Consider the following 72,089-nt stretch of genomic DNA (forward strand, 5'->3'; position numbering starts at 1 on the left):
TGTAATTGGACTATGTTGAATCCTTACTCTCCCTCAGGTATGAGTAAGCATGTGTGTGCATGCGTGTCTAAAACATTTTCCACCTTGAAAACGGAAATTAAATAATTATTTCATACAGACAGTGAATAGTCTTGTTGATTACAAGATAAAATAATACTTCTGGACAAGAGTAATCTTAATTGTATTTTAGTCATCTCCTATACAGCCAAACTGAAAATAACATTGTGGCTGTGCACCATTGTGATGGACTGTCTAAAACTGTAAGTCGCTCTGGATAAGAGCGTCTGCTAAATGACTAAAATGTAAAAAATGTAAATTGACACAACCTCATTCAGAGACATGATAAATTCTTTGCATTCATGACTGGCCTGAGATGTTTCACCAAATAAATGTAACATTGTTCAAAAGCACAGACACTTTCAGAATGTAACTCTACAGCTGATGAACCTTTGCAGCACATAGCACTTTAGTTTCTATCCTCAGGCAGAATTTCAGCTCATTGATCTGTGTGTCGTTTCGGGGTGGGGTGGTGGGGGGTCACCTTTTCTGATGCAGGCAGACATCCTGTGCTATAGTATAGTAAACCTCAGACAGGTACCATGTGAGCTGTGTCTTAAAGGTCAGTGTTCTTGTGAAAAGATAGAAATATCACATATTTACAGTCAATGAAGAAAAGGGAGTGAGAGAGAGTGCAAGGGGTAACCGTTAAAATCATACAAAGGACTGGTTAATTTTAGATTTGTGAAATATTCAGGTTTATTATAACAAACATAAATTGGATCTGGATTATTTTGCAAATGTTTTTACAAATTATGTGTGTGTAGGGATTCGTTAGACACAAAGGGGCAAAGAGAGAAGTGTGTATAATAATAATAATAAAAATAATAATAATAATAATAATACTTTGGTGGTTGCTTATATTTGTCCTGTTTCACACGTACAAGTGTGTGTTATATGCATGTGTGAAATGGAAATGTGTTTTTTGCATATCCCAACTCTCCCTGAGACACATTCGGAGAGTGGGATCACGGCTAGGGTTAGCCATTATCAACAGCGACCCTGGAGCAATTTGGGTTAAGTGTCTTGCTCAAGGGCACATCGACAGCTTTTTCAACTTGTCGGCTCGGGATTCAAACTAGCAACCTTTCAGTTTTGTATTTATTATGGACCCCATTAGCTGCTGCCAAGGCAGCAGCTACTCTTCCTGGGGTCCAGCAAAATTTAAGGCAGTTATCCAATTTTAAACATTACAATACATTCACAGATTTCACAACACGCTGTGTGCCCTCAGGCCCCTACTCCACCACTACCACATATCTACAATACGAAATCCATGTGTACGTGTGTGTATAGTGCGTATGTTATTATGTGTGTGTGTGCATGTGTCATGCCTATGTTTGTGTTGCTTCACAGTCCCCGCTGTTCCATAAGATGTATTTTTATCTGTTTTTTAAATCTAATTTTACGGTTTGCATCAGTTAACTGATGTGGAATAGAGTTCCATGTAGTCATGGCTCTATGTAGTACTGTGCACCTCCCATAGTCTGTTCTTGACTTGGGGACTGTGAAGAGACCTCTTGTGGGATGTCTTGTGGGGTATGCATGGGTGTCCGAGCTGTGCGCCAGTAGTTCAAACAGACAGCTCGGTGCATTCAACATGTCAATACCTCTCATTAATACAAGTAGTGATGAAATCAATCTCTCCTCCTCTTCGAGCCAGGAGAGATTGACATGCATATTATTGTTAGCTCTCTGTGTACATCCAAGGGCCAGCCGTGCTGCCCTGTTCTGAGCCAATTGCAATTTTCCTAAGTCCCTTTTTGTGGCACCTGACCACACAACTGAACAGTAGTCCAGGTGCGACAAAACTAGGGCCTGTAGGACCTGCCTTGTTGATAGTGCTGTTAAGAAGGTAGAGCAGTGCTTTATTATGGACAGACTTCTCCCCATCTTAGCTACTGTTGTATCAATATGTTTTGACCATGACAGTTTACAATCCAGGGTTACTCCAAGCAGTTTAGTCAACTCAACTTGCTAAATTTCCACATTATTTATTACAGGATTTAGTTGAGGTTTAGGGTTTAGTGAATGATTTGTCCCAAATACAATGCTTTTAGTTGTAGAAATATTTAGGGCTAACTTATTCCTTGCCACCCACTCTGAAACTAACTGCCGCTCTTTGTTAAGTGTTGCAGTCATTTCAGTCGCTGTAGTAGCTGACGTGTATAGTGTTGAGTCATCCACATACATAGACACACTGGCATTACTCAAAGCCAGTGGCATGTCGTTAGTAAATATTGAAAAATATAAGGAGCCTAGACAGCTGCTCTGGGGAATTCATGATTCTACCTGGATTATGTTGGAGAGGCTTCCATTAAAGAACACCCTATGTGTTCTGTTAGACAGGTAACTCTTTATCCACAATATAGCAGGGGGTGTAAATCCATAACACATACGTTTGTCCAGCAGCAGACTATGATCGATAATGTCAAAAGCCGTACTGAAGTCTACCAAAACAGCCCCCACAATCTTTTTATCATCAATTTCTCTCAGCCAATCATCAGTCATTTGTGTAAGTGCTGTGCTTGTTGAATGTCCTTCCCTATAAGCGTGCTGAAAGTCTGTTGTCAATTTGTTTACTGCAAAATAGCATTGTATCTGGTCAAACACCATTTTTTCCAAAAGTTTACTAAGGGTTAGTAACAGGCTGATTGGTCGGCTATTTGAGCCAGTAAAGGGGGCTTTACTATTCTTAGGTAGCGGAATGACTTTTGCTTCCCTCCAGGCCTGGGGGCACACACTTTCTAGTAGGCTTAAATTGAAAATATGGCAAATATAGGTGGCAATATCGTCCGCTATTACACTCAGTAATTTTCCATCCAAGTTGTCAGACCCCAGTGGCTTGTCATTGTTGAGAGACAAAAAAATGTTCACCTCTTCGACACTCACTTTACGGAATTCAAAATTACAATGCTTGTCTTTCATAATTTAGTCAGATACAGTGGCTTGCAAAAGTATTCACCCCCCCCCTTGGCATTTTTCCTATTTTGTTGCCTTACAACATGGAATTAAAATTGATTTTGGGGGGGTTTGTATCATTTGATTTACACAATATGCCTACCACTTTGAAGATGCAAAATATTTTTGTGTGTGAAACAAACAAGAAATAAGACCAAAAAAAATGAACTTGAGTGTGCATAACTATTCATCCCCCCAAAGTCAATACTTTGTAGAGCCACCTTTTGCAGCAATTACAGCTGCAAGTCTCTTGGGGTATGTCTCTATAAGCTTGGCACATCTAGCCACTGGGATTTTTGCCCATTCTTCAAGGCAAAACTGCTCCAGCTCCTTCAAGTTGGATGGGTTCCGCTGGTGTACAGCAATCTTTAAGTCATACCACAGATTCTCAATTGGATTGAGGTCTGGGCTTTGACTAGGCCATTCCGAGACATTTCAATGTTTCCCCTTAAACCACTCGAGTGTTGCTTTAGCAGTATGTCATGCTGGAAGGTGAACCTCCATCCCAGTATCAAATCTCTGGAAGACTGAAACAGGTTTCCCTCAAGAATTTCCCTGTATTTAGCGCCATCCATCATTTTCAATTCTGACCAGTTTCCCAGTCCCTGCCGGTGCAAAACATCCCCACAGCATGATGCTGCCACCACCATGCTTCACTGGGAAACTGTGGGGAGGGTGTTCTCGGGGTGATGATAGGTGTTGGGTTTGCACCAGACATAGCGTTTTCCTTGATAGCCAAAAAGCTCAATTTTAGTCTCATCTGACCAGAGTACCTTCTTCCATATGTTTGGGGAGTCTCTCACATGGCTTTTGGCGAACACGAAAGGTGTTTGCTTATTTTTTTCTTTAAGCAATGGCTTTTTTATGGCCACTCTTCTGTAAAGCCCAGCTCTGTGGAGTATACAGCTTAAAGTGGTCCTATGGACAGATACTCCAATCTCCGCTGTGGCGCTTTGCAGCTCCTTCAGGGTTATCTTTGGTCTCTTTGTTGCCTCTCTGATTAATACCCTCCTTGCCTGGTCCGTGGGTTTTGGTGGGCGGCCCTCTCTTGTCAGGTTTGTTGTGGTGCCATATTCTTTCCATTTTTAAATAATGGATTTAATGGAGCTCCGTGGGATGTTCAAAGTTTTTGATATTATTTTATAACCCAACCCTGATCTGTACTTCTCCACAACTTTGTCCCTGACCTGTTTGGAGAGCTCCATGGTCTTCATGGTGCCGCTTGCTTGGTGGTGCACCTTGCTTAGTGGTGTTGCAGACTCTGGGGCCTTTCAGAACAGGTGTATATATACTGAGATCATGTGACACTTAGATTGCACACAGGTGGACTTTATTTAACTAATTATGTGACTTCTGAAGGTAAATGGTTGCACCAGATCTTATTTAGGGGCTTCATAGCAAAGGGGGTGAATACATATGCACACACCACTTTTCCGTTATTTATTTTGTATACTTTTTGAAACAAGTTATTTTTTTCATTTCAATTCACCAATTTGGACTATTTTGTGTATGTCCATTACATGAAATCCAAATAAAAATCCATTTAAATTACAGGTTGTAATGCAACAAAATAGGAAAAACACCAAGGGGGATGAATACTTTTGCAAGGCACTGTATACTTGGATATGTAGTGTCAGCAATTGTTGCTGGCATGTCATGCCTAAGTTTGCTAAAGTAGTTGGCAATATCATTTACATTTACATTTACACAATATCAGTCGGTTTTGTGATGAATGAGCCATCTGATTCAATGAAAGATGGAGCTGAGTTTGCTTTTTTCCCCAAAATTTGATTTAAGGTGCTCCAAAGCTTTTTACTATCATTCTTTATGTCATTTATCTTTGTTTCATAGTGTAGTTTTTTCTTATTTTTCTTCAGTTTAGTCACATGATTTCTCAATTTGCAATACGTTTGCCAATCGGTTGTGCAGCCAGACTTATTTGCCATTCCTTTTGCCACATCCCCCTCAACCATAAAATGTTTCAATTCCTCATCAATCCACAGTTACTGGCCCAATGATCTAACCACTATGCCTGTGTGTTTGGGGGTGTATATGCTCAAGTATACATGTTTGATCTATTTAAAATGTCAATATAACTAATTTACTTATATGCAGATATGCAGAAGCTGGTTCTCTTTTGCCTAAGTTCATTTCCCACATGCTCTTCCTAAAGATATAAATATCAATGTTAATTCAAAACCAAAAAAAAGTATGATTTAAAATGTAATATTTTTATCAAGTCACTGCATGAGTCCATGCTAAAATGTCAAACTGCAAAATGGTAAATCTAATTACAGTCTCTGAAATGTCTAATTAAATGTCTGCAGCCAGTTGGAAAGCTAAATGAAGGGGAGGTGAGAGGAGGATAATGTCATATTAATATGCTGAAATACCATCACTAATAACATGAGATGATAGTATGACATTACAGCAGCTGAGGCTTCTTTGGGGGGGAAATACAGGCATGCACACAGAGACTAGCCCCCACCCAACCCCCCACTCCACTCCACCACCACCACTACCCTGGCCGGCTTGTGTATCTATGAAACACACTTGTGTGTCCAGTCCACTCCACACACCTGCCATGCGGTTCACCAGGTCAGCCCCCTCAGTGTCCTGGATACTGCTACTCTTGTTTTTCTTTGTCCTTTGAAGATGAAAGGGGCGCTGGTGTAATTTGATGCACCCCACTCTCAGGAATCGGAAGTATTTTTTGTGTGAAATGTATTCATTTTGGAACAGTAGGCTACAACACCTATAAAAGATAGACCTATATCTTCCTATGTATCGATATTAGATTCATAGGGGGCAATGCCTTTGAGGGGAGATCATTTAGATCATGTTCCAAAGCTGATTATGAGAACATTTGGGGACATTGGAGTTTGGACCAGGGCTCACTATACTATTTTCTATCTCCCAATACTGCAGAGCAGCTTTAGACACTAAAATAATCATAAAATAAAAATAGATGCAATTATCAGAGGGGAAGATGTGGTTCAGTTACCATGGGTTACATGGCTTTGTCAGGAACTATACAGAAGACAGATGCATCATACAATTATAGTGAAGTGACTTGGCAAGAACATAATCAGTTCTACATATTTTTCTAATTTTATTAATTCACAAATGGTTGAGTATATTTAATATTTTGTCATTCAAATGTTCTCTGTAAAGTGTTTTGAGACATTGTGAAATACACTTTAAATAAAATGTGACTTTACTTTACTTTAGTAAGAGGTAAAAAGGTGGCAAAGAGATTGCAAGATTTCTACAGCTATTTTCACATAACATAATAATGTCAAGTTATGGTTCCATTATTATATATCTGATTAAACATTTCAACTTATACCAAAATCATTGCCTTTTCATTAATAATTATTTTACCAACATTGCTGATAAATAGATTACTCCCATGTTGTTTGAGAGCTACTTGACTACAGAAATACTACCACCATTCTCATTGAATTAAAGCAAGTATTTTGGCATGAATATAAAAAGCATTCACAAACAAAATGTAATGGATATCCTCTCATTATACAATACACAACATTGTTTATTCGTTCAATTGTGTCCCATTAATTTGAAATGTGTGTAGTGGCAAGACTAAAACTAGGCTATAATTTCTTTGTGATATCCTTCATTAATCAAGACATGCCTATTTAAAAGAATCACTGCATAAATGTATTGATCACGATCAGTGAGATAATAAAGCAATTATAACATTACGCACGGCCTTCCGCACGGCATAAAATAAGTGAATGATCTTACAATAAAATATAATTATTTAAATAAATAAACAAATCAAGAAAGCAATACTTAAATGAATCATAACCTACAATTAATTGAGCAAGATTCTAATCGTGGATTTGACCAGGGATTGAGTCGCATTCCATGGCTCCGGCTGAAGTAAATGGCGTTATGGTATCCAGTGAAATTTCCCCGTCACACTGGAATTGGACGATAGCTGGCAGCAACGTGTTCTTGTCATTGCGAGATGCGTTTGAGATAAGAGAAACTTTGTCGGACAGTGGGGTTGTGTCCTCTCCCACGTTTGGTATTGCGTGAGGATGCTGTGTAGCCATCAAGACTTGTGCGTCTTTTTGGAGCGTTGTGTCGTGGTGATAGGACACCAATTCATTGCTGAAATTAACAGCCTCCACTGTATTGCTTGAGCAAATTTTATTGCAGCCTAGAATAGTTGTAAAGGCTTTTCTGAAATCCGCGTTAAATGCGTAAATGACAGGGTTTAACGAAGAGTTGGCCCAACCAAACCAAACGAAAATGGTAAACGTGGTGTCGCTTACGCACGGAGGGTCACAGAAAGGTACCATGCAGTTTAGGACAAAGAAAGGCAGCCAGCAAAACACAAAAACTCCCATGATAATGGAGAGGGTCTTTAGCACTTTTGTTTCCTTTTTAAAAGCAGTTTTTAATGCGTTTTCGTGCGCGCAAACGTTTGGGTGTTGGTTATTTTGCGCTTGTTCTGCGGCTCTCTCCAAGGAGGATATCCTCCGTATCTGCGTTTGCGCAATACGGTAAATCCTCGTGTAAGTGGCAACCATGATAACCACTGGGATATAGAAACTGATCAGTGATGAGGAAATAGCATAGGTCTTGTTCAAGTTTGCTATGCAGTTCTCAGAGTGGTTGCTAAAGTTTCCCTCTGACGTCTCCTCCTCGGCCATGTGCCAGTTCAGTTGGACAGGTATGAAGGAGATGAGAATTGACAGCGTCCACGCAACTCCAATCATGATAAATGCAACTCTGTGGGTCATTTTCCGTTCATATCGAAAAGGACTAGCTATAGCCCAGTATCTGTCCACGCTTATGATACACAGATTAAGAATAGATGCCGTCGAGCACATTATGTCAAAAGCTATCCAGATGCCACAAAATCCACCAAACAGCCAGGTGCCAGTCACCTCAGAAATAGCCTCCCATGGCATCACGAGGACGGCAACGAAGAGGTCAGACACCGCCAGAGAAATCACGAAAAAGTTGGTTACCTTGGACCGGAGGTGCCTGAACTTAACGACGGCGGCGCACACGAGCATGTTCCCCAGCAGTGTCGACACAATGAGGAGAAACAAAATGCATCCAATTAGCGCGCGCACGCCATTCCCGCCGGTCTCCTTGTCTGTGCCGTCCGATTCCGAACGAACTTGCGTTTCATTTCCAGTATAGTTTTCCATTTGCACTTTTCTGTCTTTGGGTAAAAACGCTTCGATTTCACATTGAACCACGTATTTGTTCACTGTCTTTATTTTCATGTAGCGGACAGCTTCCAACCCCCTATCAATTCAACTGGACTAAAGGAGGCTACAGAAAACGGTCCAAAACTATCCGATGCTTCCCTCTCTCCTGATAGGCTATGACTCATAGCAGGTGAGACAATGGAAAAGTCTAAATGGGATCCTTGGAACGTCACCCCATTGACGTCACCCCATTGAAGTTGAAATGTAAAACGGTAACGGTTAGGGTTGGGTAAGGGTTAGGTTTTAGGGTATGGACGTCCCATGGATACCGAATAGCACTAACCGTGAGACAATATTAGCACCAGTGGTCAGCTCATCCAGTAAATTGAAAGAGTAGCGGTGGAAAGATCTCCTTTATATTAAAAGCATTGCAGGAATCTATCATCCTATTTGAAGGTCCGAGAAGAAATTGCCTTTTTATAAAAATGTCATGCAATTCTACATAATTTTACATATTAGCAGAATATTTTTTAATACCACACTAATTACCGAAATTACAGGCTAAGAATGGACAGAGAGATAGGCCAATGTGTTCATCTTATCATATTTCTCCAATGCCAAATCAGTGTGTCTTGTTTACTTTCAAAAGTTAGGCCTACCTTTTCACCCCAGACAGAGTAGGCCTACCGATGCAGAAAATATATAAGCTTTACCTGCTGGCTAATCTTCTTCTGTGGCTTAGCCCAATGAGAGAAGGTCACACGTTTCCCTAAAAGCTGTCTGGGTTTAAACATCTTCTATTGTACACAAAGTGAATAGCTTAATCAATTGATAGTGACAGAATTAGATGACTTCCCAAGCAAAGTCATTTTCTTTGTCTCCTCGGTTATAGAAGGTTGTAGCTCAGCCTCTGAATGTCAAAGAAACAAAACAATGATATCCCCATATGAATCAGAGTCACATCTTTCCCAGGTATTTTACAGCTTGTTTCTAGCGTCACGGACAAAAGTGCTGTTATAGATCACTTTCTATAATCAGATCTGTTTTATTTTTTTCAAAATCTGAAGCTAACAAGGGGTAGGCCTGTGCTTTTTGCCATTTTCTTTAATAAAAGATAGGCCTATGCATACCCCCTCAATTCGAGTCTTTGTTATAAATAAATAAAACAGCCCTTCACTGACATGGAGGTAGACTATTTAAAGAGTGCATTGTGGGTGGAGAAATTGACTGACAAATCTGTGGATATAGCAGCCTGTAGCCTAAAATCGTCTGTCAAACAGGTATATCTCTTATTTCATAGCCCTTTCCTGCAGTCCATGACCAAAAGCACCCTCTTTGGCCTCATGGTTGGAATGTTATAAATATTTTTCATAATAACTCCAAACTGGTAACACTTGTAATGCAGCAAGTCTCATGTTCAAAACCCTTTATAGTGCATTCATTTAGTTTGAATACATCTTTCACCACACAACCATTGATCCAAAAATATAATTTTACGGAGAAATAGCATGAGAACATTGACTTAATCACCAATACACAACACAATGATATCTTCTCAATTTAGTTATTTTAATAACCAGTTAATCCAAAAAATGCAAGGTACATGTTTCAAAATGTCCCTTTTGAATGTAATATGTTACAGTACAATACACTGTTTGTGGAAGAGGTACACTCATGGTGTGATGAGTGATTTGAAGGAGTCAGGCGCAGGAGAGTAAATCACAGAATACAGAGTTTATTCCGGAATACAAAGTTACGCAGGATAGAGTCAAACAGTCCAGTGCGCAAAACAGGCGCACTGGAACAAAACAGGCACACAGGGAAAATATACCCCGGCAATACATAATACACGGAGCTCAACCGAGCTACTCTCTCCTCACATTAAACAATCACCCACAAGGACAAGGGGGCAGAGGGAACACGTATACACGTACTAATGAGGAGATATGAACCAGGTGTGTGTAATAGACAAGACAAAACATATGGAATGATGAGATGTGATGCAGCAGTGGTTAGAAGGCCAGTGACAACGAACACCTAAGCCTGCCCGAACAAGGAGAGGAGGCAGCTTCGGAGGAAGTCGTGACAGTACCCCCGCCCTCTTGACGTGCAGCTCCAGCAGCGCGCCGACACCGGCCTCTGGGACGGCCAGGAGGATGCGGAGCAGGGTGAGCCGGATGGCGACGGTGGAAATCCCGCAACAGGGAGGGATCGAGGATATCCCTCACCGGGACCCAGCACCGTTCCTCCGGACTGTACCCCTCCCACTCCACGAGGTACTGAAGGCCTCCCACCCGACACCTCGAATCCAGGATGGAACGGACGGAGTATGCCGGGGCCCCCTCGATGTCCAGAGGAGGCGGAGGGACCTCCCGCACCTCAGACTCCTGGAGTGGACCAGCCACCACCGGCCTGAGGAGAGACACATGAAACGAGGGGTTAATACGATAATCATGGGGAAGTAATAACCTATAAGTAACCTCATTGATCCTCGTCAGGACTTTAAACGGCCCCACAAACCGCGGGCTCAGCTTCCGGCAGGGCAGGCGGAGGGGCAGATTCCGGGTTGAGAGCCAGACCCGATCACCCGGTACGAAGACCGGGGCCTCACTGCGGTGGCGGTCAGCGTTGGCCTTCTGACGACGCATGGCGCGTTGGAGGTGGACGTGAGCAGCGTTCCCACGTCTCCTCCGCATGCCGAAACCAGTCATCCACCGCAGGAGCCTCGGTCTGGCTCTGGTGCCACGGTGCCAGAACTGGTTGGTAACCTAAAACACATTGGAATGGTGTTAGGTTAGTGGAGGAGTAACAGTTCTGGGCATATTCGGCCCATGGCAAGAACACCGACCACTCCCCCGGCCAGTGCTGGCAATAGGACCGCAGGAACCTACCCACATCCTGATTTACCCGTTCCACCTGCCCATTAGACTCAGGGTGGACCGAGACTCACAGACGTTCCATGAACGTTCCATGAACGCCTTCCAGACCTTGGATGTGAACTGGGGACCCCGGTCAGACACTATGTCCTCTGGTACCCCATAGTGCCGGAAGACATGTGTAAACAGGGCCTCCGCAGTCTGCAGGGCCGTGGGGAGACCGGGCAGAGGAAGGAGGCGGCAGGCCTTGGAAAAGCGGTCCACAATGACCAGGATGGTGGTGTTACCTTGAGAGAGGGGAAGATCAGTCAGGAAATCAATACTTAGGTGAGACCATGGCCGTTGTGGAACTGGTAAAGGCTGTAACTTGGGGGTGTTATCTCTGGGCCTCTCCTCTGTGTCGTACAGCCGTGACAGTGCATCTGCCTTCACGTTCTTCGTACCCATGATGTATGATAGAGTGAAATCAAACCGGGTGAAGAATAGGGCCCACCTGGCTTGGCGAGGGTTCAGCCTCCTCGCTGCGCGGATGTACTCCAGGTTACGGTGGTCCGTCCAGACGAGGAAAGAGCCGGGCAAAGTGGAGGGACGTATAAACTCCTGGCGCAGGGACTCGGTGACGTATGTCTCCATAGCCTCCATTTCAGCCTGTGACAGGGGATAAACATGACACCTGGGAGGCACAGCGTCTACCCGGAGGTTTATCACACAATCCCCCGCCCGATGAGGTGGTAACTTGGTCGCCTGCGTTTTGGGAAACGCGTGCGCCAAATCAAGGTATTCGGGGGGAATGCGCACGGTGGAGGTACTGTCTGGACTTTCCACCGTGGTTGCACCAACGGAAACACCGAGACGCCTACCCTGACACTCTCGCGACCACCCCGTGAGAACCCTCTGCGGCCATGAGAAGGTGGGGTTGTGGAGCGCTAACCAAGGAATACCTAATACAACAGGGAAAGCAGGAGACACAATAATGAAAAAAGTGACTTGCTCCCGATGAGTCTCGTGGGTAACCATAGTGACTGGTGCTGTAACTTCCCTAACAAACCCGGACCCTAATGGTCGACTGTCAAGTGCTCTGATGGGGAGGGGAATGGATAGGGGAACCAATGAAATGCCTAGACTGTGTGAGAATGACCTGTCCATAAAGTTCCCAGCTGCGCCTGAATCGACTAGCGACTTACACTGGGGAACTACAATGTGATCAGGAAAGTGGATGTGTAGGGTACAGTCCGCAGCAGAGGGCTCTGAACGAGTGTGGGTGTTCGATACCTGGGGTGACGCGAGAGTGCCCTGCCAGCCGCCTCCAGACATCCTCTGGCCGCCAGCAGGTTGTCCAAGCGGATGGCCATGTCCACCAGTTGAGTGAAGGACAACATGGTGTCCCGGCAGGCTAGCTCCCTTCAGACGTCCTCCCGCAGATGGCACCGGAAGTGGTCGATGAGGGCCCGCTCGTTCCACCCGGACCCAGCTGCTAGAGTCCGGAACTCCAGGGCGAAGTCCTGCGCCGTCCTCGTCCCCTGCCTCAGGTGGACCAACTGCTCGCCCGCCTCTCGACCCTCAGGCGGATAATCGAAGACAGCCCGAAAGAAGAGAGCGAACTCCCTGTAGTTGTCCAACGCGGCTCCTCCTTCATTCCAGACTGCGTTGGCCCACTCCAGGGCTTTCCCCGAGAGGCAGGAGACGAGGGCGGACACCTTCTCCCGCTCCGATGGGGCCGGGCTGATGCTGGAATAATAGAGCTCCAGTTAGAGGAGGAATCCCTGGCAGAGAGCAGCTGTCCCGTCGAAATCCCTTGGTCGGGATATATGGATCCCTCTGGGTGCCGGGGTGTGGGTGGCTGGATCCGGTCGCCAAGCTGGTCTCGACAGATCGGGTCCTCTCCTTTCCAGGCGTTGGACGACCTGGAGAACCCGATCCATCGCTTCTCCCAAGCTGGCTAGCATCGTCGAATGCTCCTGGACCCGTCCCACGACTCCAGGCATGCACTCCTCTCCCGCTGACTCCATAATTGGTGAGTGATTCTGTGATGGGTGATTTGAAGGAGTCAGGCGCAGGTGGGTAAATCACAGAATGCAGAGTTTATTCCGGAATACAAAGTTACGCAGGATAGCGTCAAACAGTCCAGTGCGCAAAACAGGCACACTGGAACAAAACAGGCACACGGGGAAAATACAAAATACACGGAGCTACACTCTCCTCACACTAAGCAATCACCCACAAGGACAAGGGAACACTTATATACATACTAATGAGGGGATATGAACCAGGTGTGTGTAATAGACAAGACAAAACAAATGTAATGATGAGATGTGATGCGGCAGTGGTTAGAAGGCTGGTGACGACGAACGCCGAAGCCTGCCCGAACAAGGAGAGGAGGTAGCTTCGGAGGAAGTCGTGACACATGGGGATGGCAAACATACGTCTTCCACCTGTATTGTAATTGTGTATCATTTTGGATACATGTTTAGTGTACAGGGGATGCATTTGTTGCATACTGTATATCTCTGATCTTGTCAATATCAGATTTTACTTTACAGACATACCTTTTCATTATGTTGTTTTCCAAATCTGTAGTAGACAAACCAGTTTAAAATCTATAGGTTTATCAATTAAGAGCAATTAAGTAATAGTAAAATGTATTTTAACAAATGAGAAGAGAATCCTATGAAAAGTAAAAGAGAGCATTGCATTGTGAAAGGCAATTAATTTATATGAACATGTATTGCAATGTGAAACGTATTTCTAGATGAAACACTGATTAAGTTTGGTGAACAAATGACTGTGATTTTGTGTGTTGCACTTACTTAATTGAAAATGTGCTTCGAGTTTTGAAACAACTGCCTTTTTGATGATCTGTTTTGAGTTTTGTACTAAGAGTTGGGAAAATGTACCGCATCCTTGTGAAAATTAAACCAAAGCGATAAACAAATGGTAATATAGTAGTAAATAGGCAATAGTATACCTATTAGACCTAGGGCCAACACCATATGACATATTTTGAAATTATTACTGTATATGCTTGTGTCTTCAGTAGGCTAGCTTATGCTAGACATACTTTATGATTTTGCAAGAAATAAAGTATTTTTATGTACAGTATGTAACCAATATTTACAGTAGGCCTGGCTACACGCCTGGTTTTGCATGGCCATTCGGTTCCTCTCAAAACATCTTGAATAGTCTGGTGCCCAGTTTATATCTGTTTAAAACTTATTTGGCTTAAAGTTAGTTTTTGTATAAATCATACCATCTCAAAGTTAAAATCACTTGTTTTCATCATTTGGCTGCTTGGCTCTAGGCTGGTTTCGAGTTAGCTCAGCCAGACTAGCTTGGCGCCGGGATCTTTTAACACTAGGTTACAATTGCCTCCAACCCTAACAGACATGACAAAACCTCATGTGGCTATAGCAAGAGACAACAACAGTAACGTCAATCATGTCAATGTTTAGCCAACATACAGTGGGGAGAACAAGTATTTGATACACTGCCGATTTTGCAGGTTTTCCTACTTACAAAGCATGTAGAGGTCTGTAATTTTTTATCATAGGTACACATCAACTGTGAGAGACAGAATCTAAAACAAAAATCCAGAAAATCACATTTGTATGATTTTTAAGTAATTAATTTGAATTTTATTGCATGACATAAGTATTTGATCACCTACCAACCAGTAAGAATTCCGGCTCTCACAGACCTGTTAGTTTTTCTTTAAGAAGCCCTCCTGTTCTCCACTCATTACCTGTATTAACTGCACCTGTTTGAACTCGTTACCTGTATAAAAGACACCTGTCCACACACTCAATCATACAGACTCCAACCTCTCCACAATGGCCAAGACCAGAGAGCTGTGTAAGGACATCAGGGATACAATTGTAGACCTGCACAAGGCTGGGATGGGCTACAGGACAATAGGCAAGCAGCTTGGTGAGAAGGCAACAACTGTTGGCGCAATTATTAGAAAATTGAAGAAGTTCAAGATGACGGTCAATCACCCTCGGTCTGGGGCTCCATGCAAGATCTCACCTCGTGGGGTATCAATGATCATGAGGAAGGTGAGGGATCAGCCCAGAACTACACGGCAGGACCTGGTCAATGACCTGAAGAGAGCTGGGACCACAGTCTCAAAGAAAACCATTAGTAACACACTACGCCGTCATGGATTAAAATCCTGCCGCGCACGCAAGGTCCCCCTGCTCAAGCCAGCGCATGTCCAGGCCCGTCTGAAGTTTGCCAATGACCATCTGGATGATCCAGAAGAGGAATGGGAGAAGATAATGTGGTCTGATGAGACAAAAATAGAGCTTTTTGGTCTAAACTCCACTCGCCGTGTTTGGAAGAAGAAGAAGGATGAGTACAACCCCAAGAACACCATCCCAACCGTGAAGCATGGAGGTGGAAACATCATTCTTTGGGGATGCTTTTCTGCAAAGGGGACAGGACGACTGCACCGTATTGAGGGGAGGATGGATGGGGCCATGTATCGCGAGATCTTGGCCAACAACCTCCTTCCCTCAGTAAGAGCATTGAAGATGGGTCGTGGCTGGGTCTTCCAGCATGACAACGACAGCCAGGGCAACTAAGGAGTGGCTCCGTAAGAAGCATCTCAAGGTCCTGGAGTGGCCTAGCCAGTCTCCAGACCTGAACCCAATAGAAAATCTTTGGAGGGAGCTGAAAGTCCGTATTGCCCAGCGACAGCCCCGAAACCTGAAGGATCTGGAGAAGGTCTGTATGGAGGAGTGGGCCAAAATCCCTGCTGCAGTGTGTGCAAACCTGGTCAAGACCTACAGGAAACATATGATCTCTGTAATTGCAAACAAAGGTTTCTGTACCAAATATTAAAGTTCTGCTTTTCTGATGTATCAAATACTTATGTCATGCAATAAAATGCAAATTAATTACTTAAAAATCATACAATGTGATTTTCTGGATTTTTGTTTTAGATTCCATCTCTCACAGTTGAAGTGAACCTATGATAAAAATTACAGACCTCTACATGCTTTGTAAGTAGGAAAACCTGCAAAATCGGCAGTGTATCAAATACTTGTTCTCCCCACTGTATACAGTTTAAGTCAGAAGTTTACATACACCTTAGCCAAATACATTTACACTCAGTTCTTCACAATTCCTGACATTTAATCCTAGTAAAAATTCCCTGTTTTAGGTCAGTTAGGATCACCACTTTATTTTAAGAATGTGAAATGTCAGAATAATTGTAGAGAGAATGATTTATTTCAACTTTTATTTCTTTCATCACATTCCCAGTGGGTCAGAAGTTTACATACACTCAATTAGTATTTGGTAGCATTGCCTTTAAATTGTTTAACTTGGGTCAAATGTTTTGGGTAGCCTTCCACAAGCTTCCCACAATAAGTTGGGTGTATTTTGGCCCATTCCTCCTGACAGAGCTGGTGTAACTGAGTCAGGTTTGTAGGCCTTCTTGCTCGCACACGCTTTTTCAGTTCTGCCCACAAATGTTCTATAGGATTGAGGTCAGGGCTTTGTGATGGCCACTCCAATACCTTGACTTTGTTGTCCTTAAGCCATTTTGCCCCAACTTTGGAAGTATGCTTGGGGTCATTGTACATTTGGAAGACCCATTTGCGACCAAGCTTTAACTTTCTGACTGATGTCTTGAGATGTTGCTTCAATATATCCACATAATTTTCCTTCCTCATGATGCCATCTATTTCGTGAAGTGCACCAGTCCCTCCTGCAGCAAAGCACCCCCACAGCATGATGCTGCGACCCCCGTGCTTCACGGTTGGGATGGTGTGCTTCGGCTTGCAAGCATTTCCCCCTTTTTCCTCCAAACATAACGATGGTCATTATGGCCAAACAGTTCTATTTTTGTTTCATCAGACCAGAGGACATTTCTCCAAAAAGTACGATCTTTGTCCCCATGTGCAGTTGCAAACCGTAGTCTGGCTTTTTTATGGCGGTTTTGGAGCAGTGGCTTCTTCCTTGCTGAGCGGCCTTTGAGGTTATATCAATATAGGACTTGTTTTACTGTGGATATAGATACTTTTGTGCCTGTTTCCTCCAGCATCTTCACAAGGTCCTTTGCTGTTGTTCTGGGATTGATTTGCACTTTTCGTACCAAAGTACGTTCATCTCTAGGAGACAGAACGCGTCTCCTTCCTGAGCGGTCTGACGGCTGCGTGGTCCCATGGTGTTTATACTTGCATACTATTGTTTGTACAGATGAACGTGGTACCTTCAGGCGTTTGGAAATTGCTTCCAAGGATTAACCAGGCTTGTGGAGGTCTACAATTTGTTTTCTGAGGTCTTGGCTGATTTATTTTGATTTTCCCATGATGTCAAGCAAAGAGTCACTGAGTTTGAAGGTAGGCCTTGAAATACATCCACAGGTACACCTCCAATTGACTCAAATTATATCAATTAGCCTATCAGAAGCTTCTAAAACCATGACATCATTTTCTGGAATTTTCCAAGCTGTTTAAAGGCACAGTCAACTTAGTGTATGTAAACTTCTGACCCACTGGAATTGAGATACAGTGATTTATAAGTGAAATAATCTGTCTGTAAACAATTGTTGGAAAAATTACTTGTGTCAGGCACAAAGTAGATGTCCTAACTGACGTGCCAAAACTATAGTTTGTTAACAAGAAATATGTGGAGTGGTTGTAAAACAAGTTTTAATGACTCCAACCTAAGTGTATGTAAACTTCCGACTTCAACTGTAGGCCTAGTGATGAACATTATAGAGTTAATCTCAGCCTATGCTACCCTCCAGTCCCTCGACTTCGTGGCGCTGACGGAAACATGGATTACCACTGAAAACACTGCTACTCCTACTGCTCTCTCCTCGTCTGACCATGTGTTCTCGCATACCCCGAGAGCATCTGGTCAGCGGGGTGGTGGCACAGGAATCCTCATCTCTCCTAAGTGGACATTCTCTCTTTTCCCCCTGACCCATCTGTCTATCTCCTCATTTGAATTCCATGCTGTCACAGTCACTAGCCCATTCAAGCTTAACATCCTTGTCATTTATCGCCCTCCAGGTTCCCTTGGAGAGTTCATCAATGAGCTTGACACCTTGATAAGTTCCTTTCCTGAGGATGGCTCACCCCTCACAGTTTTGGGTGACTTTAACCTCCCTACGTCTAACTTTGACTCATTTCTCTCTGCCTCCTTCTTTCCACTCCTCTCCTCTTTTGACCTCACCCTCTCACTGTCCCCCCCTACTCACAAGGCAGGCTTGACCTCATCTTTACTAGATGCTGTTCTTCTACTAATCTCACTGCAACTCCCCTCCATGTCTCCGACCACTACTTTGTATCCTTTTCTCTCTCGCTCTCCTCCAACACTACTCACTCTGCCCCTACTCAGATGGTAATGCGCCGTCGCAACCTTCGCTCTCTCTCTCCCGCTACTCTCTCCTCTTCCATCCTATCATCTCTTCCCTCTGCTCAATCCTTCTCCCTCCAATCTCCTGATTCTGCCTCCTCAACCCTCCTCTCCTCCCTTTCTGCATCCCTTGACTCTCTATGTCCCCTATCCTCCCGGCCGGCTCGGTCCTCCCCTCCTGCTCCGTGGCTTGACGACTCATTGCGAGCTCACAGAACAGGGCTCCGGGCAGCCGAGCGGAAATGGAGGAAAACTAGACTCCCTACGGACCTGGCATCTTTTCACTCCCTCCTCTCTACATTGTCTTCCTCTGTTTCTGCTGCTAAAGCCACTTTCTACCACTCTAAATTCCAAGCATCTGCCTCTAACCCTAGGAAGCTCATTGCCACCTTCTCCTCCCTGCTGAATCCTCCTCCCCCTCCCCCCCCTCCTCCCTCTCTGTGGATGACTTCGTCAACCATATTGAAAAGAAGGTTGACGACATCCGATCCTCGTTTGTTAAGTCAAATGACACTGCTGGTCCTGCTCACACTGCCCTATCCTATGCTTTGACTTCTTTCTCCCCTCTCTCTCCAGATGAAATCTTGCGACTTGTGGCGGCCGGCCACACAACAACCTGCCCGCTTGACCCTATCCCCTCCTCTCTTCTCCAGACCATCTCCGGTGACCTTCTCCCTTACCTCACCTTGCTCATCAACTCATCCTTGACCGCTGGCTATGTCCCTTCCGTCTTCAAGAGAGCGAGAGTTGCACCCCTTCTCAAAAAACCTACACTCGATCCCTCCGATGTCAACAACTACAGACCAGTATCCCTTCTTTCTTTTCTCTCCCAAACTCTTGAGCATGCCATCTTTAGCCAACTCTCTTGCTATCTCTCTCAGAATGACCTTCTTGATCCAAACCAGTCAGGTTTCAAGACTGGTCATTCAACTGAGACTGCTCTTCTCTGTGTCACGGAGCCTCTCCGCACTGCTAAAGCTAACTCTCTCTCCTCTGCTCTTGTCCTTCTAGACCTGTCTGCTGCCTTTGATACTGTGAACCATCAGATCCTCCTCTCCACCCTCTCCGAATTGGGCATCTCCGGCGCGGCTCACTCTTGGATTGCGTCCTACCTGACTGGTCGCTCCTACCAAGTGGCGTGGCGAGAATCTGTCTCCGCACCACGTGCTCTCACCACTGGTGTCCTCCAGGGCTCAGTTCTAGGCCCTCTCCTATTCTCGCTATACACCAAGTCACTTGGCTCTGTCATATCCTCACATGGCCTCTCCTATCATTGCTACGCAGACAACACACAACTAATCTTCTCCTTTCCCCCTTCTGAAAACCAGGTGGCGAATCGCATCTCTGCATGTCTGGCAGACATATCAGTGTGGATGACGGATCACCACCTCAAGCTGAACCTCGGCAAGACGGAGCTGCTCTTCCTCCCGGGGAAGGACTGCCCATTCCATGATCTCGCCCTCACGGTTGACAACTCTGTTGTGTCCTCCTCCCAGAGTGCGAAGAGCCTTGGCGTGACCCTGGACAACACCCTGTCGTTCTCCGCTAACATCAAGGCGGTGACCCGATCCTGTAGGTTCATGCTCTACAACATTCGGAGAGTACGACCCTGCCTTACACAGGAAGCGGCACAGGTCCTAATCCAGGCACTTGTCATCTCCCGTCTGGATTACTGCAACTCGCTGTTGGCTGGGCTCCCTGCCTGTGCCATTAAACCCCTACAACTCATCCAGAATGCCGCAGCCCGTCTGGTGTTCAACCTTCCCAAGTTCTCTCACGTCACCCCGCTCCTCCGCACACTCCACTGGCTTCCAGTTGAAGCTCGCATCTGCTACAAGACCATGGTGCTTGCCTACGGAGCTGTGAGGGGAACAGCACCTCCGTACCTTCAGGCTCTGATCAGTCCCTACACCCAAACGAGGGCATTGCGTTCATCCACCTCTGGCCTGCTGGCCCCCATACCTCTGCGGAAGCACAGTTCCCGCTCAGCCCAGTCAAAACTGTTCACTGCTCTGGCACCCCAATGGTGGAACAAGCTCCCTCACGACGCTAGGACAGCGGAGTCACTCACCACCTTCCGGAGACACTTGAAACCCCACCTCTTTAAGGAATACCTAGGATAGGATAAAGTAATCCTTCTACCCACCCTTACGCCACCCCAAAGAAAGAAAAAAAAAAAAGACATATTGTAAAGTGGTTATCCCACTGGCTATAAGGTGAATGCACCAATTTGTAAGTCGCTCTGGATAAGCGCGTCTGCTAAATGCCATAAATGTAAATGTAAATGTAAATGATTGGACTTTAATGCTCTGCCAAGTAGCCTAATAAGAAAAATGCAGCCGGTGGAAAAAGTTACTTTCACTAAAAAATACATATTTGCCCATAAAACGTGTGAATAGTGAGATATTTGGCTGACCACTTTCAAGCAGGTAGAGAACCTAAATGGACAATGAGTTTCATCACAGCTTGTTTCTGTTTGGAGAAATTCAAGGGGTTAAAATGGCCCCCTGTTTCAAATGCACTTGGTGACCCCTACTGGCTGGGAAAGATTTTCATTTTTATCCTATATATAGAATAAGCCTAACCTACGTGTAAGCTTTTGGATAAAAGTCAACCGATTACTGAGGATAGTAAATTGAGGATTGCAGACAGCCTCTTTGATGGGGTGAACTAGAATTTGGGGTGTGGTAACGAGATGACTGGTAGAGTGACGAGTTGAGAAAACGGGAGGCAACCAAAACAATAGTAGAAACTCTATGATAATAGTGAAGCCTTCTTATTGCTGAAGCAAAGTGACCTATTTTATTTTGGTAAACAATTTTTTTCTATGTTTACGGAACCAGTTCCATAGGTTAAGTCATATACTCATTGTGTACAGGATTTTGCTTCAATATTATTGTCTTGGTGTCTATTTTCTATGTTACTAAAAGTAGGCAACAGAGTCAAGGTTCATTCATATTTGAATTTATTGTATACATTGCAATTTTTTACTTTAAAAAGGGGTTTATTTTGTGTAAAAGGTACCCACAGTATTGTGATTAAATTGTTATTATCAACTCTAACCGTTCTATTAATTCCAAAAACAAAAAGGGGCTCATGAAAACAAGAGTAAATAAACCAAGATACTGTGAGAACCTCGAAACCCTTGTATTGATGTACTCAGATAAGTACACCCTTACATATGCCTAACATTTAGAATGCTATATGGCAGGGTTCCCCAACTGGCTGCCCGTGGTTGTATTTGGCCCCCAATGTGTTCTGAGCAACAATAAAATAAATATGTTTTTACATAAAAGACTGTAAAACACCAGGAAATCAGCTCCAAGTGATTTTAATGTAACTGTTCCCAAGTATTCCCACGTAAACAAATGGAAGCAAGGTTTGAAATGATTGTTTTTGGAAAACATTATATCTGTTTGGGCTTCTTGCGGTCAATTTGCTGTCTACAAATTATTTAAGCAATATGGCCAATATACCACAGCTAAGGGCTGTTCTTATGTACAACGCAACGCGGAGTGCCTGGACACAGCCTTTAGCGGTGGTATATTGGCCATATATCACAACACCCCGAGTTGCCATATTGCTATTATAAACTAGTTACCAACGTAATTAGACCAGTAAAAATAAATGTTTTGTCATACCCATCGTATATGGTCTATTATACCATGGTTGTCAGCCAATCAGCATTCAGGGCTCGAACCACCCAGTTTATAATTGTAATTTGTAATTATATTCCGGCCCCTCGTCCATTCGCTCAAGAAAAAATCGGCCCGCGGCTGAATCTAGTTGATGATCCCTTCTATAGGGCCTAGGCCTACTGTATTTTGTGAATAGAATGGTCCTAAAAATTAAAGTCGTGTTTCACGCGTGATCACAACGTCCTCTGGCGGTTTCACCGAGAACTTGAGCACTAGAGAGACGGAGCAAACATGGGCAACTTTCAGACGATGAAATGATAACACACTCAAATAACTTCATTTTCCCTCCATAAAAGGAAAATACAATCCAGCCTAAATATGGCCACTATTCAACCAAAGGGTTATTGTCTTTGGTTCAACTATTGAAAAAGGTAGGCTAGCTATATCAATAGGCTATCACAGAAAAATATCATGCAAGTTTATTCTACAGAGTATGTAGCATATGGTTTATTCCCTCTATGTAAATACGCTTTCTCAAAAGAAGATGTCACTTCGTATCCAAGACATCTGACTTTTGGGTTTAGCGAGTCGGGAAAGACATGACGTCATGAACACTTCAAAATGGCTACTGGCTGGGGTAAGAATGCTGCTGACTGGTACAGAGGGATTGCATTAATCTGTTACAGCTACAGCACAGGCCCGATTTAAATGTTATTTTGACCAAACCTTCCTCAAAACAGTATGCTGTTTTTGTGGGTCTGCCAGATTAAAAGCTACAGACTACAAAACATGGTCACGCTCTCAAAGAACAACGAAGACTGGGAGCTCAGACGTCCGAGGTGGCGACGCTGCAGGATTTTATGTCGGAAGCTGTAACTAGCTTCGCGGAGGGTAAATGAAATGGAAACAGCAGAACATGGAGATGTGGTTCTTGTTTTGCCGGTTGATGTCAACGAAAATGAAGACGCAGGTAAATCTTACGGTTCACATGCCGACTGTAATATAATAGCAACGTCTCGCCCATTGGACGACAACAGAAGCCGAGTATGCACGGCGGATGAGGGTCGAACGGGTAAGGGTTATGTTTATATAGCCAGCACTGGGAAGAATCCAATCGTAGACTGTGTCGTGTTACCATCGCAGAACGTCCGAGTTGGGAATACAATAATGCGGGATTTGGTTGCAGAGTGTCTTCCCACTCAGATGAATGAAAGCTGTGTAATTTCAGACTTGTGCAACGACCCACCACACCCGAACGACCACAGACCTAATGGATTTACTGAGTCATCGGTTCAGCTGATTGTCGGGTCGGAAGCTGACGGAGGGGGGAGCTGGGGGCCCTTTTCCTGCTCAGACACAGCTGCAAGAGCCTACAGACACGAGGAGGGGAACGGAATGTTACTGCAACTGGGTCATGTTTCACAGCGGGGAAAACTCCTGGATTATGTGTCGGAAACTCAAGATTCCAACTCGGGTACACCGAAGGAGGGATATTCTAATTTGGAGCCAGGGCCACAGCCTCAATCTCTCTCTCCATTGTCATGTAGGCCTACAGACAACCATCAACAGAATTACACTTGCACAGACTCTGCTGATTTGGACATGAAGATGGCCAACGGGGATATGGATTGTTATTTATCAAATGATGATTGGTCTACAGATGTGGATACTGATTATTGTAGCCAGATGGACACATCCAACAGACTGTTATGCCAAGGACTTGACTGCTCTGTCACGGAAGTAAGTGTAGCAAATGGTGGCCTGCATATTGTAAACAGTGAAGCAACATGTGATTTTGATGCTGTTTCCTCAGAAAGAACCACAAATGTTCCTTTCGATGTCGTTGTGGTGCACGCTTCTAATTTGCAGCACCAAAACACCCAGTCATCACCTGCGGTATGTGAGAGAAACAGCGGGGGGTTGAGGCATGGCAGCCCAGAGGGAGCTCCCCCAGGTGCTGCCAAGCCCCCCGACGCAGCGAGCAGTGTTCCGGACTCTGAGGGTGCCCCCTCAGAATCTAGTGCCAAACTCCTATCTCCCTGTCCATCAACACTTTCTGAAAACACCAGCAAAAGTCCAAACACAGAGCCCAGCACGAGAGAGGATTTGAGTGAGTGCAGTCTCACAGCTAGGCCTCTCAGCCTCAGGACCAACCCAAACATCACAGTCTCTCTCAGCTGTGACGCCACCCCTCTCAGCCCGGAAGATGGGGACATGTTTTTCGGAGATGAGGGGGGCGCTGGCGGCTCTAGAAACACTTATGATATCGGTCGTCGTCAAAGTGCCCCAGAAAAACTCCCAGACGGGTCGACAGTTCTGTCCTCCTCTTCTAAGAAGTTTGGAATCTCAGATTTTTTCACCAGGTAATATGAAAAGCATAACCATCACTGCATTTCCTCACGCTCACACACACTCCTTCACCACCACTACAACCAACCCACGCATACACGTGTTGGAAACCCTCTCCTTTGTCAATGCTCCATGCAGAATTCCCACAGTGAGCATGTGTTGTGATTACTAATGGCTATTAGTCAGTTATTGTGGTAGTAAGGGATATTGTAGGTCTCACTGAACTATTGCTTAGTCTATCTCCTTAGTGGTTAAACTTCCAATGGCATCCACAGTGCCATTTATAGTTAATCATGAGACTGATGGGCTACCCTACTAGCAGCCAGCTACCTTATTCTAGCAGCTCATTACTGTAGCTGGTTATCCATAATGACCATGTTTTGTAGTGACTACGCCCATACTGTCAAAGACTCCAGCCACCCTAGTCATAGACTGTTCTCTCCGCTACCGCACGGCAAGCGGTACCGGAGCGCCAAGTCTAGATCCAAGAGGCTTCTAAACAGCTTCTACCCCCAAGCCATAAGACTCCTGAACATCAAATCAAATAGCTACTGCATTGTTGCTGAAGGGCTTGTAAGTAAGCATTTCACTGTAAGGTCTACACCTGTTGTATTCGGCGCATGTGAAAAATACAATTGGATTTGATTTGACTGTAGGGTTGCAAAATTCTGTTAACTTTCCCCAGATAACCGGTTTTCCAGAAATCCTGGTGTGAAGATTCCTGGAATTACGAGGGAATAAGCAGGAAATCCCATATTTTTGGAAAGTTACTGGAATATTGCATCCTTAGGCCAATGCGTGATTACTGTGAGTATCTATTCAAGCACCTGCAGGCCTGGTCAATGTCATTGTTTATCTGGTGCGTCTTCATGTTAGTTACAGTGCAAGACAGCAGACTGGAGAAAGCACTCACAATGACTCGTGATCATCATCCTGCTAATGTGGGTTTGACAGGAGGGTGGATATGTAGCTTGTCAATTAGATTAGCCCATGTCATCCAACTTCTACAGATGAACAGGTTGATTAAGCACAAGGCAGCTGGTTCATTGTTCTGTTACTTCAGTTCCATTAAAGAAAACATGCTTGAACAGCAAATAGGTTTTAAATGCAGAATGCATTTTAATGTCAGCTAGGATAAATACCATCTGAAGTCTAACAGCTGGATAAGTCATCCTGTACAACACAAAGTCTACCTGTAACACTATTCCCTCCCTGTGTTGACTTAATGAGATTTGCAGGCCTCCAGTTTCTCCTGCAGCCCAGGGTAATGTGGAGAGAATTGCAGTGTTCTCCCTTTTATTGCCTGGATTTCATACTTCAACAAGCAATGAGACTACAGAGAAAATGTTTTCTATCTGTCTCTGTCTCTCTGCTACTCCCCCTGCCTACCCCACTCTCACCCCTGTAAATGTACTGTACGATTGGAGCTGAGTCAATTCAATTTCAGGGCATTGATTTTGAGTTGGTTGCAATGCCGGGGACACAGACTCTTATTCTAGAAAGTCACACTGCTAGGCCTAGCTATATAGGATAGGCCTTTGTAGCAGTTCTCCATTAAAGCTTACTCACCGGCTTTTTATTCATGTTACCTGATGAAATTGCTGTACAATATGATCTTGTTGCCATCTGATGCACGTTCAAATGTCATAAAAAATCAACACTCCCTGTCCTCGGCCGTGCCCTGATTGTATTACTGCTGATGATGTCTGGAAATGTGCATGTACACCCTGGCCCATCTACTGTTGCTAGCCCCAATTCTGACTTGTGCTCTGATATTTGCTTCACTGATTTCTGGTCTCGTGAAAGCCTGGGCTTTCTGCACGTTAACACAAGAAGCTTATTACCTAAAATGGATCAATTGAAAGTGTGGGTTCACAGCTCCAATCCAGATGTGTTGGTCATTACTGAGACATGGTTAAGAAAGAGTGTTTTGAACACCAATGTTAACCTTTCTGGTTATAACCTTTTTCGGGCAAGACAGATCTTCCAAAGGTGGTGGAGAAGCAATCTTAACCAAGGAACGCCTTCAGTGCTCGGTTGTCTCCACCAAGTCTTAACATAAACAATTTGATTTGATGGTTTTAAGCATTAAACCTTCAAACAGCTCTTTATTGACTGTTGCTGTGTGTTATCGTCCACCATCCGCACCGGCCTGTACCCTACCTGCCCTAAGCTCTCTCCTGGCCCCTAACACAAAGTCTGAATTTGTCCTGCTAGGTGACCTAAACTGGGAAATGCTTAAACCACCTGACCAAGTCCTAAAGCAATGGGACTCCCTAAATCTTTCTCAGATTATTACTACCAATCCCCCAAGGTATGACTCCAAACACTCAGAAAAGGCAACTCTCCTTGATGTTATCCTCACAAATAATCCTGATAGGGATCAGTCTAGTGTTTTCTGAAATGACCTTAGTGATCACTGTTTTACAGCCTGTGTTCGTAATGGCTACTCTGTGAAACTACCTGTCCTGATTTGTCATAGACGCTTGCTAAAAAACTTTAGTGAGCAAGCCTTCCTTCATGACCTGGCCTATGTAAATTGTTATAGAATCAGCTTGATCCCCTCTGAAGATGCTTGGACATTCTTTTTTGATATTTTCAGTGGTATTGTTAACAAACACGCCCCCATAAAGAAAATGAGAAACAGGTTCAGCCCCTGGTTCGATCGTGATCTGGCAGAGTTACTCCAACTCAAGAATTCCATTTGGCGAAAGGATCAGCACACGCTTACTCAGGCTGACTGGCTCTCGTTCAGGCAAATTAGAAATACGTGCACCCAGGCTATCCAGAAGGCTAAAGCTAGTTACTTTAAGGAGCAGTTCTCTCTCTGTGGGTCTAACCCCAAGAAGTTCTGGAAAACGGTTAAAGACCTGGAGAATAAACCCTCCTCCTCACAGCTGCCCATGTCCCTTAATGTTGATATGGTTGTTAATGACAAAGAACACATGGCTGAGCTCTTTAATCACCACTTCATTAAGTCAGGATTCCTATTTGACTCAGCCATGCCTCCTTGTTCGTCCAACATTTCCTCATCTCCCAGTCCTCTTCACACACCTACGGTACACAGGGCAGGATAAAAGCCTGGGAACCTCAGGGGACTGTGTGTTTGTGCGAGCGTGTGTGTGTGTACATGTTATCTTTTCATTGCTCAACACTCATCTTTCCATCCGCTCTACTTCCCCTGAGATTTGTACCACCCTCTTTCACCATGTACATTTTCCTTCCAGATCTCTCTCTCTGTCTGTCTCTTCTTTTAAATGTTTATCTCTCTCTCCCTCTCCAGGAACCTGTTTTCTAGGAAGCCCAAAGAGCCCAAGCCACCTTCCCAGAATGCTCCTGGGTGGAGGTTGTTTGGAAAGGTCCCCCTGAGGGAGAACACTACTAAAGATCCCAAAGACTCCTTCACCATCCAGCAGGTTAGTATCACTCTAAATCGGACTCAACCACAACCTTTTTGAGTTCTACCCATAGAAATGAATGAAGATAAGGATATACAGTGGGGAAATAAAGTATTTAGTCAACCACCAATTGTGCAAGTTCTCCCACTTAAAAAGATGAGAGGCCTGTAATTTTCATCATAGGTACACGTCAACTATGACAGACAAAATGAGAAAAAAAATCCAGAAAATCACATTGAGGATTTTTAATGAATTTATTTGCAAATTATGGTGGAAAATAAGTATTTGGTCAATAACAAAAGTTTCTCAATACTTTGTTATATACCCTTTGTTGGCAATGACACAGGTCAAACGTTTTCTGTAAGTCTTCACAAGGTTTTCACACACTGTTGCTGGTATTTTGGCCCATTCCTCCATGCAGATCTCCTCTAGAGCAGTGATGTTTTGGGGCTGTCACTGGGAAACACGGACTTTCAAGATTTTCTATGGGGTTGAGATCTGGAGACTGGCTAGGCCACTCCAGGACCTTGAAATGCTTCTTATGAAGCCACTCCTTCGTTGCCCGGGCGGTGTGTTTGGGATCATTGTCATGCTGAAAGACCCAGCCACGTTTCATCTTCAATGCCCTTGCTGATGGAAGGAGGTTTTCACTCAAAATCTCACGATACATGGCCCCATTCATTCTTTCCTTTACATGGATCAGTCGTCCTGGTCCCTTTGCAGAAAAACAGCCCCAAAGCATGATGTTTCCAACCCCATGCTTCACAGTAGGTATGGTGTTCTTTGGATGCAACTCAGCATTCTTTGTCCTCCAAACTCGACGAGTTGAGTTTTTACCAAAAAGTTCTATTTTGGTTTCATCTGACCATATGACATTCTCCCAATCCTCTTCTGGATCATCCAAATGCACTGTAGCAAACTTCAGACGGGCCTGGACATGTACTGGCTTAAGCAGGGGGACACGTCTGGCACTGCAGGATTTGAGTCCCTGGCGGCGTAGTGTGTTACTGATGGTAGGCTTTGTTACTTTGGTCCCAGCTCTCTGCAGGTCATTCACTAGGTCCCCCCGTGTGGTTCTGGGATTTTTGCTCACCGTTCTTGTGATCATTTTGACCCCACGGGGTGAGATCTTGCGTGGAGCCCCAGATCGTGGGAGATTATCAGTGGTCTTGTATGTCTTCCATTTCCTAATAATTGCTCCCACAGTTGATTTCTTCAAACCAAGCTGCTTACCTATTGCAGATTCAGTCTTCCCAGCCTGGTGCAGGTCTACAATTTTGTTTCTGGTGTCCTTTGACAGCTCTTTGGTCTTGGCCATAGTGGAGTTTGGAGTGTGACTGTTTGAGGTTGTGGACAGGTGTCTTTTATACTGATAACAAGTTCAAACAGGTGCCATTAATACAGGTAACGAGTGGAGGACAGAAGAGCCTCTTAAAGAATAATTTACAGGTCTGTGAGAGCCAGAAATCTTGCTTGTTTGTAGGTGACCAAATACTTATTTTCCACCATAATTTGCAAATAAATTCATAAAAAATCCTACAATGTGATTTTCTGGAGAAAGAAATTCTCAATTTGTCTGTCATAGTTGACGTGTACCTATGATGAAAATTACAGGCCTCTCTCATCTTTTTAAGTGGGAGAACTTGCACAATTGGTGGCTGACTAAATACTTTTTTCCCCCACTGTACAGCTGCGGAAAAAATTAAGAGACCACTGCAAATATTTCTTAAATCAGCATCTCTACATGTATGACAGCCATTCCATTCCAGTGTCTGTTGAATTCCAACACAGGCACACCTCATTCTACTGAATTAGGTACTGATTAGGTGATCACATTAACCTAATCTTATTTAACGAGGAAAAGTATAAAAACCACTGCTGTGGTCATCACTATCCGCTTGCAATAGGACCAGCTGGATGGCAAAAACAGTGCTAATAGTACCTCAAAAGTAATATTAATCAAAAAATAACTGTTGACCATGCCAACATTTTTGAGTGAAGAAAAGAAGGGTTCAATTCTGTCTTTACTGGCAGAGTGATACAATGAGCGTCAGGTTGCTTCCATCCTTAACATTTCAAAGACGGCAGTTCATAAGAACAAGGTCAAGCAGCAGACATTGGGGACAACAAAACTACAGACCGGCAGAGGGCGAAAACGACTCTACTGACCGGGATGACCACCAACTCATTTGAATGTCACTCAACAACTGTAGGATGACATCAAGTGACCTACAAAAATAATGGCAAACGGCAGCTGGGGTGAAGTGCACGGCGAGGATGGTTCGAAACAGGCTCATAGGGGCAGGGCTGAAGTCGTGCAAAGCTAGAAAAAAGCCCTTCATCAATGAGAAGCAAAGAAGAGCCAGGCTGAGGTTTGCAAAATACCATAAGGATTGGACTGGAGTAAGGTAATCTTCTCTGAAGAGTCCAATTTTCAGCTTTGCCCAACACCTGGTCGTCTAATGGTTAGACAGAGACCTGGAGAGGCCTATAAGCCACAGTGTCTCGCACCCACTGAAATTTGGTGGAGGATCGGTGATGATCCAGCAGGACAATGTGCCATGCCACACAGCCAGGTCAATCAAGGTGTGGATGGAGGACCACCAGATCAAGATCCTGTCATGGCCAGCCCAATCTCCAGACCTGACCCCCATTGAAAACTTCTGGAATGTGATCAAGAGGAAGATGGATGGTCACAAGCCATCAAACAAAGCCGAGCTGCTTGAATTTTTGCGCCAGGAGTGGCATAAAGTCACCCAACATCGATGTGAAAGACTGGTGGAGAGCGTGCCAAGACGCATGAAAGCTGTGATTGAAAATCAGGGTTATTCCACCAAATATTGATTTCTGAACCCTTCCTAAGTTAAAACATTACTATTGTGTTTAAAAATGAACATGAACTTTATTTTCTTTGCATTATTCGAGGTCTGACAACACTGCATCTTTTTTGTTGTTTTGACCAGTTGTCATTTTCTGCAAATAAATGCTCTAAATGACTATTTCTATTTGGAATTTGGGAGAAATGTTGTCAGTAGTTTATAGAATAAAACAAAAGTGTTATTTTTACCCAAACACATACCTATAAATAGTAAAACCAGAATAACGGATAATTTTGCAGTGGTCTCTTAATTTTTTCCGTAGCGGTATTTGTGTTGATCTGGTGTCATGTTAATGATCTGGTATCCAAACTCTGGAACTCTAACATTGTAGGAACTGCCAACTCAAACTAATGGGATGGAAATGTCAATGTAATGTCTGTGTGGTGGTGATGGTGTGTATGTCTGCAACAGGTTGGAATTGAGCCAAAGAAACAGGAGTGGGTGTCTGGATGAAAGGGCGGTTGGTGTTATTGGTTAAACCGCTGGGGGTGGCGGGGGACGGTGTGTAGCTGACCCTCTGCTCTGCTGTTGCAGTCTGCAGCTGAGGCCCCAGCTGGCTTCTCTGCCCCCCACCCCCACTTCTGCATGCTGTGTGGCGGTGTCTCTGACAGCTCGCCCCCCCACTCCTCACTGGCCCTCTTCCTCTGGCTGTTATGGAGGAGGTGCACCACGGCACTGCGCTGAGTGGGTTAGCATTCCTACCATGCTCTTGTTAGGTGGGACTCTGAGCTGCTCTGTCTATGCTCCTCTAAAGGAGATGGAGACAGACACACTGGGCACTTGTTTATAGCAGCGGTCAACTGAGACTGAAGCTCAATGAAGAATAATGATGAGGGCAAGCAGTAGGATGTTACACTTAGACTATTCTCAGTCGTGAAGTAGTAAACTGCAATACACTGACAAAAGGAGATTGTCTGGATTATGATCCTGATTAAACAAAAACAACAGTCTTGAGCCTGAATCGACACCTAATCCATCTGTTTGCATGGAACTATAGAAAATATGTTTCACCCATCAGTCCACCAGCTGTACTTCTGCCTACCTGCTTCACATGACCATAGAAACATGATCCATGACTACACTAACTGTGGAGGGTGGGAGAGGGACAACATCACGCATAGATGAACCAACTCCATCGGGGTGGGGGCGATGATTGATAACCATGTCTCATTCAGACTAACCCCATAAAATATCTGTTGTCCCATGGTTATCCCGGGTCTATGAATGCGGTTTTTACCACACACACACACACACACACACACACACACACACACACACACACACACACACACACACACAGGGGGCGATCAAATTCCATCTGATACACTACTCACTAAGTAAACACGACTAAATACATTTATATTTTAGTCATTTAGCAGATGCTCTTATCCAGAGCGACTTAGTTAGTGAGTGCATACATTTTCATACTGGGAAACGAACCCACAACCCTGGCGGTGCAAGCGCCATGCTCTACCAACTCAGCTACAGGGGAGTCACAGGTATTATCTCACTACATGAATTCCAGACCTTTTGTTCCCATCATACTTGTGATCTGCATCAGGCCCATCAGACGTTACACATTTATCATGATGAGAGGCATGAAACAGTGTCTAAAGATCCTCCTCCAAGTCATAGACTGTTCTCTGCTACCGCACGGCAAGCTGTACCGATGCACCAAGTCTGAAACCAACAGGACCCTGGACAGCTTCTACTCCCAAGCCATAAGACTGCTACATTTACATGTACATTTTAGTCATTTAGCAGACTTACAATTAGTGAGTGCATACATTTTTCATACTGGCCACCTGTGGGAAGAAATAGTTAGTCCGGGGTAGCTATTAGTTAAATAGTTAACCAATAGCTACCCATCTGCATTGATCCTTTTTGCACTAACTCTTTTGACTCATCACATACGCTGCTGTTACAGTTTGTCTATCCTGTTGCCTAGTCACTATATCACTACCTACAGTGGGGAGAACAAGTATTTGATACACTGCCGATTTTGCAGGTTTTCCTACTTACAAAGCATGTAGAGGTCTGAAAAAAATCCAGAAAATCACAATGCAAATTAATTACATAAAAATCTTACAATGTGATTTTCTGGATTTTTGTTTTAGATTCCGGCTCACAGTTGAAGTGTACCTATGATAAAAATTACAGACCTCTACATGCTTTGTAAGTAGGAAAACCTGCAAAATCGGCAGTGTATCAAATACTTGTTCTCCCCACTGTATATGTACATATCTACCTCAATTACCTCGTACCCCTGCACATCGGACTCTGTACTGCTACCCTGTGTATATAGGCAAGTTATCGTTACTCATTCTTCGTGTTATTTTAAAAAATGTTTAAATTATTTATATTTTTTCTCTGCATTGTTGGGAAGGGTTGGAAGTAAGCTTTTCACTGTTAGTCTACAACTGTTGTTTACGAAGCATGTGACAATTTGATTTGATTGTAGACTCCAGTGAAGAACAGCCTACACATGGGTTTTAAACCTCATTGTAAACATGTTTTTGTTTCCTGTGTTTCTATGTAAAGGAGTACCAGGTAAAGGTTGGACCAGCTCCAGGCCCTCAGGTCCAGCTCTCTGCAGCGCGGAGGAAGAACCTGGAGTTTGAGCCGTTGTCCACCACAGCTCTGATACTAGAGGACAGGCCAGCGTGAGTGTCTTAAAAAAATACTCTGGTTGGCTGCTCCCTCGGTACACATCCCATCTGTTTGTGTGTAGTGCAGAGCCCTCATACAGGGGGATTGGCCTGTTTTCCTGGAATGCACACTACTCTTATCTAAACACTGTGCAAATGTACTCTGTATGGCCAGTGTGTATGCCCAAAACCACACACCTCTCTCTGAAGGCGTCCATCTCGTCCCGTCTGTTCAGGAACCTTCCTGCCAAGTCTGTTGAGGAGGCCATGCGTCACAAACAGGAGTATGAAGAGATGGTGGCAGGAGCCAAGAGGAGAGGTATGTGCTAACCACGGTTTTAACCGTCTACACACACACCCAGAGGGTGAATGGGTGCCTGTCAGTGGAGCTGTCATCAACACCCCAGGGGTGTGTCCTCTCAGTGCTCCTCTATATCCTGTACACTGTTGATTGTCCTAGCCAGATAGAGAACCAACACATCCTGAAGTTTGCAGATGATTTTGTAATAGTCAGTCTCCTTCATGCCAATGAAACTGCCCATGGCCCTGTTGTTGATGATTTAGTACATTGCTGTGACAGTGCATTCTTACAACTGAATGTGACAACCAAAGATACAGTATGTGTATTGATTTCAGAACACTATCATCAAGTGCCAGGTGGTAGACACTGTAGACAACTACAACTATCTTGGAAAAGTGATTGATAATACATGTAACTTTGAGTGTAACACTGACATGTTGTGTAAGAAAGGCCAGCAATGCATTTTTTGTCTCAGGAAACTGGAAAAGTTCCCGGTCGACAGGACCTTGATGACTCTGTTTTATAATTCATACATAGTCTGTCTTAACATTTTCTATGATTTGCTGGTATGGCAACCTTGGTGTAAAAGCAAAAAATATCTAGCTAGAATAGTGAAAGTGGGCAGTAAGATGACAGGAGTCCAGCAGAGTAGTCAGTCTGATCTGCACAACTGACAAGTGGTGAGGAAGACGGAATCCATCCTGTCTGACCGTGCCCCCCCCCCCCCCCACACACACACACACACCATGAGTTCCAGGGGCCAGTTGCATAAAACATGAAATCAAAATCAAATGTACTTAAAGCCCTTTTTACATCAGCAGATGTCACAAAGTGCGTATACAGAAACCCAACCTAATACCCCAAACAGCAAGCAATGCAGATGTAAGGGTTAAGGGTTTACCTTAAGGAATAATTTTCCCTTACCTAAGGGAATTGTTTAAGGGTGTTTGATAGAGCCACTCAAACAGGGTTTACCTTAAGGAATAATTTTCTCTTACCTAAGGGAATTGTGTAAGGGTGTTGCATAGAGCCACTCAAGCATTTCTTTAAGTAAGAGCATAACTTAAGGGATTTATGGTAGTTTGAAGGAAGGTACTGCAGAAAGAGTCACTGGTTACTATGGAGATGACCTGATTCACTGACTGAAGGTCTCATTGAAGAGATCGCATTTACTATGGGAGATCGAAAAAATAGAACTTCTACATTTAAGACAAGCGAAACAAATTGATTCAGAAGATAATAACGCAAGTTTCTTTTAGTTACCTTTTTCTCAAGTTGTTTTATTACTTTCTAGCATTGCAAGCTAACTTACAGGGTAGGTAGCTAGCTAGCTTGGTAGCCATGGATTGCGCACCTTCCATTGTATAGCTAAGTAGCTAGCTTGCTGGTGGATGTTTTCCTTTTGTAACCAGGGCAGATGAAAGCAACATTCACCTCCACAAATGCTGTTTACATTGATATCCATACTGAATGAAGCATTTAAGGGACCTAATGGGCACCCTTAACTTTTTCACTTAAATTAAGGGGGAAATTCACCTTTAAATGTTTTGTGCAACTGACTTAAAGTTAAGGAAACTTTAAGGGAAAAGATAAGGGGGACGTTAACTTATGTTTTATGCAACTGGGCCCAGGTCCTACCCTCTGGCTCCCATTTAGAGCCCCACTGTTAAGACTAACAGGTACAAGCACTCCTTCACCCCTATGGCCATTGCCCTTTTAAATACAGGGAAGAGATTGAGGTAGGCTAGGGATGAGTATGGCGGTGGTAATATATTGTTGATGTTTTTGTCAGCACGTTGATAATATGTTGATGAGATTATCTAAGAATGCACACAGTGCTTTACTTATTAAGCAACTTTGGCTTGTTATACTTTTTGCTGCTGCTAATGTGAATCACTAGTAGACGTACTGTATATATTAGTATTGATGGCTGTCAGCCCTATGACTTGATGTACTAGCTAGCTCATTGTATTCACTAGAACTGTGTCATTGTGATCCATGTGGATTTTATATGTTCAATGTTTTTATGCTCCTTTGCTGCAAAACCAATTGGGACAATAAAGTTTAAACTTAAACTTTACACACTTAACCCATTCTCTCTCTTTGCCCTGTCAGAGCTGAAGGAGGCCCAGAGGAAGAAGCGTCAGATGAAGGAGAGGTTTAAACAGGAGGACATCATCGCCAACGCCATGGTCATCTGGAACAATGACGTCCTGCCCAACTGGGACTGCATGTCAGTACTCACTACCAGGGGCGGTGTGTTCAATAGGGCGATATGGGCGACGCACTGCCAAACGGGAAAAGGAAGGGATTTTTTTTCTAATCAATTATATCACGGCAACAGTAGTTATCAGTGTTGTAATCTAGACGTCTGATCTGCCACAGTGCCACTAAATGTCCAATCAGGCTAAAGTCGTGCTTCAAATGGCCCCCCCCCCCCCTTTTGGGGCGATTTCAGTCAGGTTGAAAATCGCCCAGAAGTCTGTCATAGACTTCCATGTAAAATCTATTTTTTTCAAATATCAGAGCTTTCAATACAATCTCTATGGGTTTCTGAGGGCTTGCACTTACGCGCTTTCGTCAAAAGTAACGTAACCATGAACGTAACTAAGAAAAGAGCGGGTAGCCTCAATCAATTCACGTACTACTATCAAGATGGCTATAGCGTTCAGTGCAACTCGATTGTCTCTTTGAAATAAGTTACTTTTTGTCGGCGAACAAATCAAGATAAATTGGCAACGAAACAATTAGGACCTCCCAGACCAAATTTAATAATTCAACAGGTTTCTACTAAAGGGGGGAAGTCCTACACCCGAGGATTTTCCAAAAATTGGTACGAACGAAAAACCTGGCTAGCAGGCTGCGATGTAGCTAATGCAGTCTTCTGCTACCCCCTGCTTACTCTTTCACCCTGAAGGCGGCACGGCAGACAGCACCACTTGGACAGCGACTGGTGTGTAACGGACATGCACCATCTTTCAGGAAAGATTAAGAAACATGAGCTGTCAAAGACCCACATGGATAGCTGTTTGAGATTGTCTGCTTTGGGGAGAGTGAACATTCCCACTCAACTGGATGAGGGATACAGGCTAGCTGTCCGCCGCCACAACGATGAGGTTAGTGTTGATAATCACAAGTTTACTGGAGAACTGAAACTGACAAGGCTGACAAGATAGGACCCTTTTGTCCATTGTTATTGGATAGGAACAGAACTTATAACCAGCTCCTGACCTAAATAGATCTTAGCACAACATTTTACTCAACATATCATATTCCATATTCACTATAACAAATATATTTACTACGACATTAGCAAGAACCGCCACATCCTCAGCCGGCTAATCCAGTGTGTGAAGTTTTGCGGAGTGTTTGAGTTAGCTTTGCGAGGCAAAGATGAAACTGAGGGCTCCACCAACCCTGGTAAGCCAACACTTTTGAGATCAGTCAATAAATGCTTCTGGTATTGACTTATATGCTGCCCCTGTCTTCATGTTGTTGCTGGACATATCTTTTTTAAAATGTGTGTAGGTCACCTAAATCATCAGAAAAACTGCCCCCCCTGAGAATTTTTTCAGGAGCCGCCACTGCTCACTACACTGAGGGGTTCAGTAACGTTTTTATGTTTTTTTTTATCTTCCAGCACAAACAATTGATACTATATCATATATGCCATTTGGCAGACGCTTTTACACAAAGCAACTTAGTAATGTGTGCATACATTTTACGTATGGGTGGTCCCGGGAATCGAACACACTATCCTGGCATTGAAAGTGCCATGCTCTACCAACTGAGCTACAGAAGACCACTTGATTTATCACAAATAATCCTACTGAACATTATCTTCATTTGAGACAAATGACTACCAGATGCTGAAAGAGGTTGTGGTGTCAAATGTACATAGATCAGTGGAGGCTGCTGAGGGGAGGACGGCTCATAGTAATGGATGGAATGGAATGGTATCAAACACGTGGTTTCCGTGGTTTCCATGTGTTTGATAACGTTCCATGCTCTCCATTCCAGCAATTATTATGAGCCGTCCTCCTCTCAGCAGCCTCCACTGACATATATAGACTATTCAGATACTCTACCATAGTTTTAACACTGTTAAAGTGGCGTGTGTTGTTGTGTCCCCTGGCAGGCATAACACGCGTCGGGTCAGAGAGCTGTGGTGGCAGGGCCTTCCTCCTAGCGTCCGAGGACGAGTCTGGAGCCTGGCCATCGGCAACGAGCTCAACATCACCCCCGGTAAAAATACATCACACTCTGCTTAACACTGTCTATCCAAACCCCCCCCCGCTGTTCTCACAGCCGGTCTGCTGATATTCACTATTACAGCAGCTTTTAATGTACAGTGGCTTGTGAAAGTATTCACCCCCTTGACATTTTTCCTATTTTGTTGCCTTACAACCTGGAATTAAAATTGATTTTTGGGGGGTTTGTATCATTTCATTTACGCAACATGCCGATGGAAAAACATCCCCACAGCATGATGCTACCACCACCATGCTTCACTGTGGGGATGGTGTTCTCGGGGTGATGAGAGGTGTTGGGTTTGCGCCAGACATAGCGTTTTCCTTGACGGGCAAAAAGCTCAATTTTAGTCTCATCTGACCAGAGTAGTTCTTCCATATGTTTGGGGAGTCTCCCACATGGCTTTTGCGAACACCAAACGTGTTTGCTTATTTATTTCTTTAAGCAATGGCTTTTTTCTGCCCACTCTTCCGTAAAGCCCAGCGCTGTGGAGTGTATGGCTTAAAGTGGTCCTATGGACAGACTCCAATCTCCGCTGTGGAGCTTTGCAGCTCCTTCAGGGATATCTTTGGTCTCTTTGTTGTCTCTCTGATTAATGCCCTCCTTGCCTGGTCCGTGAGTTTTGGTGAGGCCCTTTCTTGGCAGGTTTGTTGTGGTGCCATGGATTTAATGGTGCTCCGTGGGATGTTCAAAGTTTCTGATATTTTTTTATAACCCAACCCTGACCTGTACTTCTCCACAACTTTGTCCCTGACCTGTTTGGAGAGCTCCTTGGTCTTCATGGTGCCGCTTGCTTGATGGTGCCCCTTGCTTAGTGGTGTTGCAGACTCTGGGGCCTTTCAGAACAGGTGTGTGTATGTATAATTATAATACTAATTATGTGACTTGCGAAGGTAATTGGTGGCACCAGATCTTATTTAGGGGCTTCATAGCATAGGGGGTGAATACATATGCACGCACCACTTTTCCGTTATTTATTTTTTTAAACAAGTTATTTTTTTCATTTCACTTCACCAATTTGGACTATTTTGTGTATGTCCATTACATGAAATTCAAATAAAAATCAATTTAAATTACAGGTTGTAATTCAACAAAATAGGAAAACCGCCAAGGGGGATGAATACTTTTACAAGGCACTGTATACAATCAAAGCAGTTGCCTACTGTAACAATGACGACCATCCTACTGCCCACACAGTCTGTTGAACGACCAGTAGCAGTATTTCATCTGGATAAGCTATAATTAAGCTAATTAACCCTAGTATTGTTGATTGTGTCTGCTACTGTAGAGTTGTTTGAGATATTTCTGTCTCGGGCCAAGGAGAGGTGGAGGACCTTCAGTGAGACCAGCTCTGAAAACGAAACAGAGGGTAGGTACCATGGCAACACAAAGACCCAGAGCAAGAATAAGCCCCATCATTATTTAAAACAATTTAGAAGCACTTTTTGTGCTTTGTTTATCGATCATTATAAAACAGCTAATTGTATGTTTGCATGAAAAAAGTCAATTTTGTCATTTTTTTCTTCCAAAACAGACTCTGGATCACTGCAGGCGGATAGAGAGTCAAGTCTGGACCTGATTAAGCTGGACATCTCCAGGACCTTCCCCTCTCTCTTTATTTTTCAGAAGGTACAGTACCAGTCAAAAGTTTGGACACACCTACTCATTCCAGGGTTTTTCTTTATTTTTACTGTTTTCTACATTGTAGAATAATAGTGAAGACATCAAAGCTATGAAATAACACATATGGAATCATGTAGTAACCAAAAAAGTGTTCAACAAATCAAAATATGATTATTCAAAGTAGCTACCCTTTGTCTTGATGACAGCTTTGCACACTCTTGGCATCTCAACCAGCTTCATGAGGTAGTCACCTGTAATCCATTTCAATTAACAGGTGTGCCTTGTTAAGTTAATTTGTGGTATTTCTTTCTTTCTTAATGCGTTTGAGCCAATCAGTTGTGTTGTGACAAGGTAGGGGTGGTATACAGAAGATAGCCCTATTTGGTAAAAGACCAAGTCCATATTATGGCAAGAACCGCTCAAATAAGCAAAGAGAAACGAGAGTCCATCATTAATTTAGGACATAAAGGTCAGTCAATCCGGAAAATGTGAAGAACTTTGAAAGTTCCTTCAAGTGCAGTCACAAAAACCATCAAGCGCTATGATGGAACTGGCTCTCATGAGGACTGCCACAGGAAAGGAAGACCCAGAGTTACCTCTGCTGCAGAGGATAAGTTAATTAGAGTTACCTGCCTCAGAAATTGCAGCCCAAATAAATGCTTCAAGTAACAGACACATCTCAACATCAACTGTTCAGAGGAGACTGCGTGAATCAGGCCTTCATGGTCGAATTGCTGCAAAGAAACCGCTACTAAAGGACACCAATAAGAAGAAGAGACCTGATTGGGCCAAGAAACACGAGCAATGGACATTAGACTGGTGGAAATCTGTCCTTCGGTCTGATGAGTCCAAATTTGAGATTTCTGGTTCCAATCGCCGTGTCTTTGTGAGACGCGAAGTAGGTGAACGGATGTTCTCTGCATGTGTGGTTCCCAACATGGAAGTGGGGGTGCTTTGCTGGTGACACTGTCTGTGATTTATTTTGAATTCAAGGCACACTTAACCAGTATGGCTTCCACAGCATTCTGCAGCGATACGCCATCCCGTCTGGTTTGCACTTAGTGGGACAATCATTTGTTTTTCAACAGGACAATGACCCAACACACCTCCACGCTGTATAAGGGCTATTTGACCGAGAAGGAGAGTGATGGAGTGCTGCATCAGACGACCTGACCTCCACAATCACCCGACCTCAACCCAATTGAGATGGTTTGGGATAAGTTTGGACCGCAGAGTGAAGGAAAAGTGTAGGAACTCCTTCAAGACTGTTGGAAAAGCATTGCAGGTGAAGCTGGTTGAGAGAATGCCAAGAGTGTGCAAAGCTGTCATGGCAAAGGGTGGCTACTTTGAAGAATCTCAAATATAAAATAGATTTTGATTTGTTTAACACTTTTTTTGGTTACTACATGATATCATATGTGTTATTTCATAGTTTTTGATGTTTTCACTATTATTCTACAATGTAGAAAATAGTAAAAATAAAGAAAAACCCTTGAATGAGTAGGTGTGTCCAAACTTTTAACTGGTACTGTAGGTCTCTCCTCTCATCACCAATACAGTACCTGATCTCAGAGGCTTAATATCTCTGTGGTTGTTACTATAAATATACCTGTGGTGTGTGGAAGCTTTTGTTCTTCAATGTATTCTTCTCATTGTGTTGTTGGATCTGCTGGTCTTGCCATTGAATGTGCCACTGTTATTTGGTCAATGTTAGGTTTAGGTTTATTTGAACATCTTGGTTCATATATGCAAAAGCAATATAAACCTCAAGTAAAAAGATAAGAAGTTAATTTGACTGTAATACTCTCCTTATAGGGTGGGCCCTATCATGACCTCTTGCACAGTGTTCTGGGGGCGTACACGTGTTATAGACCAGATGTAGGCTATGTAAGTAGCAAACCCTTCATTTATCCTAAATCATTTAAAGTGTTTTCTCTCAATCCACGTTGACTATGTTTGTCTCATGAACTGATTTCTCACTACGTCTGCAATTAAATTGGATTCTGTTCTAAATGGAAATGTTGATTTTTGGTGAAATATGAATTGATCTGAGACCTGCGTTCCCTGTGTTTTTCCAGGTCCAGGGGATGTCCTTCATCGCTGCAGTGCTAATCCTGAATCTGGAGGAAGCTGAGGCCTTCATTGCCTTTGCCAACCTGCTCAACAAGCCCTGTCAGATGGCCTTCTTTAGAGTGGACCACCACCTGGTACTGACACACACACACACACACGTTTGTGCTGAAAGAATGCTTAATAAATAAATGTTATACCCATGTTGTAAACCCTTTTTCCTCTTGTTTTCAGATGATGAAATACTTCGCTGCTTTCGAGGTGTTCTTTGAAGAGAACCTCCCGCGGCTGTTCAATCACTTTCAGATCAACAACCTCACCCCTGACCTCTATCTCATAGACTGGTGAGTGCAGGACAACATGAGACTTCAGTGCTTGCCCTCATTGAACTAAAGTAAAATGGTTCAAGACTTTCTCAATTTCTATTCATTGTTCCATTGTCAGTTCATAAAATGACCTTTGCATGTGATTCGCTTCACCTCCCCAATGAACCCTTGTTGACCTCAGTGTGTCTCGGTCCATTCCTGCAGGATCTTCACCCTGTACAGTAAGTCTTTGCCGTTGGACGTGGCGTGTCGCGTGTGGGATGTGTTCTGTCGGGACGGGGAGGAGTGTCTGTTCCGGACCGGCTTGGGCATCCTGCGTCTCTACCAGGAGGTCCTACTGCAGATGGACTTCATCCATATGGCCCAGTTCCTCACCCGCCTGCCTGATGACATGGCCGCTGACAACCTGTTCAGCTGCATCACTGCCACACAGATGCTCAGCAGCAACCGCAAGTGGGGCCAGGTCAGTTAGACCCACTGTATGATTCTGATTCTATGGTCTGACCTGTGGAGCAGAGATGGGGTGAATTCATATTGAAAGCATTCAATTCAGGAAGTAAACTGTAATTCCAATTCAATATTTGAAAAGTGGGCATCTATTTTCAATGACTTATCAATAAACTGAAAAGGAGAAGCTAATTATGTCAGAAGTTTTCTGTTTGGGATTTATATTCAAATCACTTCCCGACTTGAACTCAACCCTGCTGTGGAGTGAGTTTTATCAGCGCTAAGACAGGGGGTGGTATCAGTGCTCTCCAATGGCTTCCTTTCCCCTTCATCTTCCCTTCATGACAACCTATAGAGAGCAATAGTAATGGCGTCTTTTTGTAGGCACTAACGGAGGCCAACTCCGCCATGGCTTGTTGGCCAAAGTCTATGGGGAAATTAATGGGTTTTTGGGAAAAATGCAGAAAATGTCTGTGGTAAACACAGGCTTAGGAGATCTTATACGTTTTGGTTCTAGAGATAATCTTCATCAGCTAACATCACGTTTTGTGAATTTTTATGCATTGATGTAATGAAAACAAGCACATAAAGGCGTCATAATTCATAAAGGTCATGATAACTGACTGATATTATCTCATAGAACAAAACGTATAAGATCTCCTAAGCTTGTGTTAACTTCAAACCTTATTTTTGGCATTTATCCCAAAACCCCATTCTTGCCACATTTTAATTTCCCCCATAGGGATGGCTGAACGAACCAGAGATAACTCATTTCAATTTTTTAGGATTACAAGCTGGCGCACTCTATAGGGGAGAGGACTGCTGGGTAGTTTTATTTTTCGCGTTGCTTCTTCTCTTGAAGTCTTTAAAGATCAGTGGTTTTGGAGAACAAGGGATGAGGAGAGGGAAGTATGTTTAGTTTTTTGCTGTGTTTTTGTATCAACAGTGCCTTCTGTTGGACATGTAGAACTACTGTATGTATTTAATTTTACATGTTCATCTTTCCTCTAGGTCTTCTCTGCGTTGATGAAAGATGGCAATAAGGAAATAGCCAACCACAGTCCAGCTCCAAGAAGCTAACGGTTTAGACACGCTAACCCCAGTACCCAATGTGTTTCTGAATCTATGGCACGCCCACTTGGATTTCCTCTGGAGACTGTTACTAAGGCAACAGGAATGCTTTGCTTGGTAATGAAATGGACACCAAGTGGATGTAATACTAGGAGATGGCAACACACCCTACATATCTCTCCACACACACACACACACACACACATACACTTAAAGATTGCATCAGAAGTGTAACTGAAATGAATGTCGATGCATCAGAGAACCATTAGCAACTGTGGATGATGAAATCTGGTGCATCGCTTGGCTTGGGTAGAAAAAACTTTAGGCTGGGAGAGTTCTGTTATTGAGCATATGGCAAGTGGCTATAAGGAGTTCCCAAAACTCCTATCAACACTCCATTGGTTTGTGTACACTACACACATTAACTATATGTCCATTTTCATCCCTACATATCTCTCCACACACATATATATATATATATATATATATATATATATATATATATACATACATACATACATACATACATACATACATACATACATACATACATACATACATACATACATACACACACACACACACACACACACACACACACACACACACACACACACACAAAATAACAGCATTATAAACAGGCCTTAGGTGGACCATGAAACCACTGACTCACCCATACAGTCTGGTCAGAAATATGTTATACAATCAGATTGTACAGCTGTTAAATGTACTTGTTGTCTTTTTTGTTTTTAGGTTATACCAAATTCCTCCACGACTAAGTGTTTGTAAATATGAACTTAAACATATGTACCTATATTTGTATGTATTAATGTATGGTATACACATACAGTATTTTCCTCGTATACACTAATTCAACAGGACCCTTGGCATATAGTGATTCTGGAATTAGAAATACCAACGGTAAATCAAGGAGAGACTTGGTGAAATCTTTTGAAAAGCTAGTGAATCTGAGCGCTCTTATGTCAGTTTAAAGGTCCAATGCAGCCGTTTTTATCTCTATCAAATAATTTCTGGGTAACAATTAAGTACCTGTTTTCAATTAAAATAGTCAAAAAGAAACAAAAAATAGCTTCTTAACAAAGAGCAATTTTTCAAGCAAGAATTTTGCTAGCAGTGTCTGGGAGTGGTCGGAGTGGGGAGGGGAAAACTGAAAACTAGCTGTTATTGGCAGAGGGGTTTGGAACTCTCTTTCTTATTGGTGTATTAACTAATTTACTGCCTGGTAATGTCACCAGGCAGGCCACAACTCCATCCCACCAAAACAGGCTGACATTTCAGGCTGGCTTTTCAAACAGCTCTTACACTAAAAGGGCGTTATTATAATTTTCACAATATTATTCCAACCTCATAGTGTGGAAGTATGTGTGTGTGTGTGTGTGTGTGTGTATATATATATATATATATATGAAACACAGGAAAATCAAGTTTCTTTACTGCACTGGGCCTTTAAATAAAACCCTGAAGAGGAGGGGGAAAAATAATTTTGAAATAAAAGTGTAATATGAATCTCAAGGGCCACATGATGATGCAGTGTTTTTGGAGAAACGTTTGAATAACTGCTTTGTTAAATCTACAGTTGACGCGTTGGTGATGTCTGATTGTCTCGCCTAGTAACAGTACAGTGCTTTGATGAAATATTTAGAAAGTAGTGGAGAAGGAGAACAAAATTCTTGCAAGATGTTTGGTTTATTTTACAGATATGTGTAATGATTTACTTTATTTTAAGATTGACTGGTCTGTATCCATACTATTTGAGTTGTAGCATTGCTTCATGTAAAATAATAATTCCGCTTGTTTTTGTCCAATTTACAATTGTACAGTTTTCATATGCCTTACTGGTACTGTATATGTAATGTAAAAAAGATCTATTTCGTAAATGGCCACTAGTTAAATGTGTAAATAAATATCTGGGCAACAGAATTGCTGTGTCGGGTTTGTTTTTACTTACTTTTTTCTAAGCAAAATGATATTTTTCTGAAGGAACTACACTATCTGATCTAATTTATTTGGAAAAAAAATCCAATACACAGGAAATTGCATGAGTATTAGACCATGCATTTTCCTCAGGTCTGGTTACTGTTGCCAAGGAAATGGAAAGGCCATGTAAGTACAAGGTATTAAGGCAATTCCATGTAGGGTTTGGATACATCCACCAGGGGGAGTATAACATAAGAGCCGGCCACTATCACTGAACATCCCCTGCATGACCAAAGGAAGGACATATTCACACCACATTTTGTTACAGAATTTATTTATTTTTTGTTTTTGTTTTTTTTGGGGTCACTGGCCTACACACAATACCCCATAATGTAAAAGTGGAATCATGTTTTTCCAAATTAATCAAAAATGAAAAATCTGAAATGTCTTGAGTCAATAAGTATTCAACTCCTTTGTTATGGCAAGCCTAAATTAGTTTACGAGTAAAAATTTGCTTAACAAGTCACATAAGTTGCATGGATTCACTCTGTGTGCAATAATAGTGTTAAACATGATTTCCAGGGAGGTTTTCCAATGCCTCGCAAAGAAGGGCACCTATTGGTAGATGGGTAAAAATAAAAAAAGCAGATATTGAATATGCCTTTGAGCATGGTGAAGTTATTAATTGCACTTTGGATGGTGTATCAATACACCAAGTCACTACAAAGATACAGGCATCCTTCATAACTCAGTTGCCGGAGAGGAAGGAAACCGCTCAGGGATTTCACCATGAGGCCAATGGTGACTTTAAAACAGCTACAGAGTTTAAAGGCTGTGATAGGAGAAAACTGAGGATGGATCAACAACATTGTAGTTACTCCACAATACTAACCTAATTGACAGAGTGCAAAGATGGAAGCCTGTACAGAATACAAATATTCCAAAACATACAACAAGGCACTAAAGTAATACTGCAAAAAATGTGGCAAAGCAAATCACTTTTTGTCCTGAATACAAAGTGTTATGCATGGGGCACATCCAGTACAACGCATTACTGAGTACCACTCTCCATATTTTCAAGTATAGTGGAGGCTGCATCATGTTATGGGTATGCTTGTAATCGTGAAGGACTGGGGAGTTTTTCAGGATAAAAAAGAAACAAAATCCTAGAGGAAAACCTGGTTCAGTCTGCTTTCCACCAGACACTCTGAGATGACTTCACCTTTCAGCAGGACAATAACCTAAAACAGAAGGCCAAATCTATACTGGAGTTGCTTAACAAGAAGATAGTGAATGTTCCTGAGTGGCCGAGTTACAGGTTTTACTCAAATCTATGTCAAGACCTGAAAATGGTTTTCTAGCAATGATCAACAACAAATTTGACAGAGCTTAAAGAAATTTGAAAAGAATAGAGGGCAAATGTTGCACAATCCAGGTGTGGAAAGCTCTTAGAGACTTACCCAGAAAGACAGCTGTAATCGTTTCCAAAGGTGCTTCTACAAAGTATTGACTTGGGGGTGTGAATGCTTATGTAATTTAAAGATTTCTGTATTTCATTTTCAATACATTTGAAATCAATCTAAAAACATGTTTTCACTTTGTCATTATGGGGTATTGTGTGTAGATGGGTGAGAAATAATATCAATTGAATACATTTTGAATTCAGGCTGTAACACAACAAAATGTGGAATAAGTTAAGGGGTGTGAATACTTTCTGAAGGTACTGTATGTGCATACCCGCGCTTATCTCTCAGCACTTCTTACCCTCTGTGGTTGGTTTTCAGTTGAGTAAATGTAATTGGCAAAACTGTACACTATAAAATAGAAAATAAAGTGATACCACGTACAGTGTAATGTTAGCCTCTTTCTTTTTCTTACAGTAGCAGTCATACGCTCACTCTCAAGTGAGGTGGGGTAGACTAGGGTAGGGTAGGGGGGCAAGGTCACAGCCCGCTGCCCTGCCCTGGGGAGAGCCTGGAGATGAGTGATCCACCCAACCCCTGGGGACAGGAAGGAGAATGTTGACCATCAGTTAGTCTGCTACCCCACTCTCTCTCTCTCTCTCTCTCTCTCTCTCTCTCTCTCTCTCTCTCTCTCTCTCTCTCTCTCTCTCTCTCTCTCTCTCTCTCTCTCTCTCTCTCTCTCTCTCTCTCTCTCTCTCTCTCTCTCTCTCTCTCTCTCTCTCTCTCTCTCTCTCTCTCTCTCTCTCTCTCTCTCTCTCTCTCTCTCTCTCTCTCTCTCTCTCTCTCTCTCTCTCTCTCTCTCTCTCTCTCTCTCTCTCTCTCTCTCTCTCTCTCTCTCTCTCTCTCTCTCTCTCTCTCTCTCTCTCTCTCTCTCTCTCTCTCTCTCTCTCTCTCTCTCTCTCTCTCTCTCTCTCTCTCTCTCTCTCTCTCTCTCTCTCTCTCTCTCTCTCTCTCTCTCACACACACACTGCTGCTCTCTTTTCTACCTTTGACCAGCCACCAATCTGTTGTTGATATAAATGTGTTTTGGTTTTGTATTTGGTGTGTATACGGTGTGTGTAGATTCATGACTCATGTACCATAAGCTATACTGTAAGATAGAGCTTACAGTAAGGGAAAAAAGTATTTGATCCCCTGTTGATTTTGTACGTTTGCCCACTGACAAAGACATGATCAGTCTATAATTTTAATGGTAGGTTTACTTGAACAGTAAGAGACAGAATAACAACAACAAAAATCCAGAAAAACGCATGTCAAAAATGTTATAAATTGATTTGCATTTTAATGAGGGAAATAAGTATTTGACCCCTCTGCAAAACATGACTTAGTACTTGGTGGCAAAACTCTTGTTGGCAATCACAGAGGTCAGACGTTTCTTGTAGTTGGCCACCAGGTTTGCACACATCTCAGGAGGGATTTTGTCCCACTCCTCTTTGCAGATCTTCTCCAAGTCATTAAGGTTTCGAGGCTGATGTTTGGCAACTCGAACCTTCAGCTCCCTCCACAGATTCTATATGGGATTAAGGTCTAGAGACTGGCTAGGCCACTCCAGGACCTTAATGTGCTTCTTCTTGAGCCACTCCTTTGTTGCCTTGGCCGTGTGTTTTGGGTCATTGTCATGCTGGAATACCCATCCACGACCCATTTTCAATGCCCTGGCTGAGGGAAGGAGGTTCTCACCCAAGATTTGACGGTACATGGCCCCGTCCATCGTCCCTTTGATGCGGTGAAGTTGTCCTGTCCCCTTAGCAGAAAAACACCCCCAAAGCATGATGTTTCCACCTCCATGTTTGACATTACATTTTCGTCATTTAGCAGACGCTCTTATCCAGAGCGACTTACAAATTGGTGCGTTCACCTTGTGATAGCCAGTGGGACAACCACTTTACAATGTATGTATTTTTTTGGGGGGGTGGGGTAGAAGGATTATTTTATCCGATCCCAGGTATTCCTTAAAGAGGTGGGGTTTCAAGTGTCTCCGGAAGGTGGTGAGTGACTCCGCTGTCCTGGCGTCGTGAGGGAGCTTGTTCCACCATTGGGGTGCCAGAGCAGCGAACAGTTTTTACTGGGCTGAGCGGGAACTGTGCTTCCGCAGAGGTAGGGGGGCCAGCAGGCCAGAGGTGGATGAATGCAATGCCCTTGTTTGGGTGTAGGGACTGATCAGAGCCTGAAGGTACGCAGGTGCCGTTCCCCTCACAGCTCCGTAGTCAAGCACCATGGTCTTGTAGCAGATGCGAGCTTCAACTGGAAGCCAGTGGAGTGTGCGGAGGAGCGTGGTGACATGAGAGAACTTGGGAAGGTTGAACACCAGACGGGCTGTGGCGTTCTGGATGAGTTGTAGGGTTTAATGGCACAGGCAGGGAGCCCAGCCAACAGTGAGTTGCATTACTCCAGACGGGAGATGACAAGTGCCTGGATTAGGACCTGTGCCGCTTCCTGTGTAAGGCAGGGTCGTACTCAGCGAATGTTGTAGAGCATGAACATACAGGATCGGGTCACCGCCTTGATGTTAGCGGAGAACGACAGCGTGTTGTTCAGGGTCACGCCAAGGCTCTTTGCACTCTGGGAGGAGGACACAACGGAGTTGTCAACCGTGATGGCGAGATCATGGAACGGGCAGTCCTTCCCCGGGAGGAAGAGCAGCTCCGTCTTGCCGAGGTTCAGCTTGAGGTGGTGATCCGTCATCCACACTGATATGGCTGCTGAAACATGCAGAGATGCGATTCGCCACCTGGTTATCAGAAGGGGGAAAGGAGAAGATGAATTGTGTGTCGTCTGCGTAGCAATGATAGGAGAGGCCATGTGAGGATATGACAGAGCCAAGTGACTTGGTGTATAGCGAGAATAGGAGAGGGCCTAGAACTGAGCCCTGGGGGACACCAGTGGTGAGAGCACGTGGTGCGGAGACAGATTCTCGCCACGCCACCTGGTAGGAGCAACCGGTCAGGTAGGACGCAATCCAAGAGTGAGCCGCGCCGGAGATGCCCAACTCGGAGAGGGTGGAGAGGAGGATCTGATGGTTCACAGTATCAAAGGCAGCAGATAGGTCTAGAAGGACGAGAGCAGAGGAGAGAGAGTTAGCTTTAGCAGTGCGGAGAGCCTCCATGACACAGAGAAGAGCAGTCTCAGTTGAATGACCAGTCTTGAAACCTGACTGGTTTGGATCAAGAAGGTCATTCTGAGAGAGATAGCAAGAGAGTTGGCTAAAGACAGCACGCTCAAGAGTTTTGGAGAGAAAAGAAAGAAGGTATACTGGTCTGTAGTTGTTGACATCGAGGGATCGAGTGTAGGTTTTTTGAGAAGGGGTGCAACTCTCGCTCTCTTGAAGACGGAAGGGACATAGCCAGCGGTCAAGGATGAGTTGATGAGCGAGGTGAGGTAAGGGAGAAGGTCTCCGGAAATGGTCTGGAGAAGAGAGGAGGGGATAGGGTCAAGCGGGCAGGTTGTTGGGCGGCCGGCCGTCACAAGTCGCAAGATTTCATCTGGAGAGAGAGGGGAGAAAGAAGTCAAAGCATAGGGTAGGGCAGTGTGAGCAGGAACAGCGGTGTCATTTGACTTAACAAACGAGGATCGGATGTCGTCAACCTTCTTTTCAAAATGGTTGACGAAGTCATCCACAGAGAGGAAGGAGGGGGGAGGGGGAGGAGGATTCAGCAAGGAGGAGAAGGTGGCAAAGAGCTTCCTAGGGTTAGAGGCAGATGCTTGGAATTTAGAGTGGTAGAAAGTGGCTTTAGCAGCAGAAACAGAGGAAGAAAATGTAGAGAGGAGGGAGTGAAAAGATGCCAGGTCCGCAGGGAGTGTAGTTTTCCTCCATTTCCGCTCGGCTGCCCGGAGCCCTGTTCTGTGAGCTCGCAATGAGTTGTCAAGTCACGGAGCAGGAGGGGAGGGGAGGACCGAGCCGGCCGGGAGGATAGGGGACATAGAGAGTCAAAGGATGCAGAAAGAGAGGAGAGGAGGGTTGAGGAGGCAGAATCAGGAGATTGGAGGGAGAAGGATTGAGCAGAGGGAAGAGATGATAGGATGGAAGAGGAGAGAGTAGCGGGAGAGAGAGAGCGACGGTTGCGACGGCGCATTACCATCTGAGTAGGGGCAGAGTGAGTAGTGTTGGAGGAGAGCGAGAGAGAAAAGGATACAAAGTAGTGGTCGGAGACATGGAGGGGAGTTGCAGTGAGATTAGTAGAAGAACAGCATCTAGTAAAGATGAGGTCAAGCGTATTGCCTGCCTTGTGAGTAGGGTGGACGGTGAGAGGGTGAGGTCAAAAGAGGAGAGGAGTGGAAAGAAGGAGGCAGAGAGAAATGAGTCAAAGGTAGACATACGGAGGTTAAAGTCACCCAGAACTGTGAGGGGTGAGCCATCCTCAGGAAAGGAACTTATCAAGGCATCAAGCTCATTGATGAACTCTCCAAGGGAACCTGGAGGGCGATAAATGATAAGGATGTTAAGCTTGAATGGGCTAGTGACTGTGACAGCATGGAATTCAAATGAGGAGATAGACAGATGGGTCAGGGGAGAAAGAGAGAATGTCCACTTGGGAGAGATGAGGATTCCTGTGCCACCACCCCGCTGACCAGATGCTCTCGGGGTATGCGAGAACACGTGGTCAGACAAGAAGAGAGCAGTAGGAGTAGCAGTGTTTTCAGTGGTAATCCATGTTTCCGTCAGCGCCAAGAAGTCAAGGGACTGGAGGGTAGCATAGGCTGAGATGAACTCTGCCTTGTTGTTCGCAGAACGGCAGTTCCAGAGGCTGCCGGAGACCTGGAACTCCACGTGGGTCGTGCGTACAGGGACCACCAGGTTAGAGTGGCAGCAGCCACGCGGTGTGAGGCGTTTGTATAGCCTGTGCGGAGAGGAGAGAACAGGGATAGACAGACACATAGTTGACAGGCTACAGAAAATGGCTACAATAATGCAAAGGAGATCGGAATGAAATGAACTAAACATCTGGGAAAGCGAGAGAGCGGGGCCTCCCTCACTTACGTTTCACTGAAACACTCAAATATAACTCTCCCAACTTCCAGTTTTGAAATTATAATTGTTGTAAACTACAGCGGTTCAATGTTTTCTAGGAATAGACTAACTTAGTTTATTCAGCTAGCTAACTTGGTACAGTATTCTTCCGTGAAAACCGTCCAGGGCACCGAATCCTATGACGCCATAGCCAACTAGCCAGCCTCCAATAACACGGTTTAGCACCAATACTCGGTTACAACAAACCACCAGTGTGTTAACACGCCAAGCAGATCATTCGTGTCCGTGTCTAACGTTGTGTAAAGTTTTGGTTTAGTTTTGACAGTTTGAGTGAGTCCGTCGTCAACTTATTCAGCCAGTTAGTTAGCTAGAATAGTTAGCATACTAGCTAGCCATTGCTCTCTGCCAACGAAATACCCCTCCTCCCACGGCACGAACACACAGAGAGAGCCAAGCTAACATTAACTAGTCACCCATGTCCCGAATTAACCATTGAACGACTCTGGTTACCAGTATGTAAAAACAAAACACAAATGTAGGTTATAACTTACCCTTAGTAGCTACTGTTAGCCAGTTAAGTGCAAAGCTAGCCACTGAATCGATTCAGCCAGTTCGCGTCTGTTCGCTAGGTCGTTCCAGCTATTGTTTAGTTAGCTATCCAGGTAGCAACAAGCTAGCTACATTTCGAGTACAGTAGCTACTAACTACTTAACGTTAACGCTTCAGATAATGAGGTTAGAAAAACAGCTGAATGGTAGGCAGCTAGCTGGCATAATTACAGGTACTCTTAAGCGTGAAATAACATTGGAAACAACTATCCACAGTTGCTAATAGTTACCAGTAGCTACCCGCTAGCTAGTCCAGGTAGTGGGTTAGCTAGCCTCGTGCTTCACCGGGCTCAGTCGAATACAATACTTACCTACAATAATTACCTACAATAACCTACGATAACTACCTAGATAAACTACCTACAAAACCTAACTACAATCTAGATACATGGTTTAAGCTTTACTCGACACCATATAAGCCAAGCTTACCTCCCGCCAGAGAGAGACACAACCTCACCCGACGACTCCAACACACAGTAAGAACACAATCAGAATATACAGTGGGGATGGTGTTCTTGGGGTCATAGGCAGCATTCCTCCTCCTCCAAACAAGGCGAGTTGAGTTGATGCTAAAGAGCTCGATTTTGGTCTCATCTGACCACAACACTTTCACCCAGTTCTCCTCTGAATAATCGCACCAACTGTTGTCACCTTCTCACCAAGCTGCTTGGCGATGGTCTTGTAGCCCATTCCAGCCTTGTGTAGGTCTACAATCTTGTCCCTGACATCCTTGGAGAGCTCTTTGGTCTTGGCCATGGTGGAGAGTTTGGAATCTGATTGATTGATTGCTTCTGTGGACAGGTGTATTTTATACAGGTAACAAACTGAGATTAGGAGCACTCCCTTTAAGAGTGTGCTCCTAATCTCAGCTCGTTACCTGTATAAAAGATACCTGGGAGCCAGAAATCCTTCTGATTGAGAGGGGGTCAAATACTTATTTCCCTCATTAAAATGCAAATCAATTTATAACATTTTTTACATGCGTTTTTCTGGATTTTTTAGTTGTTATTCTGTCTCTCACTGTTCAAAAAAACCTACCATTAAAATGATGGACTGATCATTTCTTTGTCAGTGGGCAAACATACAAAATCAGCAGGGGATCAAATACTTTTTTCCCTCACTGTAGGTATATTGGCTGAGGCCCCCCATAATGGAATGGCTTTTCCTCCTCCTCAGGCTTCACATAGTTGTGTGTGGTCTGACTTATGCAGTGATCAGCTTCATTGTCGTATCTCATGGTTGAGAGGTTTGGCCTTTCAGCGTATTACTTTGAAGTCGGACGTCAACTCCAGGAGCGGAGGTGATCCCCAGCCAAGGCCTGTGAGTTGACATCAAGGTGTTTGTTAAAGACCAGACAAGTTGATGTCCATGACTGAAAAATAAAGTCTGTTCTTGGAACCACCCATGTGGCTAATGTGGAATATTTTGAGAATCTGATTCTCAATTTCCTGTAGAATCAAAGATCATTGCACTACTATAATTTGTATTTTATTTATGTCACAATTTGGGCTGTAGACATTACATTGACTAGGCACATACTTAACTATGTCACTTGTTATGACAAGGGTTTTGCATGTGTAATTTGTTCGATGAGTTCTATTATGTGAATCGCTTTCCTGTTTTATTATGTCATAAGTGACATCTTTTCCAGTACAAACACGCAGTTTAATTGAGAAACTTGATGCATACGATACCAATCCACAGTGTGACGCACAAATGCAGGAAATATGTCACAGCCATCAAAGCTGTTGTTGACACCATCGCAAAGCTGGTAGTCAGCGCTGATGTTAATGGTTGAAGAAAATGAGACAGGGTTGCTGTGTGTTTGTGTGTGCATTTCAGTTGTCATGGATACCCCTCTATTCCTCTGATGGGGGATCAATAGGTAGATGATTCAGAGATGGTGCATGTCTTCCCTCTGTGCTCAGGAGCATGAGGCTGAGTGAGAGGCAGAGGCTTAAGAGGAGGCATCGGTTTAAGAGGAGGCATCGGCCGAGTAGCACTCAGACCTGCCGCTTTAAAGGCTTTAATCAGCTTATCCTTTACTCTCTGTCATACCAACCAGACACACACACACAGTTAAGTTTGAACACAAGAGTTGGTGCAACAATGAATTTTCTATGCATTGTTTTCAATGCAATTCATCATTAGTTGGGGAGTTCTATGTATATGTCCTCTGTGTCTTTATTTGTTCCATCAGTCTTCTTTGTGCCCTGACAGACTGTCAGACAGGCAGACAGACTATCAGACAGTCAGACAGACAGACAGACTGTCAGACAGACAGTCAGACAGACAGCTCTCTGGGCCAGCTCTGGGCTTTGACGGACTGACTGGTGTGAATCAGAGAGCAGATGATGAGGTGGTTGTTGTGGGGCCTAGAGGTCAGAACAGCCTCCCCTCCCTCCCCTCTCTTCTCCCCCTTTCCATCCTCGCTTTTAGGAGTCTTTCCCTAATCTGAATGGTAACCATGTGAGACTTGAGATCTCAGCATACCTCTCTCGCTGAGGGTGGGGGGCACTGTGCCCTATCTTTCCTCAGACTAACCCTCTTAATCCTCCTGCTTCAATACCCTGAGCCCCTACCAGAGAGGTGCTATCAGATTCCTCCCCATCCACGGGTCCACTTGCCCCCTCGGCTCCCCCTGACCCCCTGCTCAAGGACGGGGTTGACCAGCCAAGGCCTCCGTAGGATTAGCATTCATATTACCATGGGAGAGAGAGAGGGGGTCCTCCCAAAATCACGCTGACACGCACAGAGGCAGACTGCCGACAGAGAACAAGGGGTAGTGGTGGGGCATTGTCGGGTGGAAGTGTGGACGATTTAAAAAAGTAAACACAGTTGCAACCCCTTAAATCCATCATTTAGAAATTATTTCCTTGACAAAATTGGTATTCAGATACATACTTTATTGTGGAATACAGAATGCACCACTGAGCAGCAAAACATGGCGGAATATTTGCTTCACTCGCACACATATCATGGGGAGAAGAGAGGGTGAGGTCCAGGCCAGTTCTCTTTAGCTCCCCTTACACTTGCACGGGTAAAATATGTGCACAGAATGGCGTGGATGTAGTTAGCTCAAAGTTGCAATTAGACGGCATTATATAAAGGATATTCAGATAACAAGGGGGCAGCTACGGCATCAATTAGGTCACTGGGCGTCTTTGTTGAAGAAATAATGAGATTTTTTTGATAAAACAAAATGTGCTTCCTTATTACGATGACCTAATGAGTTGTCCAGTATGTGGGAAAGTCTGGGGTCGCGCAGTCCCCCCTGCACCTGCAGCTCTGCTCCACGCTGCTACAGTGCAGTGGAGGTCCCCACATTTGATGTGAATCAGCCACCCAGTGTTTGTATTCAGCGGGAAATGAATGTTTAATTACCAGAAAAGGCTATCAGCATTTTGCCTCACACAATGAATGGCACATAGAGCTCATTGAGGTTATCAACAAGGGGCCCACTGGTCAATTGGGTCATTGATTTGGATTGTTTGACAGACCCGGAGGAGCAAGTAAAGTTCAAAAATCCCAAGTAAAATTGAGAAGTTTGTCACAGAATCTGTTAGAAAGGGCTGTCAGGAGTGATTAAAGTGCATGAAAGGGCCCAGCGATCAAACGGCCAAGTACCCCGCTGCAGATTTAATTTGAATTTGCATCCCTTTGTTCCTGACTCCTCATGAAGCATGATCTGATTACAAGGGTGAACAGTTACAACAGGGAATTGTGTGCTTATTTGTCTAATAAAACTGATCTTATTTTTTTAGAGACATGTTACAGATACCAATCAAAGTTTAAAAAAACTATTAACACTAAAGCAGAGGGCATGGTTAGATACACTTTACATTGGTTTACATGTAGTTTTCTTTTATGTGACATTAACTTTTAGTGAAGTTAGTTGAGTTTGCTACGTAGCGGAGACAGTGCCGCCTCATTAATTGCGAGGCGCCTAGCCCTCTGACCTTGCTGATGTAGGGTGACAGGCCAAACGGGAGGAGGTGATTGGCCAGCAGGTTCAGCGGTTGAACGTGCCACCACTGGTGTCTCCGAAGAGAAAAACCTACAGCCCTCCTCTCCGTTGTCAGATCCACTCATTCCATGGTCCTCCAGCGCTCCTCATGCGAAAACAGCTTATCCATGGCCCTTTCCACCGCATTTCTGGGAAAAAAGCAGATTTGTCCTATCCAGGTCCGGCCCTAGGCAATAGAGCACATAAGCCGTAGCTTAGGCCCCCTGGCCACTTTTTAGGAACTCACTCTGGGTCTCAACTTACTGTTGAGAGTAAGAATACAATACACAAGGTGCAATTTCGAAATTTGGTTGTGCATCAGCAGTTTTCTTCTAGTTATGTCAGTCACTGACAGTCACTCAATTAGCCCATGTCAGCACCAGAAATGTTGATTGATAAATGAGTCTAGCCAGCTATCTAAACTTATAGTAATCATTACCGAATTACCGACTGAACACAAAGAGCATGTGCCAGGGCAACATTTTCTCTACGCCCCATGGCAAAATCTGTAGAATTGCAGGAAATTAACTTTAAAACCTAAAAATGTTCTCTTCACCATCAAGAGGGGGGGAAATAAAATGTTTTGCCCGCGAGGTGGTGGGGCCCCCAACCAAATCTTGAATAGGGCCCCCAAACGGCTAGGGCCAGCCCCAGTCCCATCACAACTCAAATCAAATTGTATTTGTCACATGTGCCGAATACAACAGGTGTGTAGACCTTACTGTGAAATGCTTACTTACAAGCCCTTAACCAACAATGCAGTTTTAAGAAAATATTTACTAAATAAAATAAAAAACAAGTAACACAATAAAATGACAATAATTATTTAACATTTATGGTTAAATTACAGCAAATGTATCACATTATTGTATTGGGTACAATCAAGAAAGCCTTTAAATGGTGGATTATACATAAAAAAGAACACTAATGAAATTACCATGCATTTTCTTAAATACATTTTAGTAAATGTACATTTGTTCAATTGTCATTTTTGGAGGGACTGTAGTCTACAGAGTTTTCTTTTACATGGCTGTCATTTGTATTTCTCAAACTCAGTCGTTTCCTCATTTTACCACTTAGGATGGCTAAGAGAGAAATGATATATGTCATATTTTTGTGTTTTCCTTCAACATATACTGTACAGTGCCTTCAGAAATTATTCACACCCCTTGACCTTTTCCACATTTTGTTGTGTTACAGCCTGAATTTAAAATGGATTACATGTAGATGTTTTGTCACTGGCCTACACACAATACCCCATAATATCAAAGTGGAATTATATTTTTCTTTTTATTGACATATTTTTTAAACAAATTTGTTTACAAAAACAATTACAAATGAAAATCTGAAATGTCTTGAGTCAATAAGTATTCAACCCCTTTGTTATGGCAAGCCTAAATAAGTTTAGGAGTAAAAATGTGCTTAACAAGTCACATAATAAGTTGCATGGACTCAGTGTGTGTGCAATAATAGTGTTTAACATGATTTTTGAATGACTACCTCATCTCTGTAACCCACACGTACAATTATCTGTAAGGTCCCTCAGTCGAGCAGTGAATTTCAAACACAGATTCAACCACAAAGAACAGGGAGGTTTTCCAATGCCTCGCGAAGAAGGGCAACTATTGGCAGACATAGATATCCCTTTGAGCATGGAGGTTATTCATTACCTTATGGATGGTGTATCAATACACCCAGTCACAACAAAAATACAGGCATTCTTCCTAACTCAGTTGCCGGAGAGGAAGGAAACCCCTCAGAGATTTCACCATGAGGCCAATGGTGACTTTAAAACAGTTATAGAGTTGAATGATTGTGATAGAAGAAAACTGAGGATGGATTAACAACATTGTAGTTACTAACCTAATTGACAGAGTGAAAAGAAGGAAGCCTGTACAGAATACAAATATTGCAAAACATGCATCCAGTTTGCAACAAGAAACTAAAGTAATCCTGCAAAAAATGTGGCAAAGCAATTAACGTTTTGTCCTGAATATAAAGTGTTAAGTTTGGGGCCAATAAAATGCAACACATTACTGAGTACCACTCTCCATACTTTCAAGCATAGTGGAGGCTGCATCATGTTATCGGTATACTTGTAATCATTAAGGACTGGGGAGGTTTTCTGGATAAAAAAATTAATGGAATGGAGCTAAGCACAGGCAAAATCCTACAGGAAAACCTGCTGCTTTCCACCAGACACTGGGAGATTAAATCCCCTTTCAGCAGGACAATAACCTAAAACACAAGGCCAAATCTACAATTGGAGTTGCTTAGCAAGAAGACAGTGAATGTTCCTGAGTGGCTGAGTTACAGTGTTGATTTAAATCTACTTGAAAGTCTATGGCAAGACCTGAAAATGGTAGTCTAGTAATGATCAACAACCAATTTGTCAGAGCTTGAAGAATTTTGAAAATAATAATGGTCAACTGTTGCACAATCCAGGTGTGGAAAGTTCTTAGAGACTTACCCAGAAATACTCACAGCTGTAATCACTGCCAAAGGTGCTTCTACAAAGTATTGACTCAGGGGTGTGAATACTTATTTAAATTAGATATTTCTGTATTCGTTTTCAGTTAATTTGCAAACATTTCTAAAAACATGTTTTTATTTGTCATTATGAGGCATTGTGTGTAGATGGGTGAGAAAAAAATCAATTGCCACAATTTTGAATTCAGGGTGTAACACAACAAAATGTGGAATAAGTAAATGGGTATGAATACTTTCTGAAGGTACTGTGTGTGTGTATTTATATACAGTACCAGTCAAAAGTTTGGACACACCTACTCATTCAAGGGTTTTTATTTATTTTTACTATTTTGTACATTGTAGAATAATAGTGAAGACATCAAAACTATGAAATAACACATATGGAATCATTTAGTAACCAAAAAAGTGTTAAACAAATCAAAATATATTTTATATTTGAGATTCTTCAAACAGCCACCCTTTGCCTTGATGACAGCTTTGCACACTCTTGGCATTCACTCAACCAGCTTCACCTGGAATGCTTTTCCAACAGTCTTGAAGGAGTTCCCACATATGCTGAGCACTTGTTGGCTGCTTTTCCTTCACTCTGCCGTCTGACTCATCCCAAACCATCTCAATTGGGTTGAGGTCGTGGGATTGTGGAGGCCAGGTCATCTGATGCAGCACTCCATCACTCTCCTTCTTGGTAAAATAGCCCTTACACAGCCTGGAGGTGTGTTGGGTCATTGTCCTGTTGAAAAACATATGATAGTCCCACTAAGCCCAAACCAGATGGGATGGCGTATCGCTGCAGAATGCTGTGGTAGCCATACTGGTTAAGTGTGCCTAGAATTCTAAATAAATCACAGACAGTGTCACCAGCAAAGCACACCCACACCATAACACCTCCTCCTCCATGGTTTATGGTGGGAACTATACATGCGGATATCATCCGTTCACCCACACAGCGTCTCACAAAGACACGGTGGTTGGAACCAAAAATCTAATATTTGGACTCCAGACCAAAGGACAAATTTCCACCAGTCTAATGTCCATTGCTCGTGTTTCTTGGCCCAAGCAGGTCTCTTCTTCTTATTGATGTCCTTTAATAGTGGTTTCTTTGCAGCAATTCGACCATGAAGGCCTGATTCACACAGTCCCCTCGAACAGTTGATGTTGAGATGTGTCTGTGACTTGAACTCTGTGAAGCATTTATTTGGGCTGCAATTTCTGAGGCTGGTAACTCTAATGAACTTATCCTCTGCAGCAGAGGTAACTCTGGGTCTTCCTTTCCTGTGGCGGTCCTCATGAGAGCCAGTTTCATCATAGCGCTTGATGGTTTTTGCGACTGCACTTGAAGAAACGTTCAAAGTTCTTGAAATGTTCCGTATTGACTGACCCTCATGTCTTAAAGTAACGATGGACTGTCGTTTCCCTTTGCTTATTTGAGCTGTTCTTGCCATAATATGGACTTGGTATTTTACCAAATAGGGCTATCTTCTGTATACCCCGCCTACCTTGTCACAACACAACTGATTGGCTCAAACGCATTAAGAAGGAAAGAAATCCCACAAAATAACTTTTAAGAAGGAACACCTGTTAATTGAAATGCATTCCAGGTGACTACCTCATGAAGCTGGTTGAGAGAACGCCAAGCGTGTGCAAAGCTGTCATCAAGGCAAAGGGTGGCTATTTGAAGAATCTCAAATGTAAAATATATTTAGATTTGTTTAACAATTTTTTGGTTACCTCATGATTCCATATGTGTTATTTCATAGTTTTGATGTCTTCACTATTATTCTACAATGTAAAATATAGTAAAAATAAAGAAAACCCTTGAATGAGTAGGTGTGTCCAAACTTTTGACTGGTAGTGTATATATATATATATATATATATATATATATATATATATATATATATATATATATATATATATATATATATATATAATAACCTTACTATCTTGTATTCTAATAATAAATATATATATATATATTTCTGTAGTATTAGAGGTGAAGTTTATTTGGTGTTCTTTATGTATAAAAATGTATTGTTTAAAGGAATCATTATTATTCCATTTGTTGAGTTGGCGGTATTTTTGTTTGATCGTGAACTCGTAAATTGCTTATCTTGTACTTTTCTGCATGTTGCTTGTTCATAAACAATTAATGTGTATAGAAGATTGTCAAGGTTTTATGTAGTCAAATTGACAAAGCGTGACGTCAAGATTGAGAAAGTTGAAATGATATGATTTGATAAATTAAAATGGTTCGTTGAGGGGGAAAGAGCCTTCTGTTGTGAAGTACACTCTGAACTCTAAAATAATGACCCTTCCTTCTTCATAAGCGTCTGCTTAGTCAATCATAACACATCAGAAATGAGTTTACTATTCCATCGCAAGACAATTGACCTTGTGTGTGCCCTTCTTCACCATAGAGCTGTCACAAGGCTTCATCCAAATTGAGGCAATTAGCGGCGATGTGTCTCTCCATTAAGCTGAGTCTCCACTGTGCGCTAATGACGGCGCCGGGACATGGCCTAATCAGTCTCGGATTCCCCCAGAGTTCACAACCATCTCTGACTGGCTGAGAGAGGGGCCAAGCATACCGCTCTCACAGCATCCAGCCCATTCAGGCCAGGGCAGCAAGTAGTTCAGTGCTGTAAGCTTGTGTAAGAGCCCCTAATGGACTTTTGGCATTTTAAGTTGTATTTAGTTTAGCTACTGAGCCAGTAGCCTCCATGAGTTTTCAAGTCTTGTCATTCACAGTTTAATGTAAATTGTTTGGGAACAGTGTTTTCCCACAATTTTTCTGAGAGCATCCTGTTGACAAAGTGTAGAGAATGGATGAACCAAGAATGAACCAACCAAGGAAATATGTCATTAAACCCCAGCTGAAAAACACTGCTTTGACAGTAGGCCTCACACTCTTGTGATCTGGTGTGGTGGTGTACTTTTGAACCAGGCACACACCCTCTTGCTTTATACATGTAATCTTTGGGGATTTGTCTGTCTGGGCCACAAGGGCGGAACAAGGTCGGGGCAAGGTAAGGTTCCCCTCTGCCTGCTGGGTAGGACCGCCACTGTCTCCTGTATGTCTGAAGGAGTAGGGGTTAACAACAACCATAATACAACTCCATATATGACTCCACCCTTTAGAGATAGACACTGGTACACCTGGCTGGGACAATAAGGGACTGGCCTCAGTGAATCAAGTCAAGTCCCTCTTATTAGAACTTGATTGTTAGTTGCCATAGTCTAAATCTGTGTAGTAGTGAAACAGAAAATCATTATGATACATGTTGATTAGCATGGCTTTATGATTAGACTATCGTCCTTAAATATCACAATGTAATGATATTTTGGTGTATTTTGTGACAGGTATTGCGCATTACTCACTTGCTGTAAATATTGTAGTATTGCATATTCAGTGTTGTGACATAAAGCAGCGCAAGATCAACCTCAAAGGAATGATCAGCTGTAATGTTTTCAGACACTTTTTTGTCTTTAATTGCATTGATTAATTTATAGTTTATGTTTTCACTAAATCTTAAGCAGCCTGCTTTAATTGAATTATCCGATTGCTAAGAATTCAAACTCAGAGCCAAAAAAGCATTTAGCAAAATGTACACTGTTTAAATCCTGACCTATCGCTGACCCACATATTTTGGGCAAGGACCCGGCCTTCAGATAGATATAATTACTGTGAATCTGAGCTGGATAATAATACTACTGATTAGCCTACTTGACACAACTCACATAGATAAGCCCATCCGTATCATTCAAATTAAAACCTTTGATATTGATAAAGAAAATGATGCCTTCTTGCGGATTTAAAGTTCCTCTTGTGGAACGCTTTCAGCTGTGCGTCTTTGTAAGAAGCGATAAGAGCTCAACCTGTATGCAGAGTAATACGGGGGCTGAGGGTGGTGGGGTAGGGGTGGGCATGGGGCATCTGGGTCGGGGGCTGAGGGGGGTGGGGTACGGGTGGGCATGGGGCATCTGGGTCGGGGGCTGAGGGCGGTGGGGTAGGGGTGGGCATGGGGCATCTGGGTCGGGGGCTGAGGGCGGTGGGGTAGGGGTGGGCATGGGGCATCTGGGTCGGGGGCTGTGGGGTAGGAGTGGGCATGGGGCATCTGGGTTGGAGACTGAGGGAGGTGGGGTAGGGGTGGGCTTGGGGCGTCTGGGTCGGGGGCTGAGGGCGGTGGGGTAGGGGTGGGCATGGGGCGTCTGGGTCGGGGGCTGAGGGCGTTGGGGTAGGGGTGGGCATAGGGCGTCTGGGTCGGGGGCTGAGGGCGGTGGGGTAGGGGTGGGCATGGGGTGTCTGGGTCGGGGGCTGAGGGCGGTGGGGTAGGGGTGGGCATGGGGCGTCTGGGTCGGGGGCTGAGGGCGGTGGGGTAGGGGTGGGCATGGGGCGTCTGGGTCGGGGGCTGAGGGAGCGGTGGGTTAGGGGTGGGCATGGGGCTTCTGGGTTGGGGGCTGAGGGCGGTGGGGTAGGGGTGGGCATGGGGCATCTGGGTCGGGGGCTGAGGGCGGTGGGGTAGGGGTGGTCATGGGGCGTCTGGGTCGGGGGCTTAGGGGTGGGGTAGGGGTGGGCATGGGGCTTCTGGGTCGGGGGCTTAGGGGTGGGCATGGGGCATCTGGGTCGGGGGCTTAGGGGTGGGGTAGGGGTGGGCATGGGGCTTCTGGGTCGGGGGCTTAGGGGTGGGCATGGGGCATCTGGGTAGGGGCTGAGGGCAGTGGGGTAGGGATGGGCATGGGGCATCTGGGTCGGGGGCTGAGGGCGGTGGGGTAGGGGTGGTCATGGGGCGTCTGGGTCGGGGGCTTAGGGGTGGGGTAGGGGTGGGCATGGGGCTTCTGGGTCGGGGGCTTAGGGGTGGGCATGGGGCGTCTGGGTCGGGGGCTTAGGGGTGGGGTAGGGGTGGGCATGGGGCTTCTGGGTCGGGGGCTTAGGGGTGGGCATGGGGCATCTGGGTCGGGGCTGAGGGCAGTGGGGTAGGGATGGGCATGGGGCATCTGGGTCGGGGGCTGAGGGCGGTGGTGTAGGGGTGGGCATGGGGTGTCTGGGTCTTGGGCTGAGGGCGATGGGGTAGGGGTGGGCATGGGACGTCTGGGTCGGGGGCTGAGGGAGGTGGGGTAGGGGTGGGCATGGGGCGTCTGGGTCAGGTGCTGAGGGTGGTGGGGTAGGGGTGGGCATGGGGCATCTGGGTCGAGGGCTGAGGGTGGTGGGGTAGGGGTGGGCATGGGGCGTCTGGGTCGGGGGCTTAGGGCGGTGGGGTAGGGGTGGGCATGGGGCTTCTGGGTCGGGGGCTTAGGGGTGGGCATGGGGCGTCTGGGTCGGGGGCTTAGGGCGGTGGGGTAGGGGTGGGCATGGGGCTTCTGGGTCGGGGGCTTAGGGGTGGGCAGGGGGCATCTGGGTCGGGGCTGAGGGCAGTGGGGTAGGGATGGGCATGGGGCATCTGGGTCGGGGGCTGAGGGCGGTGGTGTAGGGGTGGGCATGGGGCGTCTGGGTCGGGGGCTGAGGGCGGTGGGGTAGGGGTGGGCATGGGGCGTCTGGGTCGGGGGCTGAGGGCGGTGGGGTAGGGGTGGTCATGGGGCGTCTGGGTCGGGGGCTGAGGGCGGTGGGTTAGGGGTGGGCATGGGGCTTCTGGGTTGGGGGCTGAGGGCGGTGGGGTAGGGGTGGGCATGGGGCATCTGGGTCGGGGGCTGAGGGCGGTGGGGTAGGGGTGGTCATGGGGCATCTGGGTCAGGGGCTGAGGACAGTGGGGCAGGGGTGGGCATGGGGCGTCTGGGTCGGGGGCTGAGGGCGGTGGGGTAGGGGTGGGCATGGGGCGTCTGGATCGGGGGCTGAGGGAGGTGGGGTAGGGGTGGGCATGGGGCGTCTGGGTCTTGGGCTGAGGGCGATGGGGTAGGGGTGGACATGGGGCGTCTGGGTCGGGTGCTGAGGGCGGTGGGGTAGAGGTGGGCATGGGGCGTCTGTGTTGGGGGCTGAGGGCGGTGGGGTAGGGATGGGCATGGGGCGTCTGGGTCGGGGGCTGAGGGCGGTGGGGTAGAGGTGGGCATGGGGCTTCTGGGTCGGGGGCTGTGGTGTAGGGGTGGGCATGGGGCATCTGGGTCGGGGCTGAGGGCGGTGGGGTAGGGATGGGCATGGGGCATCTGGGTCGGGGGCTGAGGGCGGTGGTGTAGGGGTGGGCATGGGGCATCTGGGTCTTGGGCTGAGGGCAATGAGGTAGGGGTGGGCATGGGACGTCTGGGTCGGGGGCTGAGGGCGGTGGGGTAGGGGTGGGCATGGGGCATCTGGGTCGGGGGCTGAGGGCGTTGGGGTAGGGGTGGGCATGGGGCGTCTGGGTTGGGGGCTGAGGGGGGTGGGTTAGGGGTGGGCATGGTGCTTCTGGGTTTGGGGCTGAGGGCGGTGGGGTAGGGGTGGGCATGGGGCATCTGGGTCGGGGGCTGAGGGCGGTGGGGTAGGGGTGGTCATGGGGCATCTGGGTCAGGGGCTGAGGACAGTGGGGCAGGGGTGGGCATGGGGCGTCTGGGTCGGGGGCTGAGGGCGGTGGGTTAGGGGTGGGCATGGTGCTTCTGGGTTTGGGGCTGAGGGCGGTGGGGTAGGGGTGGGCATGGGGCATCTGGGTCTTGGGCTGAGGGCAATGAGGTAGGGGTGGGCATGGGACGTCTGGGTCGGGGGCTGAGGGCGGTGGGGTAGGGGTGGGCATGGGGCATCTGGGTCGGGGGCTGAGGGCGGTGGGGTAGGGGTGGGCATGGGGCGTCTGGGTTGGGGGCTGAGGGGGGTGGGTTAGGGGTGGGCATGGTGCTTCTGGGTTTGGGGCTGAGGGCGGTGGGGTAGGGGTGGGCATGGGGCATCTGGGTCGGGGGCTGAGGGCGGTGGGGTAGGGGTGGTCATGGGGCATCTGGGTCAGGGGCTGAGGACAGTGGGGCAGGGGTGGGCATGGGGCGTCTGGGTCGGGGGCTGAGGGCGGTGGGGTAGGGGTGGGCATGGGGCGGGTGTATTACATCCTACATTGGTGAGGGATAAGAGTCTTTCAGTTCAACCAGAATCAAATCCTCTGCAAGTTCAGAGTGAACTTTTTTTTTTTCTCTAAGTGGGTTTAAGGTTTAGGCCCTGTGTGGGAAAGCACTGACACGCTTTCCAGAGAAAGTGGTAAATTTTTTCATCTGGTGTTTCCAATTGACCCCTTTTCTTTGTTGTCAGGTATGTCAGCAGCAAAAATTAGATTGCAAATGCATGTGACATTTACACTCTAAAGACATTGTATAAAATCTTCAGAGGTGTTGCTAGGTATGGAGAGAATAGTTTCTGTAGCTGTTTTTACTAAATAGATCATATAGGTAAAATATGTTTTCAATGCCTTTGAAAACACATATTCCATATGTTTTATGACAATCAAGACCTTTCATGGCAATCTAGTTCTTTGTTATACTCCCGAGTGGCGCAGTGGTCTAAGGCACTGCATCGCAGTGCTAGCTGTGCCACTAGAGATCCTGGTTCGAATCCAGGCTCTGTCGTAGCCGGCCGCGACCGGGAGACCCATGGGGCGGTGCACAATTGGCCCAGCGTCGTCTAGGGTAGGGGAGGGAATGGCCGGCAGGGGATGAAGCTCAGATCGTAGAGCATGGCGTTTGCAACGCCAGGGTTGTGGGTTTGATTCCCACGAGGGGTATGAAAAAAAATAATGTATGCACTAACTGTAAGTCGCTCTGGATAAGAGCGTCTGCTAAATGACTAAAATGTAAAATGTTTGTTCTACCAAAAGTAATAAAACACTGTCACACTCTCAAATAGGTATGGAACATTTTCTAAATACATTGACACTACAGTTGACCCCTTACTCTCCCCGATCAATATAATTACCAGCCATTGTTTAGAAGACCCCTTTTGATTTGCACATTGTATAAGGTCATTACGTTACATAAGTTGCGGCATTCCACTGTGTTGACAGAAGTCTCAGCATCCTTACTGTGCTGTAAGGCTGAAATAAAACCTTTATTCAGCACAGGACTTTACTCTTTGTTTCATGCCATCCTCTAGGCCCAGTGACTGTTGTGAATTATTGAAACGTGTTCTTTAAGACTGCAAACAGTTCAGAGTCTAATAGGTTTGACCCGTCAGTAACCTCTGGCAGTAAAAAATAAAGAATGAAAAAAAAGCTTCTGTATTCATCTTGTGCACGAACTGCACTGTGCGGCAGATGAGTCAGCGTTGTGCTTCGGTGAAAAAGGGGGTAATAGGGGAAGGGGCGGGGGCTCCCCTCAATAGAGCCATTAATGAGAATACAGAGCGAGAGAGGGAAAGAGTTCAAGAGACCAGTAGAATGCATGAGAGAGCGACTGAAGGAGATAGGAGACAGAGGGAGAAAGTGAGAAAGGAAGAACAGGAGAAAGTCTGGGACAAACCAATGAGGTAGAAAAGGTGAATAAGAAGAAGGAGGTCACAAGTTAAATCACATTTTTTACATAATTTCAAGTGGCACTAAGGTATAACTATGCTCAAAACAGGGGCAGGGTGTGATGACCACTGTCTGTTTTGGGTTGAAGCTTAATAAACCCTGCTCAATTTATATTCCGTCAGCAACATGAGCCTGAAGTAAGGGTGTGGCAGTCAACCCACTACAAAAAAAGTAATAAAATAATACCTGTTGCTAGTGTAACATTTGGGCGAGGCTGCAACAGACAAATACTATTGATTAGGAAAAAATTGTGTTTTCACTTGTCTTTACGAAGTAAGTTGATGGTCAGAGTTTACTCTTCATTTTAAACCACTAGAGGCCACCACACACAAAACCCTGGCACCCCTACTGAGAGTTAAACTGCATTTACTAGACTAGTCAAGAAACCAACCGGATAAATATTGGACATGCATCTACAAGGTGGCAAACTACTTTTGTTGTGGTTTAGAAAGTTGTTGTTCCCCAAATAGCCACACTCATACCAGATCTGGGCAGAAAAGACGTCTAACTATTCATCAATTTTAATTAACCATGAGGTAATGGATAGAGTATGACACCAGTTTAATTACAGCTGCTGTTGTGGAGTGTGCATCAAATAATACTCTCCTCATTGTTGCACCCTGGGCATGGCTGGGTCCTGTATTCTCACGTGAGTCTACTTGAACTCTGCAGCAAAAAATATTTCTGCAAGAGAGAAAATACATTCCAACCGAGGTGAAATGTAACTTTTAGGCCCCATTTCTGTCTGTCCTCACTCTGTTGATGGCTGAGGGTTAAAAGGGCTCCTGAAGGTAGACATGGAGCTCCAGACATCTGTCAGAGACATCATGGCCTGACCGAGGCCTCACGACTTTCCTTAAATTCTGTGTGGTGTGGTCCAGCACTAGGGTTTATATTTCAGCCACCTCTGACAAATGTCAACTCCTGACCCTCTCCTTCAGTCTCAAGGCTTCTTCTTCTTCTTCTTCTTCTCTCTCTCTCTCTCTCTCTCTCTCTCTCTCTCTCTCTCTCTCTCTCTCTCTCTCTCTCTCTCGCGCTCTCTCTCGCTCTCTCTCGCTCTCTCTCGCTCTCTCTCTCTTTCTCTCACACCCTCTCTATGGTAAAAAGTGAAACTTCCTGTCGATTAGCAGGCTCTGTTCCAAGCCAAACAAGGTCTGGGAACTTTTCACCCCAAAGCCGACAAATAGTAAATTACGCTTCTATGGAAAAAGAGCACTAGGCAGGAGAAGGAGTGGTTTGGCTTCCGTACCATACCAAGCTCCATTTGTTGCTTAGTATCTAACATGTAAGTGTTTGCTACTAAGCAACAAATGGTTAGAGTTGGGTATCTGTAAGGGTAAAGAAGCTTCTGGTGAAAATAGAGAAAGATTTGATAGATTACTTGATTAGATTTACCATTAGAAATTGTGAGCACATTATCATATGTGTATTTGTATTTGTATTTATTATGGATGCCAAGGCAGCAGCTACTCTTCCTGGGGTCCAGCAAAATTAAGGCAGTTATACAATTTTTTAAACATTACAATACATTCACAACAGATTTCAGAACACATTAAGTGTGTGCCCTCAGGCCCCTACTCTACTACCACATATCTACAACACAAAATCCATGTGTACGTGTGTGTGTATAGTGCGTATGTTATCGTGCGTTTGTATGCATGTTGGGTATACATATCATTCCACTCAATCTAACATGGACATACAGCTCAACAAAGTTTTTGTCTTCTCCAGTACCCATCCATGTGTTTCAGTAGAGGAGAAGGACAACATATCTTGCCTGTGTTGGCAGATCCCAGTTGACCTCAAAGAGAGGCTGATGTGGTTAAGAGCCATTGTAAAGGGCTTCACTCACTCTGTATCCAAGAATGTATGTTTATAGCCCTGAGATTTCTAGAGCAAAGGCAAGGTTAAAGCAGCCCACTCAAGCCGGCTGTAGGCCTACTTCCAAAGAAAGCGAGATGAACTCTTAGAGCAAATGACAAGCATCAAGGGGGAGGCACAATGCAGTGACTGCTAGGTTTAAGAAGAGGAGGGAAACCAGTGTAGGGGGAGCAGTTTACCTAATGGACTGGAAGCATGCTTAGTGAATGTGTAGTGTTTGTAGAAATCTTTGATATGTAATTTATAGTCCTTCAATCTTGACCTTTACCTACTGTAAGTATTTCCTTTGTTAGTGTGATTTTATTTGCCATGTGTTCCACCTACCACTGCCTTTGTTAGCCATTAGCTTAGTTCATAATCATTTATCCGTTCATAGCACACCTAATTAGGCCTTCATCAATGTGTGATGTAGTCTTTCCACAGTACGTGTGACTAAGGTCAACGTGTGACAGGTGCATTTGTTACTTTTATTAACATATTATTTTCCTTTGCTTCCATGTTAATTATAGTATTAATATGTCCCTATGTAAAACCCATTACCTGTGAAAAGCTCACCTGAGGCAGAGATTAAGAGGTCATTGGTGGTTCAGCACAAAACAGACACACACATAGGAGGGCAATTCCATGGTAACAGATTTTTCACTTTAAAATGTATGTCAAACAAATAACAATGACTGCAAAGTTAAACAAACCATACAACTCTATGCACAATGACTACTTTTAACAATTTACACTGAAAATGTTACAAAAACACATTTACTTGAACAGTGCAGATGCAAAGTTTGGTAACTGAATGACAGTTTGTGCTGTTTGTGTCGTCATTCTGTTACCAAACTTTGCATCTGCACTGTTCTTCAAGTAAATGTGTTTTTGTTAAATTCTCTGTGAAAATTATTAAAAGTAGTCCTTGTGCATATAGGTGTATGGTTTGTTTAACTTTGCAATCATTGGTTTTTGTCTGACATACATTTTAAAGTGTAAAATCTCTTCCCAAAAAACAATAATCCATTAAGCCCTATCTCCCACTCTCCTCCCAGTCAGGAGATGCCAGAAGGTGGGAGATACTATTGGTTGTCCCGCTTCCACAATTATTTACTCATACTCCTCCACAGTGATTGTCATCATCTACACCAATCTCTCTGCAGAATGGGCCAGTTCAACAGTGCAACCGACTCCACTCAGCACTTCAACAGGTCAGAAACCTCAATTTAGAAACTTAATAAATAACGAAACCAGAACTATCATGACAGCACTGATCATCATCACTAATCTGACCTCAGAAATCAAGGCAGTACTGACCACTCCAGCCCAGTATGTGTCCCCAGGACTGTACCATGTAGAAAACCCACATGAGTACCACTTCATCCTGGATGAGCCGGAGAAATGCCTGGAGCAGAACCCCTTTCTGGTTCTGATAATGCCAGTGGCACCCTACAACAGGGTGGCGCTTGACATTGCCTGCAGTACTTGGGGTAGTGCTAGACAGGTACTGGGAAAAGAGGTGGGTCTGTTCTTCCTGCTGAGAATGCACAATGGAGAGGGAACGGGGCAGCTTCAGGAGAAAGTGCAGCAAGAGAGCAAAGAGCACTAGGATCTGCTGCAGAGCGATATCAAGAACTGCTACAAAAACCTGACCATCAAGGCCATGGTGATGCTGGAGTGGCTGAGCTCTCGCTGCCCCAACACCTCCTGTGCCATGAAGATCGACGCCGTGGTGTTCCTCGAGGTGCACAACCTGATCAACATGCTGCTTAACACTTCAAAGCTGAACTACATGACTGGACAGGTGATCTATTCAAACCCTGTTATAAATAATACATTCCCAAGGAGGATTTTCTTGAGACTGTGTATCAGAGGAGGCTGGTGGGAGGAGCTATAGGAGGACAGGTTCATTGTAATGGCTGGAATGGAATAAATGGAACAATCAAACAAAGGGAAGGGAAAGGGGGATACCTCGTCAGTTGTACAACTGAATGCACTCAACTGAAATGTGTCTTCCGCATTTAACCCAACCCCTCTGAATCAGAGAGGTGCGGGGGGCTGCCTTAATCGACGTCCACGTCATCGGCCCCCGGGGAGCAGTTGTTGTTGGAGGTTAACTGCCTTGCTCAGGGTCAGAACAACAGATTTTTACCTTGTCGGCTCGGGGATTCGATCCAGCAACCTTTCGGTTACTGGCCCTATGTTTGATACCGTTTCTTTACAATGAGCCTGTCCTCCTTTAACTCCCCCCACCAGCCTCCTCTGCCTTATTCCCAACTAATACTGTGGGCCACAGCTATATCTTCTCCATGGACCTCCCCAGGAAGCTTGTGGAGGTGTCCAGGCATGTTCAAGCCCTCTTCTTAGAGGATGTCTATATGGGACAGTGTATGAAACACCTGGGCATCCCACCTACTGACCCCTCCACTGGCCCCAGTGTTGCCTTCTTTCAGGAGGTTACAGGCACCCAGAACCACTGTTTCTATAGCATCCTGGATGAGCAGTTACTGGACATACAGAGGAATGAAACCACCTCATCCAGGTTTTCCCCGCCACTTAAAATCGCTGCAGCTATGCCAGGCTGAGCGGTCGCTGGTCAGAGTGTGTATGCTGGCCCATGTGCTCCTAATTGAGAGCTTGTTAATTGCGTATTATTTTGAGAAATGTGATGCGCTCCCTGATTCCAAACTCCTTTGTTTGAAGTGCGGCCGCCCATGGGAAGGTGCAGGTGAACCGGAAGCTGACGTTTGTGTTGAGAGGTAGCATTTATTTTGTATGCCTTGGTTATGCTACGAGAAGTATTATTTTGATTGTATGACCTGAGTTAAAGTTCATGTTGAATCTAATTTT

General features: G+C 44.6%; 2 protein-coding genes across 2 annotated transcripts; one reads left to right on the forward strand and one right to left on the reverse strand.

Annotated features, from left to right (window-relative positions):
• Window positions 1-6,872: 6,872 nt before the first annotated feature.
• On the reverse strand, window positions 6,873-8,210 carry LOC311110804 (D(1C) dopamine receptor; the record flags this gene model as incomplete). Its single annotated transcript, XM_084153369.1, has 1 exon — window positions 6,873-8,210. The coding sequence occupies one exon, from the start codon at window positions 8,208-8,210 to the stop codon at window positions 6,873-6,875; it is 1,338 nt and encodes a 445-aa protein (XP_084009495.1).
• A 14,532-nt stretch (window positions 8,211-22,742) lies between these two features.
• Window positions 22,743-45,391, forward strand: LOC311110799 (TBC1 domain family member 12-like). The gene is made up of 13 exons (XM_084153364.1): window positions 22,743-24,458; window positions 27,728-27,860; window positions 33,263-33,384; window positions 33,606-33,688; window positions 35,786-35,903; window positions 37,809-37,915; window positions 39,210-39,290; window positions 39,456-39,550; window positions 41,360-41,431; window positions 41,623-41,751; window positions 41,849-41,958; window positions 42,145-42,403; window positions 43,399-45,391. Exons 1-13 carry the CDS (start codon window positions 22,996-22,998, stop codon window positions 43,465-43,467), a joined length of 2,841 nt encoding a protein of 946 aa, XP_084009490.1. The 5' UTR covers window positions 22,743-22,995; the 3' UTR covers window positions 43,468-45,391.
• The last annotated feature ends 26,698 nt before the right edge of the window (window positions 45,392-72,089 follow it).

The sequence above is a fragment of the Coregonus lavaretus genome (genome assembly GCF_964263955.1).
Source record: "Coregonus lavaretus genome assembly, chromosome: 36".
Classification (NCBI taxonomy): Eukaryota; Metazoa; Chordata; class Actinopteri; order Salmoniformes; family Salmonidae; genus Coregonus; species Coregonus lavaretus.

Bases quoted from the DNA above. Each gene is read 5' to 3' on its own strand.
- LOC311110799 (XM_084153364.1), top strand. From the start codon at position 22,996: ATGGAAACAGCAGAACATGGAGATGTGGTTCTTGTTTTGCCGGTTGAT. The intron at 33,385-33,605 runs GTGAGTGTCTTA...CCGTCTGTTCAG, and splicing joins ATACTAGAGGACAGGCCAGC to GAACCTTCCTGCCAAGTCTG. The intron at 42,404-43,398 runs GTCAGTTAGACC...TCTTTCCTCTAG, and splicing joins GCAACCGCAAGTGGGGCCAG to GTCTTCTCTGCGTTGATGAA.